Source organism: Dermacentor albipictus, chromosome 4 (genome assembly GCF_038994185.2).
Source record: "Dermacentor albipictus isolate Rhodes 1998 colony chromosome 4, USDA_Dalb.pri_finalv2, whole genome shotgun sequence".
Lineage (NCBI taxonomy): Eukaryota > Metazoa > Arthropoda > Arachnida > Ixodida > Ixodidae > Dermacentor > Dermacentor albipictus.
In genome coordinates this window covers 15,137,171-15,209,259 of record NC_091824.1, presented here as the reverse complement: position 1 = coordinate 15,209,259, position 72,089 = coordinate 15,137,171, and the positions used below count along the sequence as shown (strand labels likewise).

The window sequence follows — 72,089 nt, the reverse complement described above, 5'->3', positions numbered from 1 at the left end:
CCCGACAGTCCTTTTCCGCCACATCTCGCCGCAACCCGTCTGATTGGCGTACCCCTGATGACAGACCAATCTGCTTTCACTGCTGTCGCATCGGCCACGTCACTCGTCACTGCCGCGACCGATGGCCTCCGCCTCCTCGGACATACGCCGCCACTTACTCCCGCACCTTTGGACCTTCTCTTCCCTATGCCACCCGCCGTGAACCCACTGCCGCTGATGCTTCTTCTCTGAACCTTCGCTACAGCCGCTCGCCCTCACCTCGACGCCGTCAGTCCCGTTCGCCCCAACCCCGCCGCTTCTCTTCGCCGCCTATCACCTCCCGGGCCCAGCCGGAAAACTAGGCACTGCAGCTTCTGGAGGTGAAGCTGCGTTGTCGACACTGCCCTCAAATCCTCTGCTCACGTTAAACACGAACCAAAACCTTCTTGACGCTAACGTTGATGGATATCCTGTCACGGCACTCATCGATACAGGGGCACATATTTATATTATGAGTGCTGCCTTCCGATGACGACTGAACAAGCTCCTCACCCCAGCGTCGGCACGCGTCGTCCACGTTGCGGATGGCGGTACTGTGTCTATCATCGGCATGCGTACGGCACGTGTTAGCATCGCCGGCCGCCACACTCCTGTCCTCTTCACCGTGAATGCTCATTGCCCTCACGACCTCATTCTCGGCATCGATTTTCTCTCAGCGCATTCTGCTCTTATTGACTGCTCTGCCAGTACCCTTCGCCTTGAGTTACCGATTCTCGCAGAACCTTCTGACGCACCCCAGTGCCGCCTACGCCCCACTGGCTTTATTTTGCCTGCCGCCGAAATCATTAGCCTATATTGAACTCATGTCTTCCCCACCAGTCCCTGACCGCGAGTACCTCGTCACTCGTCTGCGCGGCAGTCCACTGCAGTATGACGTTACCGTGCCTCATAGTATACTTGCTATTAGTGCGAACCGCACTTTCATGCCTATCTTTAACTTTGGATTGGCGAAGCGAATTCTGCCACAAGGTATTTGCCTTGCCAACGTTGACTGTCTCGGTGACCATCACGTGTCAACTTTATCAACCGATCCTTCTTGCGAGCTTAGCAGGCCTCTCGTGCCAGCCTCGGCCGCCGATCCCAAGATACACGAAATGGTTACGACGGACTTGTCTTCTGTGCAGGCTGAAGACCTTTATCAAGTGTTATCGGCCTACAGAGATATTTTCGACTTCGACGATCGCCCTTTAGGCCAGACGCTCGCGGTCATGCATCGGATTCTTACTGGCGATGCTACTCCTTTTCACCGACGACCGTACCGAGTTTCTGTGTCGGAAAGCCAAGTCATTCAAAGCGAAGTGAACAAAATGCTAGACAAAAACATCATTGAACCTTCTTTTAGTCCCTGGGCGTCACCTGTAGTGCTGGTTAAGAAGAAGGATGGCACATGGCGCTTCTGTGTAGACTACCGTCATCTCAACAACATTGCTAAGAAGGACGTCTACCCGCTCCCACGTATAGACGACGCCCTACACTGCCTCCACGGTTACAGCTATTTCTCTTCTATTGATCTTCGCTCTGGATACTGGCAGACTGCTGTTGACGATATGGACATAGAAAAAACCGCGTTCACCAGACCTGATGGCCTATACCAATTTAAAGTAATGCCGTTTGGATTATGCAACGCCCCTGCTACCTCTGAGAGTATGATGGACTCCTTGCTCCGAGGTTTCAAATGGTCCACATGTCTCTGCAACCCCGACGACGTCATCGTCTTCTCACCCACGTTCGACACTTACCTTGAGCGTCTCACAGCAATACTTGATGTATTTCGAAAGGCGAAGCTGCAACTTAACTAGTCCAAATGTCGCTTCAGCCGCCGCCAAATTACTGTTCTGGGCTACCTCGTTGACGTTTCCGGAGTACAGCCTGATCCCGACAAAACTCGCGCTGTCCGAGACTTTCCGGTTCCGCAGACACCCGCCGACGTTCGAAGTTTTGTATGGTTATGCTCGTACTTTCGTCGTTTTATTCAAGATTTTGCGGCAATTGCTAGACCCCTCACTAATCTTTTGAAGAAAGGCGTACAATTCTCGTGGGGTACTGCAGAAGCCGCCGCCCTCTCTCGTCTCGCTACTCTTCTCTCCTCACCACCCATTCTGGCCCACTTAGACCCTGATGCCCCTACAGAATTGCGTACAGATGCCAGTGGTCATGGCGTAGGTGCCGTCTTAGCCCAGCGTCAGCGTGGCCAGGATCGCGTTATTGCTTATGCGAGCCGTCTCCTCACACCACCGGAGCGCAACTATTCCATTACGGAACGAGAATGCCTTGCTGTAGTCTGGGCTGTAGCGAAGTTCCATCCTTACCTTTAGGGTCGCCCTTTCTCCGTAGTCACTGACCATGACCTATTAAGTTTGTACTCGATCTCCTGGTACCGGTTTTCACCCATCTGTTAATTACTTGTTTGTCTACAGGTGTTTTTCCAGACAAAATGAAGCTCGCAAAGGTTTCGGTGTTGTATAAGTCTGGAGACAGAAACGATTTATCCAACTACAGACCAGTGGCAATATTACCTGTTATTTCGAAAGGTCTGGAAAAAGTTATTTGTAATAGAGTGACAACATTTTGCAATAGGTTTTCGATTATAACGTCTCAGCAATACGGTTTTCGAAAGCAGGTGTCAACCGAACTGGCTCTATTGTCGCAAAAAGAGTACATACTTAATGGATTTGAGGAAAGGAAGTTAACCCTTGGCATATTCATCGATTTTTCGAAGGCGTTCGACAGGATTAATCATACCACTTTATTATGCAAATTAGCACATTATGGCTTTCGTGGAATACCTTTAGAATTACTAAAATCATATCTCGAACGAAGAAAACAGTGCATCGCTATTTCAGGCGAATATTCATCTTTGCTTCCTGTGAAGGCTGGGGTTCCGCAGGGCAGTATACTGGGACCGATCTTATTCAATCTTTATGGTAATGATTTAATAAGCATTAGTGATCAAGCATATTTTGTTATCTATGCAGATGATACCAGCATTTTCTTTCAGTCCAAGGATATTAAGGAACTCACAAGTTTAGCAAATATTACCCTTGATAGATTGTTTCAATGGAGCACAGTAAATTCCTTACAAATAAACGCAGCAAAAACCAAATGTATTTTATTTGCGCCGGTGCAAAAGCAAATAAATCGTTGCTTGGATATCTATTTTGACAATTTTAAAATCGAGCTTGCAAAACAGGTTAAAACACTAGGAGTCATTTTTCACGAAAATTTAACTTGGGACGCTCATGTTGACCTTGTAGCTAAAAATTTGGCGAGGGCATGTGGAATGATTTGCAGATTGCGACAGGTGATTCCACCGAAACTCAAGCTTCTTCTATATAATGCCTTATTCCTCCCGCATATAAACTACTGTAACCTTGTTTGGGGGACAACATCTCAAACAAACATTCACAGATTACTTGTAATACAGAAAAAAGTTATTCGCCATATCGCAAATGCCCCATACGATTCCCATACGCGGGATTTGTTTCAGTCACTTAATGTCCTTTCTGTCAAGCATGCATACATATTTAACCTGTTCTTAAAATACCAGAGCAGCTTAAGACGCACAAATGAGCATTTTCTTCGAATGAGCTGCCTCAAAAAATCATTGCAGCTGCCGTACAGCGTAAGGCAAAGAGAAATATGGGATTTGCCATTTTCCCGAACCAATAATGGTTTTAACAGGTTACAATATCGTGTACCATTCCTGCTAAATAGCCTTGAAAGGAGGCATGTAGACCCGAGGACCATCACTAGAAAACAATGGAAAGAATTTTTAATGGCGAACGACGGTCTTCAACTTTAAAAAACAAGAAAGAAAGGGGAAAAAGGCTAAGGGAAAAATGTAATGTAAACGTTTTCTGTTATATTGCAGTCACTTGTTTTCGTATTACCTTTGTATGATCCTTTATTGTCTGTACAACCTGAGTGAAAATGGTCTAAATTGGACCAGAAATGCGTTTTTTTTCCTTCCATTTCCTTTATATGTTTTCAGACATGTTGGCCTGTACGTGGGATACTATTGTACGTGAATACATTTGTCATACATTCCTTTTCCTGCATATGTTTTCAGACATGTTGGCCTGTACGTGGGACTCTATTGTACGCGAATACATTTGTCTTGTTTTTTTTTCTGTGAGATGCAACGCATATATGTAAACAATATATATTTACAATGAGTGTAAAACCTTCTCGCTGCCAGTCAAACAGGGGCAAGGGCCTCGTCAAGCTGCTTGTAGCAGCTTTTTTGCTCTTGTCCTAGCATTCTTTTTTTCATACGTGGAAGAATGCTGAATAAAGATTTGATTTGATTTGATCATGCTCTGTGCTGGCTCTCATCGCTAAGAGATCCTACAGGCCGGCTTGGTCGATGGGCTTTGAGGCTACAAGAATTTTCATATTCCGTAGTGTACAAGTCTGGCCGCCTGCACCAAGACGCTCACAGCTTGTCGCGTTACCCTGTTGACGACCCTGACTCCTCCAATATTACCAGTGCTGCTTGCGTATTCTCTGTGTCGCAGCTGCTTCATTTCGCGGACGAGTAACGTCGTGACGCCTACATCAGAGCACTCATCGACCGTTTTGAACACTCTCCGGCCGACGCCACACTACACCTCTTCGGCCTCCGCGACGGTACTCTGTTCCTTCATCCTTCATCCGGACGGCTCTGAGTTCCTACTTGTCATACCTAAACACCTCCGCTCAACCGTTTTAGAAGAGCTCCACGACGCACTAACGGCAGGACACCTCGGCGTATCTCGAACCTATGACCGTGTACGTCACCGTTTTTTTTGGCCGGGCCTTGCCCGTTCCGTAAGACGTTACGTCGCCGCCTGTGAACTTTGCCAACGACGCAAGAAGCCTTCCCAGCTCCCCGCCGGTTACCTGCAGCCGCTCGACATCTTTGCCGAGCCCTTCCATCGTGTGGGCTTAGACCTTCTCGGCCCATTTCCGGAATCTACATCAGGAAACAAGTGGGTTGCAGTCGCGGCGGACTACGCGACCCGCTGTGCCGTAACCCGCGCTCTTCCGACCAGTTGCGCAACTGATGTTGCGGACTTCCTCCTGCATGATATCATTTTGATTCATGGGGCTCCGCGTGAATTGCTGACAGACCGTGGCCGTACGTTCTTAGCCAAAGTCATTGACGACATCATGCGTGCCTGCTCAATACAGCATAAGTTTACCACCTCCTACCACCCTCAAACAAACGGCCTCAGTGAGCGTTTGAACCGCACCCTTACAGACATGCTATCCAAACACGTTTAAGACGACCACCATGACTGGGACCAGGCTCTACCTTACATCACCTTTGCGTATAACTCTGCCCGTCTCGACACTGCTGGCTTTTCTCCTTTTTACCTCTTGTATGGCCGGGAACCGGCGCTACCACTTGACACTGTGCTTCCGTCCACCACAGCATCAACTAGCGCATATGCCCATGATGCTATCGCCCATGCTGACCATGCTCGCCAACTTGCGCGCGCTCGTCTACCAGTCTCTCAAGACAAACAAAAGCAGCGCTACGACCTCCATCACCGTGATGTCAATTTTGTCCCCGGCACTCTCGCGTTGCTTTGGTCACCATCGCGTAAAGTTGGCCTTTGTGAAAAACTGCTTTCCTGCTACACGGGCCCATATCGCGTGCTTCGCCAAGTGACAGATGTCACCTACGAAATCGTTCTCGCCACGCCCACTACGTCCTCTGCTGTGACCAGCAGTGACATTGTCCACGTCGCCCGACTCAAGCCCTACATCCCTCCACGTGCCTTGGACATTTAACAGCACCGTGACGGCGCTTTTGCCGCCGGGGGTAATATTGCGATATTATCGGTAGATACCCGAGAGACGGGCCGCCGTGAGAACGACGACGAAGTGGGTCTGTGCCCTTGGCGCGAGTGAATGTCGGCCTGGCGCTCTGGCTCCAGTCTAGTGTAAATAGTCTGTAAATAGCCTCTTTTGTCTGCGTCCTTCTACACGTACCAATATTACTTCATTGTTCTCTGGTTAGAAATAACACAAAAATAAAAGCTGCTCTTGAGGGCAGCTTTCCCTCAAGAGCTGCTTTTATTTTTGAGGGCGGCTTTCCCTCAATGCGACTGTAACTTATTGACAATCAGAGCAACATAACATCGAGCAGAAAGACTGCGACTCGTCCCTGGCGATTGTGGTACTACCTCTAGTCACTAGTACAGCTCGGGATTAAGGGTTAAAGGTTGCGACTTCATTGCTGCTAAATTTTAATTCTGCAGCTGTTACGCTTCGGTGTAGCGTGTGTATGTACGTGTGCATGCATTAAAATGACTTCATGCTAGAGCAAAGCAACTGTAGTGCAGAGAGGCATCAGTCATCTTTATATATTTGTTTGTAAATATGCGATAAGTTTATCTTTTGCAGTATAGACTTGGCGCTCTTTGGCCAAAGATGCCCTTGTGCTATTAAAACCTATCAATTATTAGCTTTTTGCAGTAGCAGGTGCTTATTCTTGTTTCAGGATCGGTGCGCCAGTTTTTAATTGTTTTTCTTGAACTGGATAATTCCCACTCACAGGAATTTATGTCATCTGAGGTGTTCCTTTTTCAATCAAGAATGTTGATGTTGTCTTTGTCAAACTCGCTTTCTTGCCTCAAACGAACTTGTACAAACTTACCAAGGTGATCAATTCTACTCTCTTACGTATGAAATATGTTGCGGTTACAAACTCCCAGAAGGAATGACGCATAGCAAAAAAAAAAAAACATTTGTGCATTAGAACAATTTCTTGAAATATTTCGTGTTTTTCACGTTCGTCTTGTCCACTTCTCTACCCTAGTGTCCTGTCTGAACGCCTCACCTCTTCTTTTGCATATTAAATATCGTCTAAATTTAACCATGCTTTCTTTACCACAATGCAGGGAGAAAACGTTCCGGTAACACCATGCATTCAGTACGGTGGCCCAGACGTGTATGCAAGCAACCTCCTTCATGTGGACCAATAACTCTTCAGTGTCTCACAGACTTCCATGCGAAGCCCTCAACATTCTCGTCTCAGTTGAATGGCTGCTCATCTATCAGAGTGTCCATCACCAAGACTGCCAGTTGTAAAGCTTCTGAACCCCTTTAAGAAAGCTTAATGATGTGTCTATTTACTTTTCACGGTTGGCCATAGAATCTGATCATTTTTGATGTTTGTAACATTTTTACCTGGCACAAAGCGGCGCAATAACTTTAAGCCAGTGTAATGTATTTAAGTGATGCTCACTCTAATGCCTATCTGGTTTTGTTAGTGTTTAAGAAATTTGAATGTCTGATGAGGTAACAGCATTTCAATTTGTCATAGTGGCTCGTTTCAATGAGCTGCTAGGAAATAAGACGCAAAACTTACCACACGCCAGGTGTAGCATTTTTGTTTTCCTGACTACAGTATACACGTTTCAAAAGATGTAAATTGGGGGAAAAAGCCTCAAGAACAGTCATCCTAGGATTATCATGTCCTTACAGCTCTACAATGACCAATGCGTCATACATCTTGCGAGCACATTGGTCGCAATGCCTACAGGTATATTTGATAAGAGAATGGCTTGCACCCAGATTTGCCACACAGTTGATGGCTTATGGCTTTTTTGTCGTCTTCATGTCATTACTATGTATTCAATATTCATTTAGATGTAAAGGACACTACAGGCACTGAAGTACCAAATGGCACTTGCATTTCAGGGGACAAGGTGTCCAGCATGCCTGTCACAAAACGTGTTCTAGGGGCTACCTTGACTGTATAGGTAAATGGGCACCAGATGCTCCGTGTACAATGTAATCGGTGTACTTGTCTGGAGTGCTTGAAAGATGTGCTATGGGCTGTACTGGTACTGTCTGAAGATAATGCATGTTTCTTGAAAGCCTGCAGCTGAGCATCTGCCACCGTACTGAAGGAAGTGTCCTAATTTATTTTGTTGATGTGGTTGAAATTTAGGAGCTGCACTGAATAGTTGTGACTGTGGCAATGCTGCCGAACTAAAGCACAAATTACACACCTCGACTCATACAATGTACTCTGAAAGTTCTCCTACGTGGTATCTGTTCGCTGCCTGACCTCATGGCACCTTTAGGAGCAGTCGCAGGCGATTGCAGCTGCTGAGGCTTCATCAACTGGCAAGGTGAAAAAATTGGAGGACGCTTAAGCTTCGCCTTCAAGAGTGGGACGCGACAGCGTTCCCGTCGACCCGCCAAGGGGTATAAGACAATGCGCTACGGCACAGCAATCACTTACGATGCGCCCCGCATCGGACTTAGCGCCCACCTATCACGCGGTGAACGTCGAGCAACGCAGCGTTCGGCGCGACAACGAAACGTGCGCCTGAGCGAACGAAACGAACCAAAGAACTCGGTGTCTCGGAGGGGAAACGATCTACGCCAGCCAAACGTCGTGATCGGCACGGGCAGAGAGATAGATAGTAATCTAAACCGGAAGCACGGCGAAGCGTCGTCAGGGGAGAGGGAGTCCCGCGACGCGCCTGGCAGCGGTCCCAATGCGCGCGCGGCGCGCCTCCTGTCGGGGCAGCGCCGTACATTGAGAGGAGGGGGTCTTCTGTGTTTGCCGCAAGATGGCTCTGCGTGTGTGGAAAGCGCAAAAGAAATGCAGCGGAAACGCACTTCGCAACTCGTGTAATTGTGACTTCTGTACGTTACATGTTCATAATTACCGATATACACCGCAGTATAACTTTCCACGGCTGGTTTCGAAGGCAACACCGCATTCACTAGAGGCGCGTTTGCACCGCTTGGAAGCATCGAACTCGTGGCTGAGTTGTAGCGTCTCTGTCTCACACTCCGGAGACCCGGGTTCGATTCCCACCGGGCCAATCTTGGAAGTTGCTTTTTATTTATGAAGCGCCTGCCGTGATTTATCGCTCACGGTCAACGCCGCCGACGCCGACACCCGACGCCGACGACACCGGCTTTTCTGCGACACGAGCTCCTTAACGCTATCGCGTTAAAAAGAATGCTGTGCCACCAGTGTGGCTGCACACTCCGAGATGCAAGATATCTTGAACCAGGTGTTCGGTAGATGGTACCTATGCAGCCAAAACATATTGTGTGAACCCTATAGGCAACTGCGTTAACAACTGCACACAAGTGTGCTGTCAAAGCAGAAAGTTTAGAACAAGCACAATTTTTACCGGTGTTTCTTCAAAACATTAGTGCAGGTCATTCTTTCACCTAGGCTAGTAATCATGCACAGGTAATGAGAACAGGGCATTTGTGACACACAAGGGGTCCTGTGCCGAAAGTTTAATTAGATCAGTAATCTATGAGATGGAATTATAAAATGTATACCTTTTGTTCCTCAGTGGTCTCTTGGAGAGACATGACCATTTCCGGCGGTTTAGTATGATATGAACAAAGTAGTACCGCAGCAAAGGCTAGGCAGCATTCACAACAGCTAGTTTGTTCATTAACTACATGACTGTAGTGAACGCTAAAATACTTGCAGGGATAACACCTTTTGGAAGGGTGTTGTCCGTGCTACACCCATATTGAAAGGGTGGTGTATGTGTTACAACCATATAGGAAGGCTGTTGTTTGTTTTACACCCATAGGCAAGGTGACGTTATATTAACACCTTTTCCTTTGTGGGGTGTTAATTTACACCCCCCTGCTCGGGGTGTAGAAATACACCCAAAAAGAGTGTCACCCATGGTACAAGTCATTTACACCCTTAAGGGTGTTAAAATTTTTAGAGTGTAGCCTTTTCTGAATCCGTGTTGATGCTTTGTTAATATTGTTTTCCAAGAATTCTGAGATATCATTATGTGTTCCAAAAGTTTACATACCGTAGATGTTAAAAAATTGGACGGTAGTTTTGAATGCAGTGCTTTTTTCCTGTTTTATGTAGTGGCTTCACTCTGGCTGTCCTCCAGTCACTCGGTACTTGTTCCTCGCACAATGACCTTGTGACCAGAACGTGCAAGTACTTTGATGTCCATTCTGCATACCGTTTTAAAAATGTCTTTGGAATGTTGTTCAGGCCAGAAGATTTTTTAGTGCTCAGTTGTAAAAGCATGTTTAGTATACCTGGTTCGCTTATTTCAACATCGGATATAGGCGGCACAGACATTACGAAAGCTGGCATTACGTCATTATGAGCTGTATGGACGGACTTAAAGTGTTTGTTAAACGCGTTTGCTATTTCTTTGCTTTCGTGAACTGCCTCACCATCAACATGAAATAAGTCGCATTCCTTGGAGGTCGGAGAAATAGAACGCCAAAATTTATCTAGAGCCGTGGTTATGAAACTTGGTAGCGATTCACCATAGTAGCGTTGTTTATCAGTATGCACGTGACTTTTGAGCTGAGAAGAAATGTCGTCGATCTTTTGTTTTGCCGAATGCCCGTTTTCTATCTTTAATATTTTCTTTGCACGTTTCAGTTTCCTTTGGAGCCGCAATGTCTCGCGGGAGATCCAGGGATAATTGCGATTTTTCTTTTTAATCAACAACAGGACGAAGCGATCAATGCACTCTTGAACTATTTTTGTAAGCCTGCGCCACAGCGACACTACGTCTTCCGTGCTACTTGAAAAGTCGCCCAAATTAAGCGAAAGTAAATCAATAATTGATACATCATCGGCGCAAGAGAACTTTTGGTAAGATTAACATTCAGATTTCTTGTCTAACACGGTGTCTTTAATGGTGAGTAGTACAGCCTCGGGATCTGATATGCCAGGTAATGTCTCGCAATTCTTTTTGGCACTAATTGATCCGCTGACAAAAAGAAGGTGAAGCATTGACTGAGAACCGCCTTGAATTCGTGTGTTTTGTTCCACTATTTGCAATGAGTCAAAGGGAAAAGCAATGTCCAGCATAGCTTCCCCTGGAGGGTCATGTTTTTTAAGTGAGAATGTTGGCCAGTCGACATTAGCCAAATCAAAGTCTCCTGATAATATAATACGATTTCCGGATTTTACATTCGCATACAAAAATTGCCTAAGCTCGTCAAATACCGCAGTGGTAGAATTAGGGGGTCGGTATATTGCTGCAACAACGTATTTAAAATTTGCATAGGAAGCTGTACAGAAAATACACTCTACATCGGGTATTTCAGGCAGTGACAAAATTCACAAGGATGATTTAAAAAGTATGCTAACACCTCCACCTCTACCATGACGGTATTTTCGATACGAACTGTAGCCAGTGGGAGCGAACTCGCTGTCAAAGACGGTGTCCTTAAGCCAAGTCTCAGTCAAGACTGCTACATCTGGGTTGCACAAGAGCAGAAGAGCCTCCAACTGAGTGGTGTTGTTTAGTACACTCCTTAAATTGACATTTAATATTTTCACGGTTCAAGATGTCTTAGTCGAAAGTCAGTTTGAATTTTTTTAAGCCTGTAGCGAGAACCTTTTGATTCGTCCCAACCAAATAAGACGCTATCACTGCTTAGTTTGTCGAAAATTAGTTTTACCTTAGCTCCGTCTGCTCTCTGTTTCTGGCAACGTTTCTACAGTTTTTTACGTATCTCCCAAACTCGCTTTGAATAGTCCTTGGCTATGGATATTCCAGAGCCTTTAACCTTATGACATGATCGTAATATTGACATTTTTTCACGAAAGTCGAGAAGTTTCAGAATTACTGGTCGTACGCTGCCTCCTTCTTTTTTCCCCAGTCCACGGCGTCATTCGATGCTACTCAACGTTAAACCAATTTTTTTCTGAAATACATCATGGGTTAATTTCATTTCTAGTTCCTGACAAGACTCCATGCCATCTTCCTCTATACCATAAATGATCAGGTGATTTCTTCTGCCTCTGTTTTCCAAGTCGTCCATCTGGTTCCTAACTGAAGTAAGCTGCCCCTGAAGTTCTGATATTTCGTCTTCCAAATCTTGTACCTTCATGACTAAGACTTTCAGGCTGAATCACTGCCTCTCAATATCGTCAATCCGCTCAGTTAAAGAGGAATGTTTGTCCTGTATCTTGTTCTGGGATATCCGCAGGCATTCCATCGTTGAATTCATCTTGGTCTGGCCAGGCAGTATTTCCCCTAGGATCTCTTTTTCTGCCGGGCCAAGATTTGATTCTATATCACCGCAAGACAGCAGATCGTTCGATAATCAAAAAACAGTAGACAGAATGCTCTGAACACCCAGTGGGTAGGGCAGCGGCGCTAAATAACGGTCGTCACTTCGGTAACAATGTTCTCATTTAAAGTCACTAACCTGCAGCGCAAAGCAAAACGGATTGCGCAGCATGTTGCCGTGTCTGCTGCTGCCATGCCCACTGGCCAAGAACGGCTCTGGCGGTAGCCTTACAGTCGTTGGAAGTGCCACGGGACATGACGTCGCCGATGTCGTCAAAGCTATAGTCGCTGATAGCCCGGGATGATCCGGTTCTGAAATGACACCGTCGTAGAGCAGTGTCACTGATACACCATCAAATTCTTGAAAATGGTCGCCACGTGTCGTTTGATGAAAATCATGCGGCACCAGCAGAGCTCCGAGAAAGACCTGCAGCGCAAAGCAAAAAGGATTGCTCAGCATGTTGCCGTGTCTGCTGCTGCCATGCCCACTGTATCTACTGTATCATATGTCTCCACAGGACGTCCTCCTCCATATACAACGCGACATAATAAGACCCACGGTACAAAAGGTAATGGGCGATGCCCTAACTGTGGAGATGACTTCGATGACTTTCACATGGTGTGGGCATGTCAGATGAATCCTTCCCTTCCCCTAACCGTTCCCCACCTCTAGAGGCATAGGAGGCAGCACTACTCAATTGTTCGGTACCGGAGTCTGAACGGGCTCCAGTCCAACGGGCGCGAGTAGGGGTTTCATCCACGGAGGTCCCAGACTAAGGACTCCACCTATGTAAAGAGCTATTTTGGCCTGCAAACTCTTCCTCTATTCAATAAAAATTTTTCATCATCTTCATCACCTGCTCGGCCAAGGAAGAGCAACTCAGGGCTGTCGAGAGAGCCCGCGAAATCGCCGACAATCTCAAAATCCCGGCTGTATCTTGGATGCGGCCCGCAGACGCTGCCCTCTCCGTCTGTGCTTCGAGGCTGCGCATGTTCGCGGCGTTTCTTTGCACGTCTAGCACTTGCGCTTTCCCTGTGGCACAGCAGCTGTCGCACCGTCCAACGATGCGTATGTACAAAAACATAATAATAATAATAATAATAATAATAATAATAATAATAATAATAATAATAATAATAATAATAATAATAATAATAATAATAATAATAATAATAATAATAATAATAATAATAATAATAATAATAATAAACTCTTTTATTATTACTATAAAACCGAACACATTCATCAGGCCTGCCAAAGCCACATTGGTCTTTACTGGCAGAGCGTGACAGGCAGCGTACAAACTGTTACACTATCAAGAAAGAAAGAGAAGGAAAAAAAAGAAATACAGAGAAGCGATAAATGTATATAAATACGCTGATACTCACGTTGTATGCATTTATAATAGGTGTACGTACACGCACATATACAGGTTTGAGAAGACATCTGGCGCGTACAAGTATCACCATGCCTCATGATTACTTTGCGCGGCATAAAATGAGTAGATGATTATAAATAACAAAATGAGTCAAAACCACAAATGCTTCAATGAAAGGTGTGCAGGAACAAACTTTGTGATCACATTTTCAGTCAAAGCCACTCTATAAGCGTAATACAAAAGGAGGTAAGACAGGTCTATTTCTTTACGTGTTATAGCCGCTTCAATCCGCATGTTTTAGTGCTTTCTTGAGCCTTTGTTTTGATGTTGACTGCAGCACGCTACGGGGTAAATAACTAAACAACGCAGGAACAACCCGCCGTGGTTGCTCAGTGGCTATGGTGTTGGGCTGCTGAGCACGAGGTCGCGGGATCGAATCCCGGCCACGGCGGCCGCATTTCGATGGGGGCGAAATGCTAAAACACCCGTGTGCTTAGATTTAGGTGCACGTTAAAGAACCCCAGGTGGTCAAAATTTCCGGAGTCCTCCACTACGGCGTGCCTCATAATCAGAAAGTGGTTTTGGCACGTAAAACCCCAAATATTATTATATTAACGCAGGAACATAGTATTCGCGCATGCTCCCCACTTTAAAAACACAGCAGGAAATTTTAACAGTCTGTCGTATTTTGGGACGTTGTTTCTGTAGTTCTGTTGCCTGTAGTTCTGTAGTCTGTAGTGTGGCGTCCTGTAGTAGAAAGTTTTGTAGTTCTCGATCAATGTTTAATTAAAAATTGACAGAGACGTCCGTAAGGTTATGTAAATTTGTTAGTAAAAAAAAATAAAAAAACCTCGTCGCCTAGGATTCGAACACGCGACCTCACGATTCCGAGTCCGGCTTCTTACCACTGCACCACCTCTGACATTTTTTTTTCTTTATTACATGGAAAAGAAAACTGAAGGTGTATTACAAAGTGTACACAACTACACACTTAAAACTCAGGCAAACACACACATGCATCCAACAAGTGCATCCAGTCTGGCGGTGGTTCCTGCACAGCGTACACACTTCTTACATACGCAGCACTTTCGCGAAAAAAGGATTTTGTAGTTCGCGGGCTTTCGGCATGGCGATCGCAGAGTCTACTTCTCCACAGGCTATATAAACCAAGTACAATGAACATGTCATAGGGAGGACCACTTGTAACGTTAAACGGTAGAAACCTAATTGAGTATGGAGTTATGTCAATGTCCTTTTTAAGTGTCCGTTGGAGAATGTCCCAAAAAAATACAGCATCCCTACAGTCTATGAAACAGTGATCTATGGTTTCGGCACGTGGACAGAGCCGACAGTTTGTTGACCATGGCACAAAGCAACCCCTCGAATTCAACCAAGTTTTAACAGGGAGTGTTTCCGAATGTAATTTAAAGAAAAATGTTTTAACTCCAGGAGGCACACACATTTTTCGGACGCGTTTAAGTACATCCTGATAAGGTCGATTTAAATAAGGTGCACGATACAAAGGATCTGGGAAAATAGAGTCAACCAGTGCCGCAGAAATTGCTTTTCGACTCGCTGTGAACACGTACTCCAGGCTGAATCTAACTTTCAAGAAAAGAAATGTATCAACAACCTCCTTGAGAAAGCCCCAAGGAGCCTGTGGGACATCTTTGACATTTGATGACACTACTATGTTAGGAACATAATGAACTAAACGCAGTTGCAACATTTCACGCAAGAACGGATGGTCACTGTCTCGAAAGAAAAACAGGCGAGAAACAATTTGCCTGACGAAGAGGTGTACTAATCCTAGACCACCACGTTCAAGGGGGAGAAACAGATTGTCGAGCCGCATCCATTCACAGCTCGAACTCCAAATGAATGTTGCAAATACGCGATGCAGTGCCTGAAGGCGAAGTCTTGAGCAATGCAGTACTTGGAGCACATACATAAGACGGGAAGCTAAGAAAACGTTACACACTTCAGCACGAAAGAACACGGACAAATTCCGCCCTCGCCATGAATTCACTTTACGTTGAATTTTGCCAACTTCTCCCGACCAATGAGCGTTGCTATTTCTATACTGTGAGAGAGGCACACCTAAATAACGCAGATCTTCTTTCCATTGAATTCCTGCGTAATGTGATGGCATTGTGGCCCACACTGTAAACAAAAGCTAGCCGACATTGGGGTTTTTGCGGCTCATGAGCTTTGAAGACTACCTTGCACCAGAAAATTACTCTGGCATGAGGCAGTAAAACGCGTTACATTACATCGTTTTAGTACCAGCTCTGAGAAACGTAGTAAAAGGATGTCATGAGCCGGCTTCACGACGTACGGAGTTTTAGATCACGTGACCAAAAACCATCTATTGAGAGTTCTAAACCACGTGATCTGGAACCAACCTGAAGGTCACGTGATTAAATACTACCACTATACTCCGCAATCATGCAAGCTCTGCCTGATCCAGTTAAGCCTATATATATATGCTCGGCGACGGGCACGGCCGCGGCAGAAATGGCAAATATAGATGCCGTGGCGGTGCATCCGCCAACGGAACCGCAGAACGTTGGAGACTTGGAACGTATGTACTGTGCGTGTCTCAAGTGGACGCGGCTTTATGCCGGCGCGCCGCCCGTTGCACGACCGACGAGCCAACCGACTGCTTTGCGTCAGTGCGAACTAATCGAAAAATAATGTTCCGATTCCGCTCTGCACGGCGAACCGGCGTGGCCATGCTCGCTATCAGCGACAAAAATCGCCTCAAGAATCGTTCCTGGACCGATCCTCTTAACGGCAGGGAAATATCTCGCCGTTCGCGAGGGATACCGCCATCGGCCGGCAGCCTACAAACGGCGAGTTGTCGCGTCTGCTGCTCCGGCCGGAAGCAAACGTGTAGGTCAGTGTTCATTATCAAGCACAAGCCCACCTTTTCATGCTTCTACGAGCGAGAAAACGGCTGTCTATTGTCCACTTTGAAGCTATAAACGGAATCGTCACGGCCCACTGCAGCGCAAAAGAAACAAAACGTTGGTTAGTTGTAGCGACAGTCAATGGAAAGCCTCACGCACTAGAAATAGATGCGATCATGTCGAGCGTTAGTTCGTATTCCGAGTAGTGCAATGCGGGTGTCACGCCGCGCACTCTTCATGGCGATCAAACCCGATCAGGATCGAATTTCTAGGTCGTGTGTGCCCTCCTTGAGCAAGCCGTGAGAAGAAGCCAATCGTAATCGAGAATTTCGAACGGGATCAGGCTCGATCGCGATCGAAAGTGGCCGTGTGACAATGGTATAATAAAGAAAAAAAAAACACCTTGGAACGCTCATTCTTCTACTCCAACAGGGGGTTCAAATTGTGGATGAGCAGATTTGTCCATATTTTTTTTTTAATTGCTGCCACAGCAGATTTCACAAGGCTGTACCCATTATGTAAACAGCCATGCACACCAATGTTTTCAACATACTGCTTCACGGTCGCTATGCACATTGTATAATTGCTCCTCACCAAACAAATGTAACTCTATACATGCAGCTGAGGAGCTATAGAACTTGATTAGCATCAATGTTGGTTTACAGAACCTTTCCCTCAGTAGAAACACCTTCTCAGACCCAAACGCATTCTACCAAGCAAAACAGTGGCCAATCGTCATATTACATAAAAGCAACCATCACTTATTTTAGTGGGAGCCACAATGGCACGGGCTCACGACTCAAACCATAGTGCTCTTAAATTACGTAGCACTTTGACTTCCCAGTGTAAACATAGAGTACACCTTAACACCCACATCTACTGATCAAGGAAGCACCGTTGATTGCTGTTGGCTGCCATCTATCGTCTGCAGTGGCAAAGGCTGTGTATTTGTGCGTTTTACGTGTTACAGGCAAGATCGAGCTTGCTCCGGCGTTGGCAACAGCAGGGGAAAGATAACCAAGCCCTAAAAGAAAGAATCACTCGACTCGACGCAGAGATCTCCGATCACGCGACCGAGGTCACCCGGCAGCAATGGTACCAAATATGTGATCGCATGAGGGGACGCCTCAGCTCAGCCCGGACGTGGCACCTCCTACGCCACCTCCTGGATCCGGACACCACCAGGGTCGAAGGCAGAAGAAACATGGCCAAGTTAATCCACAGGCATGCTCAGGACCCGGGGACGTTCCTGGCAGAGATGCGAGACAAGTACATCGGCCCGCAACTCAAGACACCGTTACCTGCGGCCTACCAGGGCCGGCCGAACGCGCACATAGACGAAGACATTACGTTCGCTGAGGTGTCGGCAGCCGCCTACAAGCTGCGGATGAACTCGGCGCCGGGTTCGGACCGCGTTACCAACAAGATGCTACGCAACCTGGACGAGGCCGCAATGGAGCAGCTCACAGAGTTCATGAACGAATGCTGGAAGACGGGCGCCATCCCGGAAGAGTGGAAGACGTCAACGATCGTCTTTATACCAAAACCAGGCAAACCACTCAATGCGGACAACCTCAGGCCGATTTCACTGACATCATGCGTCGGCAAACTGATGGAGCACATGGTCCTGGACCGTCTCAATGAACACGTAGAAGATGGGGACGAGTTACCCCACTCTATGTTTGGTTTCAGGCCACACCTGTCCTCCCAAGATGTGCTCCTTCAGGTAAAAAGGCAGGTGATGCAACCCGAAAGTCCGGCGCACGCTCGCCGATTCCGGTGCCTCCTGGGCCTCGACCTGAAGAAGGCCTTCGACAATGTCGCCCACGCAGCGGTGCTCGAGGGCCTGACCCAACTGAGTGTCGGAAACCGAGCGTACCAATACGTCCGAGACTTTCTCACCGACCGGAAGTGCCGGATCAAAGTCGGCGAACATGAAACTGAATTTATAGAGCTGGGGAGCCGAGGCACGCCGCAGGGATCAGTCATCTCCCCTTTTCTCTTTAACGCGGCGATGCGCGGGCTCCCGGAACTGCTGTGCTCTATCCCTGGGCTTCATCACAGCCTTTACGCTGACGACGTGACGTTATGGGCAGCGGCGGATGATCCACAAGCTCTTCAAGAGATCATGCAACGCGGCATCGACGTCGTACAAGCTTATGCGGAGTCAAGGGGCCTGACGTGCTCACCGGAAAAATCCGAATACCTCCTGATCAAGCCCAGCAGGGGTAGCTGTCCCAGGGGATTACCACGGAGAAGGCGCTTCCTTGAGCTTAAAGTCGGAGAACTTACCATCCCGGAGCGCCCCAGTATCAATATATTGGGGCTAGACTTTCAGAACACGCTGCGCTGCGGGCTCATGTTAAAGAAACTCCAGAGGGCGACCAACTACACACTACAGCTCATTCGCCGGGTGGCTAATCGGCACCACGGCATGGGCGAGGGCGATCTGCTTCGACTTGTGCAGGCATACATAACCAGCAGAACCATGTACTCGACACCATATGTCAAACTCGCAGTCACAGATTTAGCCAAATTAAACACCATGATCCGACGAAGCACAAAGGCAGCCTTGGGCCTTCCGGACCACGCGGCCACCGCAAGGCTAGAGGCCTTAGGCATGCATAACACGATCGAGGAGCTCTTGGACGCTCACCACACAGCCCAAGTCCGTCGTCTCTCGCTAACCCCGGCTGGCCGCACAGTCCTCCGGAAGCTCAGTCTCGAGGCTATCCCCGAAATTACAGAGTACGTTACGATTCCGCGAAAGGTCAGGGGGCATATTTATGCCCCACCTCTACCCCGCAACATGGACCCCGAGTTCCATCAGGGCCGTCGGCAGGCCCGTAGTGAAGCCATTTGGCGACGCTATGGCTCGCAAGATGGAGTGGTCTACACAGATGCAGCCAGACACCCTCGCGGCGACCTCATGACTGCGGTGGTAGCTGATCACAACGGAGGACTGCTAGAACATACAACAATCACGGCTGGCCGAGTGGCGGAAGCGGAGGAAACCGCGATTGCCATGGCCATGCATGCGGACGCAAATACCGTCATCAGCGACAGCAAGCAGGCCATCGGCAATTTCGTCCGTGGTAGAATTTGCAAACAGGCGTACCATGTCCTCACACGACGCCCCCTAAGCGGCTTGAAAACCCTCGTGTGGACCCCCGCTCACGCGGCTGTGCCCGGCAACGCGTCGGCTCACAGTTTGGCTCGAGATCTCGCGCGCCGAGCCTCGTCCGCGGATGCGGACGGCGTGAATGAGGAGGAGACACACGAGGAACCCTGCGAGACTTATTATGAAATAGCCCATCGGTATCGCTTGAGGCGTCGCGCGCTCCCACCACCGGCCAAGCAACTCGACAAAACGCAAGCGGTCGCGTTTCGGCGACTTCAGACAAATACATACCCACACCCAAAATACATTAACAAAATCACAGGGGGCAGGGAAAGCGACAAATGTAGGCTCTGTTCAGAAACAGGAACACTCACACACATAATGTGGGAATGCACCTCGCTCCCGTTCTCTCAACCCCCCGTCAGCAGCGAGACTGACTGGACAGCCTGGCTCAGTTCCGGGGACGTCGACCGACAATTGGAACTGGTGGACTGGGCGGAAAAGGCCAAGCAGGCCCAGGGCCTTACTTGAGCCCTAACGCTCAGCCACGTCCCTCTTTACCCTTCCCCCTTTCAATAAAGTTTATCACCACCACCACGTGTTACTTTGACCATGATGTCGGGCATACAAAAGTTGATTTGATGTCACTAGTGGCTACAGCTGAATCTCCAAAAATGCATGCATGTAATTCAAACAGCTCAATCTCAACTCGGAACTCCTCCTGTTAAACTGCAAGTGTAACCGCGGCTCACCAACAGCAGAATTTCCTTGAATCCTGCCAGTTGTGCCAAATACCTTGAAATTCATGCCCTTGACAATAGGGAGCTTTAAGTTTTGAGTGTGCAAAGAGAGGGCACAAACCGCAGGGCTTACAAAAGAGTGCCAGAAACTTATACAAGACAATCCCAAAGCTGCACAAAATAACACAAGTGGGGTATGACGCTTTCCATATGCAAAGGTCTCTTTGAGAACCCAAACCACTTAGGTTACGCAAATTATAAAACTTCATATTAAGTTGTACACTAGGTGCTCTGTATGCTTCAAAGCATGTCCAGGAATTCTTTACTACAGGGCGATGGCACGTCTGCAGTAGAGTGATTCTTAAATTTAAGATGTGGCTGCCCAGTTATAAATAAATACCTGGCCACCAATAGGCAGTTTCGATAGACAAAATTCATGTTCATGACCTCGAATAGCTTGCCCAAACCAAAAATTATGTTCTGCCAAGCTCATTACTTGCAATGGAATCTGTGCGGCGCTCACTGCAGGGGATAACTGGCCCCCTCTAATGTACAAAATATGAAGCCTTAACTGGGCTCAGAATAAGAAAGAGATAAGTTTGTGTAGGCATAAGGAGTATGGCTCTTGCCCCCACATTTCAAATACACTTCCAGAGCCCCTAGCTCTAGCTAATATGACTCATGCTATTCTCAGCAAGGTCAGTTAAGTCAACTGGTGTCCCCTGATCAAGTACGTTGAACTAGTGAAGTATAAAATAGCACTGAACACTTTCACCTCAGAAGGCAACAGCAACACCAGTAGCAAGAATCTACAAGAAAGTAACATGTGCCATCACAGGCCTTCTTCACATCTGCCTTATCCCTCTATTGCAAGAAACTACACAAGTGAATAGACACACACAAATATGTGACAGTATTCAATGGCAGCATAGTTTATTTTGAGCTTTATGGACTATACATATTTCACAATAAATGCCTTTTTTTTAACCTAGGAAGCAGTGCATCCCATCATCATATAGAAACCAAACTGTGCAAGCAGTTAGCTAGTAAGTGAGAAAAGTATGAAAGCACCCACTTAGCCTGGGAGTGAGGAAAGAAGCAGCTGTCAATCACAAGATGACGGTTACCTGAGTGCATGCACATTATCTTCCAAGAAATATATTTGTCTTCTCGTCACACAGTACATGCAACAACAGAACAGTACATGAAGCTCATCAAGACAACCCCGGTGTTAATCTTGCTTCTAACATACATACCGTGGGTCGCATGATAACCACAAGGAAGAGAAATCAAAGCATGGATTATGCCTGTGTCATCGACGCTTTCATTTCTCGTTCGTGTGTTTATCATGACAGCCCACAGTGTGAATCAGTTCCAAGTCGCTCAGCTTTCAGTTTTTGCTTCCAACAAATAACGACTTCTTGCTAAAAAGCATGAGGCTCATTTCCTCTTTGCCTTGTTGCACAGCTTCACTATGTGAGAGGAAGTAATACTGCATTGGCTCTGGTCGTGGATAGCACTGACACTTGAAATCATACAAAGGTGGCAGGCAACGCATGAAGCAAGACACATGAGGTATCTCCAAGAGCTAGAAAAACTTGCTGGTACGTCCTACTACAATGACTTCATTTACATTGTGCTCACATCACCGTCCTGAACATGCAGCTTTCTGCATGTTCAGGACTGTGATGCCAGCACAATATGAGCCAAAATACCACCACAAGTCAGTCTGCTGACTGGGATACAAATAACAACTCTCAAATGCACAAAGAAGGCACCCAAAGCTGTCCTACAAGAGTGAATTGCTGAAAGACAAGTTATGAAAAACACCTTCTAAACTGATACCTTAACACAAAGGCCTCTAGGTGAGCTTGCCAAATAGACATGAAGCACTGACATACGCTACCTGTTATAACCATAGTCTAAGCTAAGCCACTAAGCTTATGGCTTTAAAACACTGCAATCATGTATGATTCAATGCAGGGGAAAATCAATGCTGGTTGAGCGATGTGTTGCTTGGTCAGTCACTCAAGCCACCTCGTTGAGCGTGTTCTGAATGTTACTCTGCATACCCTTGAGTAGCTGTGCAGCAGCACTGCACCAAGGAGTGAGTTATGTCTGGCATGCACATTCCTGTGCTTGAAAATGACTGTCAATCAGTGCGCAATCATCCTTGAGTTCAATCTGCATCAACCTTAGCAAAATTGAACGTGTTGTGCTGAAACAGGTCTACAGGCATGATGACACACACAGTCCTACTTGTTTAAAACAGTCAACAGTAGCCTAATGTCACTTCGTTCTAAATGCTCTTCTGTTGTAACTGTAGAGAAAAAATGCATTAAAGCCCATATGAATGTGTTTACTATGGCTGCATTGCTTTGCTCTTAATGGTTTTGCTGTGCCTTTACATTTACTGTTTAAGCACAGCCAATTCAACTTATCGTAACCTCACCTGCTTCATCTAGGAAAACCCAAGAATAAGTTCATTTGATTATATCAACTGGAGATTGCATTACTATGTGTTAGCTTAGATAAAATAAAACGGTATTAACAAAGCTGAGTTGGTCCAATCTTGCAAAGCTCAGGCTACATTGGCTAACAACAAAATCCAGAGATACAAGATTCCAAACTTAAACTCATGCCACTTAGTATATAACCAAAGGCCAGATTCGGGGCTGTTACTGAGGGACATACGTATCATTATCCTATCATCAACGTTGGTGTGATGCATGGTGATGACAGCCATCTTAATTTCACCATATTGTGCTCTATTAAAATTTGAAAATGTACTTGGAACTTGTGGCATTCCCTCTCGGTATACAGATTTGACAAAGGCTAAGCTAACATTATCAAATCCATTCAGAAATGTGCAGGGGGTTCTAATCAAAGTTGGCAGGAGCTATTGCAATGCTGGCCAAAGAGCCCTAACCCAGTGGTGTACAACAGGGGTGCTGCAAGACTGCTGTGAAATGCCAAAAAATAACATGCATCCCACAGGACCTGTGAGCGAGCATTGCAGCGAAGCAGTGATGGGCTCCCAAATCTCTGTTCGGATGTCTGTCGACCCTCCCTCAAAAGTTTCAATGCTCCTTCAGTGCTGCTTAGCAGGTGCATGTTTTTATCATAATTATATCGTGATCATTGCATATTTTATTTGTCATTGATTCAGCTAGGTCGTTAAAACAAGATTGAGAGTCATATTAGGAATTCATGTATCAACCCGTCCACAGAATTGAAGCACGAATGGGACTGCCCTAATATTTGCCTCTCAAATGTGGTATACTTAAAGACAATTCAGATAATGCCTCATGACAGTGGCCTAGTTAGGTTCATGTACATGCATCTACATTGGTGCTGAGTCTCTCTCTATATTCAGTTTTGACACCTTGTATGTGTATCTAGGCATGTACAGCATAGGTTTACCGTGTGTGTATACAAGATAGATTAACTCGAGAAATAGATGAAGCGTTCTACATCCACAAAAATGGCTCGAGTGTTAGCCACCCTTTGATAACAGTTAACTGTAATTCCCCAAAAGTTGTGTCTAGTATCAATTTGATACTACCTGTCTGCTTTTTGTGCAGGCATACGAGCTCTGGCATGGTTTTCACTTTCATGTTCAGTTTTTTTTTTCCTGAGGGTGCAACAGTGTGATAAGCCATGATTTGATGTTTTGGTTTTTTGAGGGCACAAGAGCCATGATTTATTTGTGTTTATTGCTCTTATGTTATTGTGATGGTGGTCAAATAGGTGCTTTTCATCACGAATTAGCTTTAGTTTGAAGTTAGTGCTTCATTGTCATGTAGTTTTCTCTTGTGTGGCTGTCTGAATTCCTTGCACTATTAAGGCAAACATGCATTCATACTATTCTCGCATATTTGTGATCTCTGTCAAACTTTTCATATGCATAGAAAAGCAGCAACTAACGAAGCTCTATTCTTCACAGCTGTTTTTAGAAGGTGTGCTCATAAGTGGGGTTTCAGCTTTTCAGTATCTTCTGCCAAAAGTACCTTCTGATATAACTTTTATTTCGCTTGGCTAAAACCAAAACATTGAAAATTTTCATTTTTAGTTTTTACTTAGTCTTACCGAACAATCAGAAAGCACATACTCAAAAGCCTTGCCAGCGCATCAGTCTTATTAGGTATCTAGAAACAATCACAAATGTTATAATTGGAAATATGAGATCTTTGTTTACTAAAGCTAATCATATACTGCTAGTGTCAACTACAAACTCATCTGAGGTAAGGTGGGCTTTCTGAAGTTGCTTTTTAAAGCAGCCTCCATTGTTAGAGTTGAGCCTACTCTTTTCATGCTGTTTTGGTGTGATCTAACTGAAAGCAAAGACACAATTGCTGCCCTTCCTTATGAAAGCCCTACACATCACCGAATTCATTCAACAAGCATTTTGTCAGCCATGACTAGTAAGAGTAGTTCTCTTCGTTTTGCAACACCAAAAAACTCTTAAACAAGACCACTTTAGACAAAGTTTTTTTAATTGTACAAGAGATCTACTAGTTTTCACATTTCCTTTCTTCTCTAACACACATAAAAGAAAGCTTGTTACGTGGTGACTGCTATATAGAATCTGTTACCTAGAGCTCTATATATATTTTTTTTTTCATTTTTTTTTCAGATGTAGCATATAGCAGCATACTGGTATTTAACATCAGCTTGGAGAGCAGTTATTACGTTACTGGCCACTCTCTAATGCTGGCTCCCATTGGGAGATGACAGCAGAATGTATGCAGTTGAATTGTTAGAAGTTAGTACATATTACAGTATATGGGGGAGTTTGCTCATGTTGTATTGCAGCTAGAAATTATTATTCTGAATCCCTTCGTTTAAGCAAGACACAAGGGCTGACGGCAACAAATTCTTATTGGAAAATGGAATGGGCCATAAAATAGGTAAAAATTTGTCCCATTAGGAATAATTGCCAATAAATGTGGAATTCAAGGAGAAATGACTAATATGGGCTACACAGATGACCAAAAGTAAATAGATTATTCTGACTCCTATTTGTAGTTCCCATAGCCATAACGCCATGCAAGCATCTCTATGCATAAAGGACACTGTGATCAGGTGCCCATTATACAGCCTTATATTAATCAAACGGTATTGTAAACAAAACAGCTTTATGAAAACTGCCTATATAGGCCCTAGTTCGCATGCTAATTTTTTTTAAATCAATCATTCCAGTTTTCTTCAGTACCCGAGAAGACTAACAATGAATAACATACAGTTGTAAATTTAGATAAAATGTTGCATTTTTGCTGTATGTTTGTCCTCGAGGGAGTTTCGTGTGCGGGACTAATATGACATGGCACTACGCGCACGTGTCCATAGGCATGGGTGGAGGGTGAAGGGACGCTGGGGGAACTACAAGATTGGTTCCAGAAACAAAGGAGTTAGGGGACAATCTGTTCACATTGACACAGTGCATCGAAATAGCAGAAAAGGAATACATGCCCCTATGGCTGGAATTTCTGGATATAAAGGGAGCCTACAACAGTGTAATTCAAGAGGACTTGTGGCACAGACTGGGCACACTAGATGTGGAACATGGAGTAACTAATCTCTTAAAAGATATCTACAACAGTCTCAAGGGGATTATAAAATGGGAAAAAAGGTATCTGAGCCTATAGAGATACAACGGGGCTTAGATAGGGGCTGTCACCTTTGTTGTTCACACTGTACCTACAAGGATTAGAGGCTAAATTAGAGAGGAGCGGACTTGGCTTCAACCTTTCTTTGGTCAACCAGGGAGAATAGATTGAACAGTCATTACCAGGACTGATGTACGCGGATTATGTAGTACTAATGGCTGACAACAAGGAAGATTTGCAGGGATCGATGGACACCTGCAGTAAAGAAGGAGCTAGGTTAGGTTTAAACTTGAGTAATGAGAAATCAGCAATCATGATTTTTAATCAAAATAAAGGTGGCAAGCATAGGATACAGGAGCTACGTTACACTGGAGGTAGTGGATAAGCACAAATATTGTGGCATGTGGATAAACAATGGAGCTGAGTACATAACGGAACACGAAAGATAGGACCTAAAGTAGCAGGAATGCAGCTGTGGTGAAAAATAGGGCACTACAATAGGTGATAATTAATAGGTACAAGTAAATAATTACAATAGGTGCGAAGTGGTCGAGAGGGATTTGGAAAGGAGTGATGATTCCTAGTCTGACTTTTGGCAATGCAGTCCTGTGCGTGAGATCAGAGGTTTGAGAAAGGTTGGAAATTAAGCCATGTGGGGTAGGTAGGCTTGCTTTGGGAGCACATGGAAATACACCAAATAGAGGGTACAGGGAGACAGTGTGCTCACCATTTGAGAGCAGAGAAGCTAGCAGCAAGACATAGGAGCAATTGAGAGAAATGGGGGAGAAGCAGTGGGCTAGGAAAGTTTTCTGCTACTTGTACATGAGGAATGTTGACACAAAATGGAGGAAGTGAACCAGAAAATTGTCGAGCAAATATCTGGACAGCAACAGGAGGCCAAGCCAAGAATCATCGGTTAAGGACAAGGTCTAACAAACAGAGAGGGGTCTGTGGGAAATAGGCATGCAGACGAAATCAGCACTGGGAACATACATATTTTGCAAGCAGTAAATTGCCAAAGAAAATATCTACAATAATTCTAGGGGAAGATCTTTATTGTTTGAAGTCAGGACGGGACGGGAGTATTGCGGACTAAGACATACCGAACCAACTATCAAGGGATAGACACGTTATACGGTGTGTGTGAAGAGGAAGAAACGGCTGAACACCTGATATTTTTTTATAAAGGGTTTCACCCTACAGTTTAAAGCAACAGGGTGGATTTTTTCAAAGCATTGTGGTTTAGGGGCAGCGCAGACAAGGTAGAAATAACCAAACAGAGATTATCTGTTTGGTGGTTAAAATTAAGACGAGTGAAATGTAACCCTCCACTAAGTACAACTACATGCATACTACTTATCTGCAGTCACACGTATTACTATAGTCACGGCTAGGTGGTGTGGGCCGCCGCCCGATCTAAATGGTTCAGCCATCCATCAATCCATGGTGAAATCATATGGTGAAATGCGGAATGACGCGATGACGCCTCTAGCAGACCGCGGCCGGCGCCAGCCGAGACGGCATGTAGCCATGCGAGTGTGGCTTATTAAACATTTGTTAATTAACAATTGCGTCTCGTCAATCTCGTCACATGCTCGGCAGACGACCACGACATGGTGGCAGCGGCAGGATGCTCGACAACGCCGTGAGAAACGCACCGTTGAAATAGAAGTCTGAAAACTCCCACAGCGCAGGGGCGCAGTGCCCCGGACACAAAACTTCACTACACATGGCTTCGCTTTCAATGCCTACAGCTCCGCTCCGGGTAAATTCCTTGTTGGCGTAACCTTCTCCTCGCACGGACGCGGTACGTCGGATGGACTTTTTCGCGGCTGCGGCGCTCTACCTTCAATATAACATAACTGATTTTTCCAGAGGAGCAGTAGGGGCCGTAGTAGAGACCGGGCCTGCTCTCTTGTAGTAGTATCTTCGCTTGTGCCAGGCTTTTCGTATGCTGCTCTCCGTGACTTTCCAAAACATTTCAACTCAAAGTGAAGTTATATTGAAATTAGAGCGCCGCAAGGCGCAAGAAAAGTATAATCCGGCATGCAGCAGGAGCACCGCAGGCGCGAGAAAGTCTATCCGACGTACCGCGCCCGTGCGAGGAGAACGTTACCAACGAAGAATTTACCGCTCCGCTCAACCCGTTCGTAGTTGAACAGCCCAAAAAACCAGTTTCGGCGATCCGAAGAGTGGAAACGGTGGTTCACGAGATGGGAGCGCTATCTGAGGACTTGGGAAGCAAGCTGACGAGAAGCAGGTAAACGCCCTCGTCTATGCCATGGGTCGTGAAGCCGAAGATTACCTAGCTCCGCGACGCCGAGAAACTCGGCTACGACACAGAAACCCGAGCCATAGATGCCCGAACGTTCGCGAAATATTTTGTGCCGCGGACGAACGTCATACACGACCGTGCGAAGTTCAACAGCCGGAAGCACGAAGCGCACGAGACAGTCGATACGTTCGCCGCCGAACTACGAGCCGAAACCTGCGAGTATGGCGATCAGATGAACTGACTGATCCGAGATAGGCTCGTGGTTAAGCGAGAAGCTGCAACTTAACGCCGAGAAGCTGCCGCCACCCGTGCTCGCAACTCCAAAAGCAAAGGAAAGTCAAATCAGTAGGCTCAGAAAAACCAGCGCGAGCAGACTGCGCCGACGTGCAAGGGGTGTGGCTCAACGACGCTCCCACCATCACACATTGTGTGCCCAGCGAACGGCAAAACGTGCAGTGCTTGTGACAAAAAGGGACGTGTACACTTCGCCGCCGTGTGCTTATCCGCTTACAAAAGGCGTAACAGAGGTGCGACAGTCAACGGCTTGCCCATGAAGTTCGAGGTAAACACTGGCGCGGATATAACCGCTATACCAACGAAGAAGTTATAGGCAACTTAAAGCAAGCAAAAAAAAAAACAGCTACTTGGACTTAGCAGGACCAAAATAGTAACGATTGAACTGTTCAGTGCAAGCCTGTGCTGGAGTGGCCGGTTGTGTCAAGAATAAATTTGTGTGATCGGCAGAGTCACGCACTTCTTGGACGTCTCGCGATCAATTACTTTAGATGTCCTACCAAGCGTTCTGGAGGTAAGAGTCAACCTGCTAGGTCAGCGACCCATCCAACATTCTATGCTACTTTCTATTCTATACCTGACTTCATGCCTGGGCCTAGTCAGGACAAAATGCAAGATGATGATATTCCTATGTGCCATTACGTACCTGAGGTGAGTACCTCTGCCCATGTTGCCCTATGCCAAACGTGAGTTAAGAGATTAGAGTGCTTGGGTCGCATCAGAAAGGTTGAAGAGGCCACAAAGTGGTGTGCAACTATGGCAGTTGCAAAAAAAAAAGGAGGCAAGCTTCAAATCTGCATTGACTTTGAGGGGTTGAAGAACATTCTGCGTGAACAAGTCTTAATGCCCACCATCGATAAATGCTTTGCCAAATTCTCTGGAGCTGCATGTTTAGCAAGCTCGACACAAGTTCCGGTTATTGGCAATTGGCTCCACTGGCAGCCGAGTCCCAGAGGTACACCACTTTCCTGATGCCATTTGGCCGTTTTCAGTTCCTTCGATTTCCACAGCACCTGAATTTTTCCATAGGGAAATGCTAAAAGTGCTAGAAGGCCTGCACAGCCAAGCATGTCTGCAAGACGACATGATAGTGTTTGGCTGCATGAAGGAAGAACATGATGCATGACTCCACAGAGTACTTCTTAGCATCACCTTAAATTCAGCAAAGTGTGTACTACACCAGCAGTCGGTGAGATTCCTTAGGTACGTTGTATCAACAAACAGTATCAGTGCTGATGCTGAAAAGGTCAACGCGGTCTGTCATCTAGCAGAGCCAGCAGATGCAACAGAAGCGAGATCCTTCTTGCGATTGGCTAATCCCCTGACCAAATTTCTCCCAGGGCTCTCGCAGCTCACAAAACTGTTACGTGACCTACTTCACAGTGATGCTTAATGGTGCTGGGATACACCACTAGTAGAGAGCTTCAATGCTATTAAAAAAAAAAACACTGACGACGACACTGGTGCTCACCAACTACTACCCTTGCAGTCATCTCACTGTGTCTGCAGATGCATCACCGTACAGTCTTGGGGCAGTCCTCTTACAAGAGACAGCAGGTCATAGGCTTCCAGTTGCCTCTTCCTCAAGATCCCTCTCTGACATGGAAACACAATATGCACTAATAGCCTTAGACCTGAAAATGGAAAAATGACAGCAAGCAATGGACGGATAATGGACCAATATGAATAATCAGTTAGGATTATCCAGAATGTGGATTTTGCTCAGGCACCTTTTGAATTCTGAGGAAAGTAAAGCCACGTACAGACAAAACATAAATACAATCTTGCATGCATATGACAAAACTGAAAAAGCTTTTATCGATGAGATAACCACAAGGTACTTATCTTGGGCTAAGCCAACTCCTCACCTAGATTACACAGGCACCAAAAACAGACAATTAGACGAAGAGATTAGCAAAGCGGAATTGAGAGCAGTTCTACAAAAACTTAATACTACATCCGCGCTGGGACTAGACGGAATAACAAACAAGACGATTCGAAATCTCGATGATGCCTCTGTAGACCAACTTACCAAGTATATAAACAAATGCTGGCAATTCGGTGCAATACCACAACAATGGAAAATGGCCCAGATTATTCTAATACCTAAACCAGGCAAGCGGTTACAGTTGGAGAACCTGAGACCGATTTCACTCACGTCCTGTGTGGGCAAACTCATGGAGCATGTTGTCCTTATGAGACTGACCAACTATCTCGAGGACAACGACATTCTCCCCCCTACAATGTTGGGCTTCCAGAGAAATTTGTCTACACGGGATGCAATGCTCCAACTTAAGCATCGAATTATAGATAACACAAGCCGGAAGACCAAAGCTATCCTAGGATTGGACCTAAAGAAAGCTTTTGACAGTGTTACCCACGGAACAATATTAAACAGAATAAATGAGCTAAGCCTAGACCAACGAGTATATACTTACATACAAAACTTCCTTACTAACAGAAAAGCAAACATTAAGATGGAAGCCTTAACTCTGAAGAACTACAAATCGTAAGAGCAGGTACGCCCGAAAGTTCCGTAATATCACCGATGCTGTTTAATCTGGCTCTGATCGGATTACCGCCAAAGCTACAGGAAATCGATGGCAGCAATCATACCATCTACGCTCATGATATCACCCTCTGGGTGAGCGATGGCAACGATAGACACGTTGAAAACACATTACAACATGCAATAGAAGCAGTTGAACAATACCCAGCAGGAACCGGACTCGCGTGTTCAGCAGAGAAATCTGAGCTCCTCATTTATATACCATCGCGACATGGCCGAAAACCACGCAACTACGAGGAACGAAACAATCCGGAAATTTACCTAACTACGGCGGATGGTACGCCCACACCCAAGGTTGACAAGATCAGAGTATTGTGGCTCATCATTGAAAGTAGCAGCTACAATGGAGACCATACGTAAATTAGACAATATAACATCTCAAATCATGCGGCTACTCAAACGAATAGCCAAAAAACATAGTGGAATTTATTTATTTATTTATAAATAAATAAATAATGAAAAGACAATCTGCTTAGACTAGTCCAAGCATTCGTACTGAGCAGAATAGTATATGTGGCATCGTACCTACGATGGTACTCGTCAGAATGATACAAATTAGGCTGCTTAATCAGAAAACTTTACAAGCAAGCTATCGGACTCTCCATTACCACCATCAACAATAGACTACTGCAGCTAGGTCTACACAATACACTGGGTGAGCTAATCAAGGCACAGCACACAGCACAGTATGAACGCCTGTCCAAACTAAAACAGATAGGCAAATATTGAGTCGCCTGGGTATAGGGTATCATATCCAACATGGCATCAAAGCAGATATACCCAGACACATCAGAGGCACGATAACCGTCCTTCCAACATCCAAGAATATGCATCCCACTCACTATCAGGGTAGGTGGGAAAGCAGAGCCTGCGATATACAGAAATTGGTAACAGCAAGGACACCACATTTGTAGACGCAGCTAGATACAGACACAAGCGCGCCTATACAGCAGTGGTGATAAATTGCGAGGGAAAATGCACGACAAGCGCTACAGTGAACACGCCACACGGATAAACCGCACAGGAAATAGCCATTGCGTTAGCCACAGCACAAACGCAAGGGGATGTAATCATCAGTGATTCCCAGACGGCAATACAAAACATCACCAACGGTCAAATCTCCCCAGAGGCACTACAACTTATAAAATCAGGTAATAACCACGACAAAAGTGTGCATCTCGAGCCCTGCTCACACACTACCAGATGGTAGTAATGAGGCAGCGCCCCGCATAGCTCGAGAGCTTACGGACCAAGCCTTGGTTAGCCGCGCCTCACCAACTACCGACGAGTGGGAGTGGGAAGATCGAATGACCAGATTTCACGAAATTGCACAACACCATAGATTGCAGAGGCGCACATTCCCGCTGCTTCACCCCAAATTAAGCAAAGAACAGTCTGTCAAATGGTGGCAGTTACAAACCAGATCCTATCCGAGTCGAGCTATCGTGTACCTAATACACCCGGATTTATACATGGCTGACAAGTGCAGACATTAATTGCGACTCTAGAGCCACCCTAGAGCATATCCGATAGGAATGTAAGGGTATAATACACAGTAACATTGGTGCAGCCTCAAACAGCAACAACCTCCACGCACGCTGGAAGTCTGCGTTGCTCAGCTCGGACCTGCAGCACCAACTCTCGGCCGTCCAGCGAGCCGAGGAAGCCGCCAAGGGCCAACAACACTTGGCCGACACCTAGGCGGGGTCGAGACCCACCCCAACGAATCGCAGGGCACTTAATAAAGTTATTTGAATGAATGAACATGCTTACAGAAAAACCAAGGATGAGCACAAAATGTAGAAGTTTAGAGCTTTTCTGCTGCATGTTACTCATCTAAATCTGTGAGGAAAGCATAACGAGGGCTAACATAGTTATTGCCTCCCTGTTTGTACATGTACAGCTGGTCATAAAATTCCCTATGGTGCTGAACATTTTCAATTATGACATTATGAGCTGTGCTCTCTACAACAAAGGCATGAAAATGCTCATCAAAATATCTTGTGTCAAGAATGGTGGCAAAAACAAACAACTTTAGGTTACAAACTGCAATCAGTGTCACTTTAGCAAACTCAGGAAGGTCATCATCTGGTACAAGCAAAGGTACGACAGCACCCACACTTATCGTCCTTCCAGAGACAGTAACAGAATCCGCACAGTGCACGTCTGCTGTATTCGGCCAGAGTTCTCGAAGTCTGTCTTTCAAGAGGTCAGGTAATAAGTCTGGCTCTAGTCTCTTGCTCCCTATGATGGTCAGCGATTCTTGAGGTTGTGTCAAAGCATACATAAGCTGCATTTGATGTCGACGACTCAGTGTTGTTGAAATGTTCTTGAAGTTGCGTACTTTCCTAGTGAGAGACTTAAAAAATTGGTGCTTTGCTTCAAAACGCATGCAGGACAGTTTAGAAAGAGGGCCATACAAAAGTAGAAAGCTGGGGTAATGAGTCAGATAGTGCATCTTTGGGATAATGCTGACATCTGCAAAAGTTTCCTCAAATGCACTGTAGAAGTCCTCAATAAGCACCTTCAAATAGGCAACAGAACCACGAGACACCTGTGGTGCAAGAACAATGTCCACTATAGCACGGAGTTCGAGGTATACTTGATACGCAGGATTTCCTTCTGGGACACTGTCTCCGACAAGCAGAGAGAAAAAACGAAAAAAGCAGAGCTTTTCAGCAGCTGACCCCTTGATGGTTGTTCTTCCAAACACTGCTGCACGTGACAGGGGTGGCAATCGAGACTTTTTGTCCCCTCCTCGAAGAGGAAATTCGGCAAGCCGCTCATTCAGCTGGTCTAGAGTTAGAAGCTGACTTGATACAATGTGCTGGATGACATGCTTCATGACAAATGGGATGACACCTTCATAAAGGTCATGCATAACGTCTGGAGGCAACCCTTGAGTCACATCAAAAGAATTAAGAGCACTTAGACAGCTTTCACCTGTAACACCATAGGTATTAGAGAGAGTTGGATCTTGCTTTATGAGTTGAATATGACGGGCATGCATTTCCTTTGTTCTAATAACAAAGTCATCCTCATGCCATTTGTCATTAATTTCATTTCTGGTTGCCATGCAATACCGGCAGATAGGGCCAGATGAAAAACATTCGCGGAAACCACCAATTTGGTGGCTTGATAAGTTGTCACCACTCACAAACAAAAGTGAGCCTTTCACAACTTCGCCGTTAAGCTCAATGCCATTTGCTTCTAGTTGCTGCAGATCTTTAAGAAGTGGTTCAAGAATTTTATGAAGAGTGAATTTGGTCACAAGGGATGTCCTTGCAAGCATTACAAGGTATTTATCATTCAGCTTTGACTGCGATTGTGGTGGAAGATTTAAGATTGTAAAGTACCCAGCCAGAAGTTTATGCTTTCCGCGTTTGCTTCCCAGGGGGTTACATATTTCAAAGTCATCAAAATAGAGCTGAATGGCCAATAATCTTTTTGTGCTGGCATTTCTAAATATGCTGTGCTCTTTAAAATAGCTGCCATCAGATATGTCTTGCAAGAGGGTTGAACATGATTCTTTGAATTCTCCAAAAAGCTTGCGCACCCCAGCAACCGCTTTTATAGTTTCTAGGATCGGAACATATTCAAAGCACTCATCTTGGCAATCTGAAAGATACATGGCTTTAGGAGACACAAAAGGAAATACACTTTTCCAATAGTTCTCCCGTCCAGATTTCGTCGCAAGATGCTCAAGCCTTGTGATTTCCACTGAATTACATGTTGCTTTGAACTCTGTAATGAAGTGGAGCAAATCATTGGCAATTTCATTAGTCGTGCTTTCTGGTAATTGTCTCCCCTCTTGCCACTTCAACAGCAGAGAGGACAAATGCATTGCACATTGATCACTGGTGTCAAGCACTACAGTATTGCGGCTACATCCCTGTTCAGGCTCTTCATCACTGGACACACTGAAGGAGTCCTCGATCGCACCATGTGCACTGTTGAAGTGTACTGGCTCCACAGGGGTCTCACTGGTACTTGTCAGGAACAAATGGTTGTGGTGTTGCCTGACATGCTTCCGGAAGGTGCTATACAGTCTGTAAGTCTTGACACACCCTTCCAGATTGCAATGCCAGTTACTCTCTGTGCCATGCCATGTGCAGAAGTGCCTGAAAAGGGTAGCTAAGGAACACATTCTTTGGTGGCACCGGGGACAAGCATATGCATTCGTCGAGTCCATCTGGAATAGCAAAGTACATTATTGAGAAAGAATGTAGTAATACATAGCTATAACAACTAGACAGAATGCGAAAGCTCCAGTGGTACCTGAATATCACCATTTACACTGTTAAACATCTTGCAATCACAGGAAGTTATCATTTGTATTTAATAAATTCATAATTTAATAATTCAATAAATAGACAAACAGCCCATGCATTGTGCGTTATGAAATACAGTTATCTTAACACTTGTATGCTGGTTTCATCCATCAGTTGGGAAAGAACATAGCATGTGATAGAATGCCTGATGCAAACAGGACAATATGGTTTCAGCAAAAAAGTTTTTGAAGTACTTGTGTGCTTGATAGCAACCCACCCAGTCAAAACAAAACCATTGAGTTCAATGGAATCTTTCAATAGGAGGTAATAGATTCCAATTGGACCCAATGAAGTCACTGTATGAGTAATACCATGACCCCAAAAAATATTTGATAATAGTAATAAGCATAATCGTAATGTATAACTTAAGTAAAAGATCTTTATATTCTTGTGTGATCAATGGGTGAGAACCGTTTAGCTTTTTGTGAAGCTAAAAATTTCCTTTGGAACTACCGACTTCTTTTGAACTACTGGCACGACTTCGTCAACCGATTTTTGCTTGTATTGTATGTGTCTTACCACTTATACCAGTCTATTCTGAGGACCCTTCTTCGTCTACCACCCTGACAGCAGTCATCAGCTCTGACTTGACTCCTGCGCAGACGCAACAGCTGCTTGATTTGTTGAAAAAAAAACACGCTACTTCTTTTGACGTCTATTCGTTGATCTTGGGCCAAGCAACCGTTGCAGAGCATTGCATTCTGACAGATGACACATCCATCGTGTGGCGCCGCCCATACCGTGTGTCTCTAGCTGAGCGGAAAATCATTGACAATGTCGCCGGCATGCTGGCGTGGCATATATAGACCTGACGGAGGTCTCCCACAATGAAGGGATGCACTATGGGCATACTTCTCATTGAACAGAGCTGCCACTGTGTGTTCATGATTGAGTGGGCTTCCAAATCTGTTTGATATATCAAGGTTAAGATACATCTGTGGTTTTACTTTTTTTTCTTTCTTTTCTTTTCGTATTCTGGGTCATTCCATGCCAAGTGTCCCAGGCTTGGCAGCTCGACCATTGTAGACGTTTCTGGTTAAGTGGAGCATTTTTGACAAAAGAAGTCTTTCTCCCTCATGATCTGAAATTTTGTTCACTTATGTAAAAGTGTGAACAAAAATTGTATGAAATGTCTCTGTAGAGAGCCTGAAAAGCTCTGCCTGTGTATCTAGAGAGGCTTTGCTTAGATGCGTGTTTATTATGATGACTTAAACATTTATTTCTTCCACTGCTTGTTACATATCCTCAAAAGCAAAAGAAATCTTTTGTGTTAATTTTTTTTTAGAAGACTTGGTCTCTCCCTGAACATCACAAAACCTTTTTATGATTGGCTGTAAGTCATACTTCGTTTTATTCAAATGCTCACAGGCACAATGGGTATAAAGTTTTCACAAAAGAAAGGGCGTGTCCTTCATTACCATAACTACAGTGAACTAGAATGCCGTACACTTTGCCATAAATATAACCATCGCTACAGTGTTAGTCCAAGAGTGCCAATTATGCCAATAAGATAGCACTGTTGGCACTGACCGAGCGTTGCCTAATGCAGGTTTATCAGTAGGCCTGCATTAGGCAACATGCAGTGAAGGCCAATGCTGCCAGCTTAATTATTGGTATAGCCTATGATAAACTCGTATGCAAGACCGAAATGCAGAAAGAAAATCTTTTTCAAGAGTACATTTCTCTCATATGATTATGCGCCTAAAGGACATCTATGATCAAAATGAATGTTAGCTGAATTGACATACACTTTTGATTAGGTGGCGAACTTCTTTCAAATTCTCGTGGAGATGGAAGGTTTTCCCCTGTATGGTGTTTTCTTTGTGTGTACTGCTTGTTATCCTGTCATTGTTTATAACCATCTCTTGATCATAATTTTGTAAATGTAGTTCCTGTACATACACCATTACACTGATTGTTATAAATACCGTACGTAAAAAAAAATAGCGCTGTTTAATGGTTGCGCAATTACGTATTCCGTACTGTATTGTGATAATTGTATAACTTTGATTCCACGTCCGTATTTCTTCTTTCCTTTTAATTTAACGATTGTTCTGTGTGTGGAGCTTTTGTTATCCGCAAGTTGGTTTGCAATTCACTAAAAAAGTTGTTTGCAAATGCAAGGTTCAACGATATTTCGAGATATTTCCCAAATTGTGGGATGAAATACATGAGCGTTCCAGTTGCTTTTGTGCTCCAATGTATAAAACAGCTTTATGGTAAAAAAGTAAGTGGAACAATGCATCTTCACAGCGAGTTTGATGGCACATATCTCTAAACTTGTGGCATTCTGGAAATTCATTCCAAGTGGATACGCCTGACAAGCTCACCGGCTACAATTCGTAAATTAAAATATGTGTCGTAAAGTCATTAACTAAGAAGTTAATTAGCGATTTTTTTAATTTGTTAAATATGTGCTTCGACTTTTCGTGTTACTAATGTCTGCCGCATCGAATAACCCAGCTAAGTGATAAGAATTATGCTACCTGCCACAGACAATTTCTAAAAATTCCGTAAAACTTAAAAATTAACACCCTGCATACCGGGTGATTCTACAAGGACTCTTATTTCAGGGGACGCTCAGTAAAATCCTCGCAAAAGTTAAGCTAAACAACAACCGTTCAATTGAGTTTACTGGTTATTCACATCATATATAAGATAAAGAACACGGGAATACCCGCTGCATGCAACTTACCGTAGGAGCGTAACGCAGTACGCAGCGCCGTGGCTGCGTAACCTCCGGCTCACAAAAAGATAAATGTACTTATAAACGTCATCGCACTCTGGAAGGGAGCCCTGCGTGAAGTTGAACAGAATCTGAGCGCAGCACGCTGAAGGTGGTTCGCTCGTCGATGTTTCGCAGTTTCGCGCGCGAAAAGAATAGCGCCAATAGCACCTCTTCCTCCACGCGATCACTTTCTCTCTCTCTTTCCATATAGTGCAAATGGGTGCTCACAGCGACAGCTCGCTTGCTTGTCGATCTTTCGCGCGTTGCAGATAGCGCCTGTTCCTCTCCACAATCACTGCATTTCTATCTCGATAGAAAGAAACTCTATTTAGATAGAAAAAGCGAGTACTTGTGACTTCCGAGATCCGTGGTAGGAAGGAAGAAGGGATAGGTGCAAGAGTTTCCACTGCTGTTTTCGGAGGCTGTGCTGCTTCTCCGAGTTTTACGTTAACAAATACCGTATTTGCAACAATATAATGGGAGCTGTTTTACGGAATTTCCTCCCCTAATAACGCGCCTCGCGTTATAATTTGGTTTCGGGACACGAATATAATGTGTTCATTTTATTTAATTTTATCCTATGCTTCAAATTGTAGCGAGTTAAACCACATCGATTGACACGCTTGTTTTCCAGCACCTTTTCTTTTTCTTCTTGTTCTGCCTCATGGTTGTTGTGAATAATATGCGGCAACTTCGCGTTTTGCTTTATATATATAGTCAGAGACCCCGGTCTCCGCCACGAAGATCCGGAACATCATGCTAGCGCTGTACATGTATTCCACATGTTTTGAAGAGACGCACTGATTACCACTTGCACGGTGTAAAAGGTGCAGATCCCTGATGCCTCCGAGAAAAATGAGAGCTGAAACATCGTGTTGGTGTCGAGCAAGACTTGGCAATCTGTGTTTTTTTTGCTGCATTTTGACTCGTGTAAATACCTTCTTAAATAGTCAATTAGTTTTGTTCCGGAAGCGAAAAGACGCACGTATTTTGTCGTTGCTTCGCCATGAAAAGTGCCTTTTATTCGACAGTTACGCCATTCAACAGTCGGCATTACAGCCGAACCCGCACAGTAGAGGGCTTAATTTGTGTGCAAGGATCGAGATTATAAGTGAACAGCAAGATTTTGTTGTGCTAGTCCGTGGACGAAAGTATATATTTTGACCGCAAAGTGCCTTCCTGGCGCGTCGGCAGAATATTTCCATACACTGCGAGTTGAAGATGACGCTATATTTCAGGCCCCTGCAGGGCCGCCTCTCGCGATGGTAGAACTGTCGATCTCCTCACCCTATTTGATATTGAGTCCACGCGTTGCAAATGGGGCTTGCGACAGCATCTCATATACAGGTTTTATTTACAAATGTATATGTCAACCATAGCTTGTGGAGAGACAGAGCTCCAAAAGACCGCTCTCTCTCCTTTACAAGAAACAAACAACTTTTATATGATACGATTCCCAAAGAATCACACTTGCCCGCTGCTCACTACTGCAGGGCCGTACACGTCACAAGCGGATTTGCAAGCGCGCAGCTGTTACATATGAACCAGTGGTTACAACAAAGTCCGCGAACGAGTTTCCTGTCGGCTGCCCGGCCTCTCGAGCCTCGCCACTCGGCTTCTGTCAGTGCCGGTGTGCGCGGTCGGGTGGTTTAAACTCCCCAGCACTCGATCCACAAGCGAGCTACGAATAAATTTTACTTAGTTCCTCGGCTGTATGAATGTAAATAGTTCTCTTCCTTACGTAACGTATATCATCTCTTCCTGTACCTTTGCGCTTATATTGGGGGCGAGCTCCACCACTGGAAAAGCTGGCGCCTCCGTCAGCGTGACGGGGTATGAGGGATCACGTGGACACAGCGGCCGCGTCGGCTGCTTCGGAAGCGCCGAAGCGAGCTGAAAACGAAAGACCCACATGCGCTGCGGTTCTGATTAAGTGGGAGGTTTTCTCTCTTCGGGTGTGCACTTGACAACACTCGCAAACCTTTATAATAGGTACTGGCTGCCTTCGAAGGCATCCGACATGGTAGGCTACTGCTCGATGCCGCAGTGCCGGACGTACACAACGGAGCCGGATGTCAGCCTTCATATGTCAGCCCGCAGGACAACAAGCTGCGTGAAGTTTACGATACTTAGAACTGACAAGCAGCCGTCGGCTACAACTCGGGCGTGCAGCAAGCACTTGCGCGAGTCATATTTCTGGTCCAGCATCGCGGTTGCGATGTTCGGTGAGCAGCAGAAAGCGCGCACTGAGAAGCTCGCCCGCGCGCTCAGCCCTGTTGATGTCATGAAGCTTTGGGCAATGAACTTGTTGATTCTAGATAATGGCAAGTTCATTGCAATGAAAAGGCAACGGTAAAAAGCACGTTGAAATAAAAGGCACGGCATATTCTCATGCTTGTGTAGCACCAACCAATGAAGTGTACTGGATTAAGAAAAAGAAGCAGCGGGTAATTGCTTGTTGAGAGGACCGATAAATATACAGTGCGACACAACTTGAGAAGTAACTATACCGAAACGTCCGATGCTTTAGAAAAAAAAAAAGACGATTGAATCGTCGAGACGGGACATCACAAGTCGCCGTCATAAGCGTCGAAGTCCCTGTTATAACGAAATTATTTTTGAACAGCTCTGACAGTATCCACGCAACAATGGTTGCTTGTGTACTGTCAAATGCTCATATGCTGCGGCCTAAAGCTCACGGCACGGTGCGAAAGTGAAACATTGTGCGCGGACATGCATGCATGCACCGCGAACCCGTGCGATGGCTGCATGGAGGCTTCATTTTGTTAAGCTCCATTTGGTTATTCAGACAGCCCACTTTAAGAAGATATTTCACATAGTTCGCTCTTTGCGATTGCCGACCTTTCACGGAAGAAACCGGTTCGGGTGACTCCATCACGGCGGCCACCCGCACTGGGCGATCACTGTACCCATTCGGTAAAGAGATAGTGTCTGTAAGCCATTGTGTATTTCTGTTTGTCCAAGATTATTATTTTTACAGTAAGTAAAAGACTTCATTCGTTTCGAGAGTAACAGTAATGTCCGGGATCGCTCCCGCGCGCTGTTTTTATTGAGCGCCGCGTTATCCCTCATACTACGCAAGCCAAGCGCTTCCGACAGATAGCGACTCCGTAAGTCCTCGCCCCCAATAGCCATTGTATGATAGTGACTTATAAAGTGGCTTACATAGTCCTTGTATCCTGACCAAATAAATAAATGAATATATTTATATGTTTGAAAAAAAAAAACACAGAGAGAGAGAAAGCTTGCTACATAAGACCTGAAAATATAATGTCGCCTCACAGGCGCCTACAAAGCACGCCGATGTGTGAATGGAATGTTGGTGAATTTTATTTAACGAATTTCTTGATTTACTGTAGTTTTATACAACACTGAGCATGTGCCACTGGGTGTGCGTCCGTTCTTGGCCGACCCGAAATAGGCATATCCCACTACGATTCTACCATATAACATATAATGTTGGTTCAGAGACTTCCCAGGGAGCTCCAGAGGGCATTGCGCACATGCCACTCGATGAAAAGGTCCAAACGAGTTTCTCGCGTCGGCTCAATTCCTTATATAAATATATATATACACACGCACACACACACACATGCTCTGAGCCACTCCCCGACGAGCGCGCAAGGAAACAGAAGCAGCAGCGCAAAAGTCGAAACCTTGCTAGATAAATTATCGGATAAAGATAGCTTTTTAGTCCGTACGTCTGACTGACCCGCGGGCACAGCAGTCAGTGACGGTGCGTCGAAGCAGCGGTAAATGTCGTAGAGCTAAACCTGGCAGAAACAGAAAAGGCTGCCGAAACGAAAACCAGAGTTCGCTTGTGAAAACAGCGTATCCTTAAAAAAAAAGAAAAAGAAAAACTGCGTATTCTTGCTTTTCTTGGCTCGTCATCGTCGCGCTCAGAGCGAATTGATACCCAGAAATCAGCGGCATGAATGGCACGACACTGCTGATCGACAAAGCGGACGGAAAGCTTCGCACGATCAACAGTTGAAACCGCGCAGAAAAATACGCGCGCCGGGCATGCCGCTGATGCCGCCGCGTCGTCCAATCAGAAGCTACTATAGCTAACGGCGCGCCACACAATTCCCTGCGATTGCTCGTTTTGGCGCTCAGTAGTTCCTATATGCTCCTTACGCTAAGGTCATACGTGCGCGGCCGTCCGTTGCGCTTCTACGAGTACGCGCACTTCCCGAGCTCCGCGGTTCCCGCCAGCTTACGAACTTTGACGTCCGGCAGTAGTACCTTTCGAGATGGCGGGGGTAGTGTGTTTAGCCATCTTGGAAACAGGCGAGCGTAAAAAGCTCGTGCTGCCGACAGGAGCCCATTCAGAACTTCTGGCGGCTTTGGCGCCATTTGTGCCCGTCAACGAGAACACACTGGTGAGTACCTTGAATACCTTGACAGCTTTGCATTTGGGTTGGATGGTTAATAGTGTCACTTCCGTGAGTAGTCATGCATAGTTGGAAAATTACAAGCAGTGCGGACAGCTACAGAGGGACTCATGACAAGACAAGCGCTCTTTGTATCCCTTTCTCTATGCATGTGCGCGCGCTTTTTCTCGCTGCTTGTAACTTCCCAAGCATGAATGCATGCCAACTAGCAACTTTGGGTACTTTTGTTACAACTATTATGGACTGAAAAAACGAAGGCTCCCGTACTTTCGATTTGTGTTTCTTTGTCTTAGTCTCTTTTTCGCGCTACAAGATACTTGTGACAATCGCTGCATTGACCCACTAGTTGAAACAAGGAACATGCATATCCTTCGCGTTGTGAGATTTGTCCGCACGTGGTATATTTACATGCGTGAGAGTAATTTTCGGAACGTGACAAAAATTTAATACTACCAAGAATCGGCACGTGCTTCAGCGCCATGCAGGGTGTTTCACCCAATTTGAACCATGCACATGCTTGGTAGCTGGACAGAACCAAGGTAAAGTTGTTTGCCGTCGCTTGGAGATATTTTATGCATTCCGACTAATTAGATAATTGATCTTAATAAACTTCCCAGTTATGATCATATGAATGGTGTAAGTGAGAAAATTGTAGAGCAACACGAATAACTCCCGACACAGCTTTCTGTTGCTCAATACGCGGTACATAAAAGTGCTTTTCCTAGTGTAAAAGATGCCCGCGAATACACGCAAAGTGCCTCAAGCGGCCTGTCGCGCGGAAATTTTGCGTGCATTCGTGGGATTCTTTTACGTTCAGAAAAACATCTAAAGCTACATCGGGAGTTTTTGATGTTGCACTACAATTTTTTATTTAGACCTTTCATCTAATTATAATAATTGATAAGTTTATTAAGACATCATCTAATTATGCAGACGCAAAAAATAATCTCAGTATCTCTCAGCTATGTGGCATTTGCATACTCTAATTTTGCTCAAGCTACGTGAAACCGCACACACACATATATATATATATATATATATATATATATATGCGCGCGAGAAGAAAGGAAACCGAAGGGCCCAAATTTTAGTAGTCATATCATAAGAAGCCAAGTCATAAGACAGCATAGGAGAAATTACTTGCACTTATTGAGTCAAATAAATGATAAATTAATGAAAATAAGAATGGATGAGAACACAACTATGCATAGTTGTTCCTATATATATCTTTGTTGGCTTCTTATGAAATGGCTAATAAAAATTGGGCCCCTAGGTTTGCTTTCTTCCTGTTCACATATAATTCCCACTTCAACGCTCTGTATTTTCTGTGCCGCCTACTTTGCCAAGGTGCTCTCCTGAGGCCTCTGGTGCATGACACATCACTGCACTAAAGTAAATATTAATAGCATGCAACATGATGTGACACCATTTGCATGCCCTTATTCATTCCCGATCAATAAAGCACGTGCCACTCAGATGCATGTTGTAATTAGCCACCCTGTTTGTAGTTCTTGGATAATTTGGGTGTAGCTATTACATGGATAAAAATATCTATAGGAAATTGCATCATCAGCTCGGGGAAAAAGTCTTAAGAGGTTGGAATGTAACAACGGCCGCCATTGGAATGTGAACCTGTCAACGTTTAACGCTAGAACGTTATCTAGTGAGGCGAGTCTAGCAGTGCTATTGGAGGAATTAGAGGGCAGTAAATGGGATATAATAGGGCTCAGTGAAGTTAGGAGGCCCAAAGAAGCATATACAGTGCTAAAAAGCGGGCACGTCCTGTGCTACCGGGGCTTAGCGGAGAGAAGAGAACTAGGAGTCGGATTCCTGATTAATAAGAATATAGCTGGTAACATACAGGAATTCTATAGCATTAACGAGAGGGTGGCAGGTCTTGTTGTAAAACTTAATAAGAGGTACAAAATGAAGATTGTACAGGTTTACGCCCCTACATCCAGTCATGATGACCAGGAAGTCGAAAGCTTCTATGAAGATGTGGAATCGGCGATGGGTAGAGTGAAAACTAAATACACTATACTAATGGGCGACTTTAATGCCAAGGTAGGCAAGACGCAGGCTGGAGACAAGGCAGTGGGGGAATATGGCATAGGCACTAGGAATATCAGGGGGGAGTTATTAGTAGAGTTTGCGGAACAGAATAATATGAGGATAATGAATACCTTCTTCCGCAAGCGGGATAGCCGAAAGTGGACGTGGAGGAGCCCGAACGGCGAGACTAGAAATTAAATAGACTTCATACTCTGCGCTAACCCTGGCATCATACAAGATGTGGACGTGCTCGGCAAGGTGTGCTGCAGTGACCACAGGATGGTAAGAACTCGAATTAGCCTAGACCTGAGGAGGGAACGGAAGAAACTGGTACATAAGAAGCCGAATAATGAGTTAGCGGTAAGAGGGAAAATAGAGGAATTCCAGATCAAGCTACAGAACAGGTATTCGGCTTTAACTTAGGAAGAGGACCTTAGTGTTGAAGCAATGAACGACAATCTTGTGGGCATCATTAAGGAGTGTGCAATGGAAGTCGGTGGTAACTCAGTTAGGCAGGATACCAGCAAACTATCGCAGGAGACGAAAGATCTGATCAAGAAACGCCAATGTATGACAGCATCTAACCCTACAGCTAGAATAGAACTGGCAGAACTTTCGAAGTTAATCAACAAGCGTAAGACAGCTGACATAAGGAAGTATAATATGGATAGAATTGAACATGCTCTCAGGAACAGAGGAAGCCTAAAAACAGTGAAGAAGAAACTAGGAATTGGCAAGAATCAGATGTATGCGTTAAGAGACAAAGCCGGCAATATCATTACTAATATGGATGAGATAGTTCAAGTGGCTGAGGAGTTCTATAGAGATTTATACAGTACCAGTGGCAACCACGACAATAATGGAAGAGAAAATAGTCTAGACGAATTCGAAATCCCAAAGGTAACGCCGGAAGAAGTAAAGAAAGCCTTGGGAGATATGCAAGGGGGGAAGGCAGCTGGGGAGGATCAGGTAACAGCAGATTTGTTGAAGGATGGTGGACAGATTGTTCTAGAGAAATTGGCCACCCTGTATATACGCAATGCCTCATGACCTCGAGCGTACCGGAATCTTGGAAGAATGCTAACATAATCCTAATCCATAAGAAAGGGGACGCCAAAGACTTGAAAAATTATAGACCGATCAGCTTACTGTCCGTTGCGTACAAACTATTTACTAAGGTAATCGCAAGTAGAATCGGGAGCACCTTAGGCTTCTGTTAAGCAAAGGACCAGGCAGGATTCCGTAAAGGCTACTGAACAATAGAACATATTCACACTATCAATCAGGTGATAGAGAAATGTGCGGAATATAACCAACCCTTATATATAGCTTTCATTGATTACGTGAAAGCGTTTGATTCTGTTGAAACCTCAGCAGTCATGGAGGCATTACGGAATCAGGGTGTAGACGAGCCGTAAGTAAAGATACTGAAAGATATCTATAGCGGCTCCACAGCCACCATAGTCCTCCATAAAGCAAGCAACAAAATCCCAATAAAGAAAGGCGTCAGGCAGGGAGATACGATATCTCCAATGCTATTCACAGCGTGTATACAGGAGGTATTCAGATACCTGGATTGGGAAGAATTAGGGATAAAAGTTAATGAAGAATACCTTAGTAACTTGCGATTCGCTGATGATATTGCCTTACCTAGCAACTCAGGGGATCAACTGCAATGCATGCTCACTGACCTGGATAGGCAAAGCAGAAGAGTGGGTCTAAAAATTAATCTGTAGAAAACTAAAGTAATGCTTAACAGTCTCGGAAGAGAACAGCAATTTACAATAGGCAGCGAGGCACTGGAAGTCGTAAGGGAATACATCTACTTAGGGCAGGTAGTGACGGCGGATCCGGATCATGAGACGGAAATAATCAGAAGAATAAGAATGGGCTGGGGTGCGTTTGGCAGCCATTCTCAGATCATGAACAGCAGGTTGCCATTATCCCTCAAGAGAAAAGTATATAATAGCTGTGTCTTACCAGTACTCACCTACAGGGCAGAAACCTGGAGGCTTACGCAAAGGGTTCTACTCAAATTGAGGATGACGCAACGAGCTATGGAAAGAAAAATGATAGGTGTAACGTTAAGGGATAAGAAAAGAGCAGATTGGGTGAGGGAACAAACGCGAGTTAATGACATCTTAGTTGAAATCAAGAAAAAGAAATGGGCACGGGCAGGACATGTAATGAGGAGGGAAGATAACCGATGGTCATTAAGGGTTACGGACTGGATCCCAAGGGAAGGGAAGCGTAGCAGGGGGCGGCAGAAAGTTAGGTGGGCGGATGAGATTAAGAAGTTTGCAGGCACGGCATGGCCACAATTAGTACATGACCGGGGTTGTTGGAGAAGTATGGGAGATGCCTCAGCCCTGCAGTGGGTGTAACCAAGCTGCTGCTGATGATGATGTAACAACATGAGTCTACACCATGTGTAATATGTTTCTATTCCTGCTCTTTTGGGCTGTGAGCAGGCTGCACTGATAGGCATTGGAAGAGCTGTAATAGTATGTGTGCACCCAAGAAACACTGATATTTATAATTAAAATGCCTTGTTCAGCTCCAAATCCACGACGACGATCTGGATGACTTCATTGACCTGGAGGCAGATGCCATAATTCCCACCAAGGCGAAGATAAAGGTGGCAAGAAAAACAGTGCCTCATACAGATGTGAGTGTATTCTTCTGAAATAGAAGTCAAGCAGCCACCAGGGGATTGTCTTTAGAGCATGCTTGTGTTTGTCTCCTCAGTGTGGTAAAAATGGAAAAATTTGACACAGTTAAAAGTGCAGCCTTAATTTCATACGGTGTATGGCGTTGCTTGTGGAAGAGTTCAGGCAGCACATGTCGAAAAGCTGTCGATCCAATTCACCCATTTCCTATGACCCGGTAAGGAAACAAGTTAAAGGGCCCTTCATCAGGTTAGGGCAATGCAAACACACAAGCCTGGTGTGTAGATCACACACTTATTGTGTTTGTGAAGTATCAAACCACTGCATGCTGCAAAATACAGCTGAAATTTGAATTTGAAGCTTGTGCGCCCTTCCTTTCAAGGGAGTCCCACATTTAGCCGGAGTATGAAAATCAGAGGCACTGCCTGCAATGTTGCAGACTATGACACGTGAGTTTGGTAAATCATTTTATGCAGAACCTGCGAAAAATATAATTGTAAGTGCGGCGCACTGCGAAAATGGAAGAGAAAAAATAATAAAGGACGCAATACTTGTAATGGAAACATGACATCTCCTTGATTTAGTTGTCAGAGGAGATGGAGAAGGAAGGTACATTTGGTAGAGGCATTCAAATTCAAGGGAGTCAGGATGTGGAGCTGTTAATTTTCAATCCGCACATGATGAATCTGCACCTGATGCAGGGCCAGATTCAGGCTTAGGTATCAGGTTCAAGTAATCCATAGTTCATTCCTCTTACCTATGCTACATAGAATTTGGCTGACTCTGCAGACTTGCTAGCTTGTCATGCTGCTTGGTATTAGTAGTGTTTGCTATTATGCTGGAATTAGCTGGTGCATCTTACATTTAAAAGGGAAAATATTCTTTTAAGCCAAGTCAGGTTTTCAAGCAATTTCAAGTACCTTGCTGCGACAGGTCACGTTTAACTATAATTTCGAAGGGCTGTAATTATTGCCAGCACCACAAATGGCCTTGTTGCAATATGCTTGAATTTATTAATTGAAAGCACAGCTTAGTGAAGTGACATTGATTCTTTCATTGAGGACCTCTGTTAATGTACAAATCGGAAACTGTTGCTGCAGGAAAGCATGGTTGCTGTGCAGTGCACGAGCCCGGACACCAGCTTCTCAAGTGCGTCCGACAATGCTGGCCCCACTAATGAGGTTCTTGGTCTCAGGTAAGAGCTGGTACTTCATAGAAAAGGCACAGAAAGGCCCTTTGTCATTCACTGCAGCTAAAAGCAGTTACTATTTTGTGAACTTAACAATAACAATCCTTTTCAGCGATGGCTCCTCCATCGTGGAGGTGCATGTGCCACTTCAAAAGCAGTTTGACTATTTGGACTTTAAATTGCCATCATTCGGCCCATACGAAGAGGTGCTACAGCGGAAAGAGCCCGTGGGGGGACCGGTGAGGCGAGCAATCATCAACCGCCTTTTTCAAGCTTGTTTCGAGATAGTATGGTAAGCAGTGCTTTTGCATTAACCTAATGTATGGTCCCATGTTATGTCGACATGCATAGAATTTGGCCTCCAGTCCCACCTGTTAAGGACCGCAGTGATAGCAATCACGCTGGTCCCTAATGTTGATGACTGGTGGACTTTCTTTATTGTAGAATTCTTAGTTCGAAGCACCTGGTGCCAAATAATTTTTTTATAGGTCTTACTGGTATCCGTCTGGAGTGACTGAATTTGGCAATAAACCAGTTATACCACTAAATAAAAAAATAATTTCACTAGGTTAATGCTGATATAAAGCACAGCTATTTCTGGTGGTAAACCATCTGTGGTAAGCCTCTCACAGTGCTGCTAAGACTGCTGTCATGGTACTGCTGCCTTCTTTTTTTCATGAAACAAGAGAAAGCAGGCTCCCATCGTAACACTGTCGTTAGGGCATTCACCTTTGGTGTCAAGGCAGGCAGTTTGAATCACAGTACTAATGACGCGCGTCTATTTTTCTTTCTTTCCCGTTTCAACTTTTTTTTTGCTTTTGCACAAGCGGTGTATTACAGCAAAAAACTTAATTTCTCGTGCAGTGTTTTAGTGTTGAATTGAGATATGAGAACTTATGTTTATAAACTGGAACAGCTGTTGATTTTAGTATTGTGTGATATTGCAGACACGTATACTCTCTATAAGGGAAAGTTCTGACAGCCATAGCTTCCACATTATTTAACCTCGGGATAGTTTTCACACATTTCTCCGCAAGCTTCTAGTGGTTTTGGTTGTACTAACACTTCCCACAGCTTCCTCCAGGTTCTTCTTGCCTTTCTTTAGTTTTAAGATATGTGGTAAACGAAGAATATGATTTTTTTTCATGGTCAAAAAGTAATAAATTTTGTATATGCTGTGCAATAGTAAAAAATATTCAGCTGGTTGTTACTAGATGCGGTGATTTATTAACGGGTTCCCAGCTGCAACAACTAGTGAACCAGGTGGAACTGCTTACTTAGTGCAGGGAATTGGCTAAAAAACCAGTTGAACTGGTAAGCGATCTAAATCTGAGTGCCCAACTCATATTGCAATACGAACCGTCTCAAGGCCCATTGCAAGGTGCAGTAATCGCGTAGCCGAACAAGCTCTAGGCAACTACAGTGAAAATATTCTTTGACATTGCAGTGAACACATGGCAGTCCACAGCACTAGTGACTGAGAGGCTGTTGGAACTCAGTGCTATGCTCACAATTTTGTTGTGTACCAGACTATCAGGAAATCGATTGCAAATTTATCTAACCTGAAGGGTGAACTGAAGCACACAGAATGCACCAGGCCAACTATTCAGGAGGGTACAACTGTTTTTAATACTGGGTGCTCCAGCGAACACTTTAAAAAAAATTTTAGAGGTTGCCTGGGGCACATAGCACAATTCTAGTTCATGAGCTGGCCTACTCAGAGGCGGATATTATTTGCACAAAAAATTGAAATGCATAATCGAATAATTAATATTCACTAATTAACTACTTTCCTAAAAAACATCGTTTTATGTATTCAAGCACAAAAGTACTTAGAACGCCAATGCATTTCTCCACAAATTTCGGGAATCAATATCTCGAAACTGGTGTCATCCTGAGAATTCGTTCCAAGTGAATCCGCCTTGCAAACTCCATGGCTACAATTTGTAAATTGCAATATGGCCCATAAGGTAACTAGTTAAGAAAACTAAATTAGTGCACTTCTATTACTTAGTCGATAAGGCATTAAAATTTTTTTTGCATGCCCGCCTCGTTGAGTAGACCAGCTCATAAACTAGAATTGTGCTATCTGCCACAGGCAACCTTTAAATATGTTTGCAAGTGTTCACTGAAACACTTTCTATACTGCCTGAAGTAGCATTCCAATAGCAAGAAAAAAGTGCTGAGCCCAGATAAACAGAAGCACTTATTCTCAGGCTAGTTGGTTCATAACTGAAAAGCAAAATAACTTCTCAAAAAACCCACACGAGAAGGAACATCTAAAGTGCCACTGATGTGATTACGGATGCCTTTCACTGTGTTAAGAAAACGTGAAAGACATCCGGCGTAGTCATTACAAATGTGCCAGCGTAGCTTCTTTGGTGCTTGCTAAAGAAGAAATTTAGTTTCTAGATTTATACTTGGGTGGCTGTTGTGTGCATTGCCTAGTCCAAGTGCTGCAATGTGGGTGTAGTTTTTGTAGGTATGTGTTAATGCTACTGCAGGCAGATGCATATTAATGTGGCTATATTGTTGTGAATAAAATAAGCTGGAGGGTGGCACCTTCTTGGTTCCACGTATTCTTACACCACAATGCAATTTCACACATAAGTTCTGCTTCTGCAAGGTGACTTGCAGGCAGAATAGTCTCACTACCTTAATAGGTTATAATGTAAGTGCCAAAGAGTAGCAATTGACTAACAAGCGAGATAGCCCCTTCAGTCACGAATTAAACTAGCATGGATTACTTGTGCAAGTTCATTATTGGTTGCAAGCATTACTAGAAAGAAAAAAAAATTCCACAATTGCTACAGAAACGTCCCCTGTTACACCACCCGTCAAACACTGTAGTGCCTTTTCAAAGTGATCTTCGGTAGCGATAGATTTTCCTCAGTACAACGGAGGTACTTGAGGTAAAAAGAACATTCAATTTACCTTAAGCATAATTTTTATGATCTATTCCTTGCCACAACTGCACAGATATGGCAAAAATAAGTCGTGTCTACAAATGTGTACAGTGACTGAGGGGATGCGTTGCATGCCCTTAACAGAGGTGTAGTGCCACTTGCATCCTGCACTTTTATAAACAGCTTACTGCATTGCCTATGTATGTGTGCATGTGTGTATGTTTAAATGCTTCCATTCATGGATGTAGGAAACTGAAGTTGCGTAGTGTATTTCCTGAGTTCCTTTAAAATGAAACTTTTTGTCTGACATGAATCTTTTTTCTTTTTTTGCTTGGACATAGTGGTTTGCAGGTTGGCCTATGTTGAGTCAGGGGCTGATAACCAATTATAATTTATTTCGACCATTTATAATATACCTAAGAAATAATTATTGCGTTAATTGGCTTTTTGAAGATTCTTTACAACTTTAGTGCTTTCCTGAGATGTTTTCATACTGTACTGATAATACAAACGTATTGATACATCTCTTCTGAATAGGTACCCTTCTAAGGAGCTTTACTGCACTGCTGTGGAACAACTGATTCAAAAATATCCGCACTTGCGTGACAATGTAAAGAAAGGTAGTGGCATGGTGAGTAAAACTTTTGCCATCTTTTCCTTCCCATTTTAGTACATAGGTGCCACATTGAGGTCTTATGCAGTTGTTCTGACAGCTGGATTGATGTGGTGTGGCAGAGCTCATTGCAGGGTCTTATAATCAGGAAAGGACAACAAGAAGGAAGATGCGCAGTTTATTAAATGCAATGTTGAGATGAGGATGTGCATTAATGATTTAGCGTTTATGAAACTAGGAAGCCTAATTCAGAAACCTTGAATAGTGTGTAACTTCACTCAGGCACCTCAAATAGCCGAGTCTTTCTATGTAATATGCAACAAGCTCAGATTATATCCAGGAAATGGATAGAATATATCAAAATCTGGGAAACTCGTGCTACAAAGTTCAAATCTCTGGTGGTGTGCTGGTACCATACATCGCTAAAAGCTTCATGGAGTTCTCAGCGTTATGTATCCTGTGTGCACTTACACAAGTAAAAGAAGGAAGATCCAACAGAATGAAATGGTAGAAACAGAACTAGTATAGAACGACAGAAAGCTTAGCTAGTTGGTAAGGATTCATTATGCAAAAAAAAGTGAGGCATGTTGTTCAGTTCTCTTGTGTCCTGTCTGCACGCCTTACTTTTTTTGCATAACAGAACTAGTACTTGAAATGTTTTTTTTTTTCAAGCACAGTAACATTATTTGTTTTGAAACCATACCGGGTGTTTTAGCGAACACTCAAAATTTTAATGGTTGCCTGTGGCATATAGCACAATTGTAGTTCATGAGCCGGTCTGTTTAAAGAGGCGGATATTACCTGCACAGAAAATTGAAATGCATAATCTACTAATTAAATAATTAATAAGATTTAACTAATTACCTCATGGCCCATATTGCAGTTTACAAATTCTAGCCGTGGAATTCGCAAGGCGTATTCGCTTGGAAAGAATTCTCAGGATGACACCACTTTTGAGATATTGATTTCCGAACTTTGAGGAGAAATGCATTGGCATTCAAGTTACTTTCGTGCTTTAATGCATATAACGATGTTTCATGAGGAGAGTAACTGGAATGCCAATGCATTTCTCCGCAACTTTCGGGAATTAATATCTTGAAACTGGTGTCATACTGTGAATTCGTTCCAGATGGATCCGCCTTGCGAGCTCCACTGCTAAATTTGTAAATTGCAATACAGGCCACAAGGTAATCAGTTCAAAAATGTCATTAGGGAATGTATGTTAATTAGTCGATTATGCATCTTGTGCACTAGGCGCAAACACACACAAGACACGAGGGAGGAGAGGGGACAGAGCGCCACTTACAACCGTTTTATTTGGAGGCACACCACACACTTAGATATCCGTCTCAGACGCAAGGAACACAATCAGATCAAGATAGATATGAAAGCGAACTGGTTAAATATTTCTTATCGGCCATATATAAAGATTTTGATGGGTCGCTGACACACATGCTTCCTTTCTTTCTGATAAAGAAAGCTTCAATTACTTCCTGAGCTTTTTTATCTTTACTCTTTGCTAGAATACGCGTCCCTGCAAAGCATGGCTCACAAGAGCGTGATGGGCAGGACTTAATGTGCTTGGATATGTTTGGCCCTTCTTTATCTTGCTCTACATTTCTTTCATGTTCCCTAATTCGGTCGTTAACGCAGGGCTCAATTAGCCCTTTTTAGGAGCGGCCGCATAAGAGGGAGATTTCGTACACGACACCTTCGGTGCACTTCATGAACGGTCTCCCATGCTTGGTGCCACATCGATTTTTATCTTCACATATTCTTTCAATACGAGAGCGAAGGCTTCCTAGCTTCTTGGGGGCTGAAAACACAAGTGGTACCCCATGTCTGCTAGCAACCTTCTTTAAATTGTGGGCCATCTTGTGTACATAGGGCACCACCACAGGCCTCACCACCTCATCTCGAGGGGGATCTTCCTCAGCTCTCACAGCCGCACTCATTTTTTGTACTAGGCTATAAGCGACTGCCATCACAATCGAATCAGGGAATCCAGCTGGAGACAGCCTAGCCAATTGGTTCTGCCAGCTAAAACTGCATTCTGTGAGGGCACGATTTTCCGAGGGCGGATTTCAGGCAAAGTGAAGCAATCCCCCGTTTTATTAACTTCATATGGGTGGAGTCGCATGGCAGGAGCTCTTTGTTTGCACGAGGTGCATATGCCCAACAAATCTGATCCGCACAAAACTCAACGTTTATATCTTGAAACTGTAGGCAGTTACCCTCAGGCACTTCAACGGTGCATTGCAAGCCATTTCTTTTTCGAAAAGAAAGGAAGTATGTGCATCAGCGATCCGTGAACATCTTTATGTATGGCTGAGAAATATTTAACCAGTTCGCTTCCATATCAATCTTGATCTGATTGCGTTCCTTGCGCCTAAGACGGCTATATAAGTGTGTGGTATGCCTCCGAATAAAGCAGTTGTAAGTGGCGCTCTGTCCCGTCTCCTACCTTGCGTCTTGTGTGTGTTCGCACCTAGTACTCAAGATGGATTGTGACCAACTCGCCCAACAAGATGTCCTTTTAAGTTGATTATGCATTTCGATTTTTTGCGCAAGTAATGTCTGTCTCATTGAATAGACCAGCTCATGAACCAGAATTGTGCTATCTGCTGCAGGAAACCTTTGAAATTTCTTTAAAGTGCTTGCGGAAACAACCTGTATATATACTAGACAGGTAAGGGATGCGAAGAGCAGGCTGGCACCGGAAGGGGCACAACGCCTGCTTACTCTTCAGAAAACAGGAGACAGCAACAGCAATAGAAGACAGGAAGAAGGGGATGGAAGATAAAAGAAAGACTACATATGTCAAAAAATTAGGTAGAACGCACACAATACAGGTCACACATAGTAGGGCCGGTCACTGCAGGTCACGCCACTAAATATTGTCGAAATAGAAAAAATAGTGTCAGAGTTCCTGTCACCCGGAAACAGAAATAGGCTACAAATATGACCCTAAGGTAGATTCTTTTAAAAAAGTAAGAGTGGTGCACCTGACTGCGTCGAAACGCACAACCACTGGGGTACAAATATTCGTTGAGTGTCGTACACTGCAGGCCAAGAAGGTGACATTCTCTCACAAGCGACGTGCGCTGTGCAGTGGAAGCAGGACACTACAGTATGAATGGACACGATGGACCAGCCACATGTCCTTGTCATTATAAACGTTCGCACATGTTCACACAGCCAACCCTTAGCTTGAGTAGTAGTGCTCTAGTGCGACAAGGCAAGCCTTGATTGCGAACATGGGGTGGGAACAGTCCATTTGCGACGCGCTAGTCTGGATGCTGCTTGAGCAGGTGTTGACAAATCACCAGACGAGCTTCATCAAGCTTGCACAATATTTCAGGGCAGGCACAGCTGTTATGAGCGCAAGTGAAGCCAGCCGAACAGCCTCATTATTTGTGGCGATCTTTATGTGTGAAGGTATGCGTTGGGCAACGAGAGATATGTCATATGAGACAATTTTGTTGGCAGAGTCATTAATGCTGCGCACAACTGGACAGTCAATCTGACTGTGTTGTAATCTGCTAAGGGCAGCGCGAGTCTGTAAAGGTGGCAATCTTACACTTACACAAGTAAAACAACCAAGATCCAACAGAATGAAATGGTATAAATAGAACAAGTACCTTTAAAAAAATTTGTTTGCGATGCACCGTAACAGGTAACAGGCTTTTGTTCCAGGTATGCATACACATTTCTTTAGCCAACTGGAATTCATGTGTGTTTTTATGCACTAAAGTAACGAAAGTTATGTCTTTTATGCATCTTTGTTCAAATATACTACAGGAATCGTGGAATGTTGCCCTCAAGAACAAGTTTAAGAACAACAGAAAGAAGGCAGTGAATGTGTCGTCGGAAATGCAAGCGGTTCGGGCCCAGAGCTACCGCAAAACTCCCAGGGAGCCAGTGGTGGAGGTGGCGAACAAGAAGCTATGCCGCCTCTCTGTTAGTGTTTGTTAATTATTTCTGTTTTGTTTTGCATGCCCCTCTGAAAAATGCAGGTAAAGTGTTGTCAGTGGTGCACATCTTTTGGCTGTTTTTTGTTTCACTGATATTTTTCCTTTAACTATCAAAGTTTCGTCACTGAGGTGCTGGTTTTACATATTGCAGAACAACAATGACCTCATCGTTTATGGAGAGACCTTGGAGTCACGACAAAAACACAATGAGTGGCTGCAGGAACATTTTGCAACTGCTGATCCAGAAGATTTGCGGCCACGTCTTCTTGCAACAGCCAAGGAGCGGCACGAGTGCCTTCGGCGAGTCACGTTGTCGGAGGCGCTCCTGCAGTATCCTTTCCTGGCAACAGAACACTCGGTACGCTTATGTTTAACATTTTCATGCCATTCATGCTAATCATAATGGTTCCGTTTTCAGCTGCTGATGGAGTTCAACATATTGTTCAAGAGAACAATACTCGACAGTATTGAGCAAGGCTGCAGCCGTCTGTGCAGCATCATTCTAGACCACGCGGAGCAGGACGAGGTTGTGCGGTTCTCTGCCATGGCTGCTGGTAATTTTATGTGTTTCTATTTTTTATAGATTTTCAGTGTTGACAAAACTGCTACTCCTTTCAGGGATCAACCATTTCTGTATATACATGAGTTACTTTATAATAAAATTTTTTGCATAATTACTTTTCTTCACTTGAGCTAAATGTACCCAGAGCAAGTAACTTCTTTACTATTTCACATGCAAGCTACAACAGGTTTTTTCAAGCTGTAGAGGATTAACCAGTATGAGAGAGCATGCCGAGTTTGTAGGAGCCTGCTTAATGTGACTTCATGTGGTGATTCTGATTGGTAACTGTCTTCTAAAGATGTAGTTCTGGCACCACACTGAATTTTCTGATTCAAAACTAGAAATCTGCATGAGGTTACTAACATCTGGATTGGATTCTTGAACACTAAGAATGAGCTGTTTTCTTTGTGATATGCTGTCTAAGGTGTGCTTGAGATGGCCAGGAATGTTGACTACACGGCATGGGTACACTTTCCAATGAATATGAAACAGCTTTGCAATATAACAGCATTGCAAACAACTGTTGCATTAAAAGTTTATAGCAAAAACTACAACTTGGATAACATTCTTGCATAAGCAGACCGAGATGAAATGAAGACTTGGATGTGGTGCATGCATCTACCTTTTGTCCCTGTGTGCTTGCGCAAGAATATAGAAGTTTGCATGCCAACAAGCCCAGCATGCAGCAGCGCTACAGAAATGGCAAGATGTGTGCCCTGTCCCTTTATAGCCTTATGCATGAAGTAACTATGCCGATACATGCATAGCTCTAGCTAATTTCTTTCTTTACATAAAATGTATGTATAGTTCATAAGTCTTGAGAGTAAAATAGTACTGAAGTGTGTCCCTCACTGTTTGCAGAGGATGGTGTGCTTGGCGTCCTCGACTTCATTGCAGGCCGCTGCAATGAATCGCTTGATGCTATCTTAACAGAGGTAAGTGCTTCAAGACAGAGGAGCTATTAACACATGCAATAGCTGGACTGGAGCACAGTTGTGTTAATCTCCTTTTGGACTGCATGTGGGGCCTGTTTCTACCTATCAACTTTCTGGGGGCCCTGCGCGTCTGCTCTTCCCTCTCTAGATGGGAGCTGCTGACCCTTTTGCTCAAGGGAACCTAAACACTGATTTCATCTGACATCTGTTGCCGAAAACTAATGCTTAGCGAAAATTTAATGACCATGTTTTGTGCAGTCCCAGTGTATTAGCTTTTATTTAAGGTCTTGGTTAGTGTATTTCTGAATTGTGTGCTTTGCGCACATATGCTGTGACTTTCAGTAAGACAAATTTATTTCCACATCTAAACATGCCCCCTTTTAGGAAAACTTAAATATAACACACACTTTATGAATGAATAAAACAAGGCATTTGCTTTTTTGTAACCATCAAAATTAGGGACTTGTTATAGAGTGACCTTAGGTTTGTGTAATAAATTTTTTGTTAATTTCTGTTTTGTTCCACAGACAGCTGCGGTCCCACTAACTCCATGCCTCCAGAGGGCATCTGATGGCTCCCTCGCGCTACACATCGATGCGCAGCGACTGTTTGTCACGTCATCACTGCTGGCAGGCCTGGCCTGCCTTTTCGCTTCGTTCTGGGTATTCCATGTGGTATACCCAAAGAAGGCCCACAGGATTTTAACATTCATTGAACACTGCTTTCTAGATTTGAGTCACACAAAGCCACGGGTGAAGGCATTGGAGCTAGTAAACTTTTACAAGAACTTTTGCTAGGCAAAAAAATGTTTGGATGCATATCCTCAGAAAAGTCTAAAAATTATTTTGCCTAACAAAAGTACTTCTGGGTTCTGTGGCCGGCAGGTTGCCCAAGCCATGTAGCACAGTGCTTGCTTTAAAAGGGCAAAATTCTTTCAAAATTCATTTGAGCTCTATCAAATCATTCGACAACACCGAAAAAAAAAACTCTTACCGTTAGAATTGGCTTGATAAGCCAGATAACTTGCAAAAACGAAAATTGGTGTCGCCACCACCACCTTATAATTCCTGCACCAGCTCGCTGTGCTATGAAATATGACGGTGTCTGTTTGGGTCTAGTTAATGTTCTACTGGCCAATATTGATGAATTCTGTTCTAAAGGTGTCAAAGAATAAACTTAGTTGAAGTACGACTTCACACTGATGTGTGGCGCGTTACATAAAATTTGAAAAATGAAAGTTAAATCTTCATTTTCTCTTCTATTAATCCGCTGATTGCCACAATGTTCATGAATACAAAGTTCTGAAAGATTGTTTTATCAGTCTAAAATGGTTTACTGTTTCTCTTTAATGTCTCTGTAATGAACCTTTAGCAACAAAATGTGTGTTAGTATGCGACTGGTATTCTCAGCAGAGGCAAGAGCACCAGCAGCATGCTCAGTGGTTCTGTACCAACTGATAATTTGAAGGATGTCCTTGCCACTAGGGTTAGGCCAACGTGGTTCTGTGTTAATCAGCACAAGCGTATTATGCAAAACTTAATGGTCCAGGAATGGGTAATGAAGGGGGGAGTTGAATTAGCTATTCTTTTTTTTTCTTTATCATGTACTTCTAACATTACACTTTGTCACAACGCATTTACTTTAAAGTAACTGTGGAGAATAAGGTGGTTTGGTATTCAGACACGCCTTCTGTGTGTAAACAGTGCTAGATGAACAATACAAAGAGACATCATAGATGCTGACTGGCAACATGAAGGGGATTGAGGGCAGCTACAAATACACATACTTGTAGTCGCACCTAGGTAGCACTATGTTCAACTTGTGACACAAGCATAGGGCATCCATCGCAACCGCATGCCTAGAAACAGATAAGGGAAACAGACTCAATTACCTTTTAGACTATCTAAGAAGCACTACAATGTTCAGGCAACGAAATTGAAATCTGGCTTATACGCATGAGTACTGCAATACAGTTGTGCAACATGTTCCTCTTCTGTGGAAAAAGGGCTGCATACTTTTTCTTTCAGCACAAGGGGGACAAGTATCAGTTAATGGCTGTTTTCACATATATGTTTTGTCATGTGTATATTAGCAATGACCACTTTCCTCATCTGAGTGAGGTCATTTTTCTTGAAAGTTTGAAAGTTGATAGAACATGTTGCTCATAGTTGCATTTTTCTTCATAACTATCCATTCACTGCACTGTGCACCCATGTCTTGGGCAACTAGCTGTTTGAAGGTCAGTACGCTATCACTGGGTCTAATGATAATCTCTAGTGCTCTCTCATTTGTTTGTTGCAATACTTAAGAGTTAGATTTTGTATATTGTCACTTGTTTATTTTCACTGGACTTTACTTTCACTAAATCTTGAATGTGTTGTGATAGTTTTTCTTTTGCAATGAAATATATGGTGGGCAGTTGCCTACACTAATGTGATAGTATGAATGCTTGCTGTATTTATCACGATTGTTTCATTTCGCTGGGGCAGTAATGGTCATTAGCAGCAGATGCTATTTGCCCTTAAGTGCAATATTTTTATTTTGCATAGTATTGTTCATAATGATCCATTGAATGCACTGCACACCCCATGTTCTGGACAAATGCCTGTTTGAAGAAATCTGCATATTCAGTGGGTCTAACATGAACATCTCTACTACTGACTTAGCTTCACTACTTCTTAAATGTGTTGCACTGTGATAGCACGAACGCTTGCTGTATTTACCACATGGTTGTTTCATTTCGTCTGGGGCAGTAGTGGCCGTTAGCAGATGTCATTTGGCCTTAAGTGCAATATTTTTATGTTGAATAGTTATGGTTCACACTGATCCATTGAATGCACTGCACACCCATGTTCTGGACAACTGCCTGTTTGAAGGAATGATATGCATATTCAGTGGGTCTAATGTGAACATCTCTAGTACTGCCTGTATTTATGAGTTAGATTTTGTGTTGTGTGTCACTTTGTTTTCACTGTGCTTTAGTTTCACTACATCGTGAGTGCGTTGACAGTTTTCCTTTTGCAGTGAGAGATATGGTGGGCAGTTGCCGGCACTAATGTGATATATGAATACTTGCTGTATTTACCTCATGGTTGTTTCATTTCGTCTGGGCAGCAATGGCCGTTAGCAGCAGATGCCATTTGGCCTTAAGTGCAATATTTTTATGTTGCATAGTTATGGTTCACACTGATCCATTGAATGCACTGCACACCCATGTTCTGGACAACCGCCTGTTTGAAGGAATGATCTGCATATTCAGTGGGTCTAATGTGAACATCACTAGTACTGCCTGTGTATTTATGAGTTAGATTTTGTGTTGTGTGTCACTTTATTTTCACTGTAGTTTAGTGAAATTGCACATTGAATGTGTTGTCATATTTTACTTTGCTATGAGAGATCTAATGGGCAGTTACCTGCCCCAGTCTGTGTATTAGTACAAATATTTATTATGCTTATCACAGCATTTTTAAGGCCACAGTTTTGTGATGATTAACTCATGCCTGACTTTTTATGAGAAACATGTCAGAACTAATAAAAAATCACTCATGCTTGGTATCTTTGAAATCATCCTTGTGGTCTTTCAATTGACTTCGAAATACTTCCACATCAGCCCCAAGAAACACCAAGATGAGCTTGAAAAATTACTCTCGGAAAGAACCGAGAAAACCTGATGAACGAGGTAAAAAAATACTACGAGATCAGCTCCAACAAACTACAGAATGGGCTTAAAAAATTACTCTTAGGTAGAGCTGAGAAACCTTGATAACGAGGTAAAAAAATACCCCCACATCAGTACCAAAAAACTCGAGAAAAAGCCTGAAAATAACTCCCAGGAATAGCCTAGAAAACCAGATAAATGAATTAAAAAATAATCTCGCATCACCTCCAAAAAGCTCTCGAATGGGCTTGAAAAATTACTCGGAAAAAGCTGAGAAAAGTTAATGAAAGAGGTAAAAAAATACTCTCGCATCAGACGCAAGAAACTCTCGAATGGGCTTGAAAAATAACTCTCAGGAATAGCCGCTAGAACTTTGTGATGGAAGTAAAAATATAGTGCCACTATCATCTCTAAAAACCTTCACACAGATTAAAAAATTACTCTCGTTTCTACATGCAAAAAACTTGGTCAGCATGGTAGTAAATTTTTACCTCGACTGGTACGTAGTAAAAAAAAACCAGAAAAGGGAATGCGATACAGGACGAGCGATTTACTCCCATTTCGCGTTATTTTTGTTTAGTGTGCATAATCCAAACCAAAAACCTGAACTTTTTTCAAAGTTAACGCTTGCGCCAGAAGCAGCACAAAATTCTTCTGTAATTGCAAGAGCAGTGTTTACACTCTTTTTATCGGTACAGAAAAAGGCCACGTCATCTGCATACGCAAGAACCCGCACCTCATTAGTCAGTAATTTGAACCCTTGGAAATTTTGTTCTTTAAGAATGCGCATACAAAGTGGCTCTAAATACAAGCAGAACAGAAGCGGTGACAATGGGCATCCTTGTCGTACTGATGATGAAAGCCTAATCGGATCGGAGAGAGAGCCATTCACTATAAGCCGCGTTGAGCCATTAGCATAACATATCCTCACACCTCTAAGGAGCAGAGATCCGATATTTATATGCTCTAGTAAAGTAAACAGGAATGAGTGATTCACCCTATCGAACGCCTTAGCCAGATCTAGCTGTACCATTGCCACCTGTCCAATCCCCTCAGCTACACACTCTAGCACCGATCTCGCAACATGAATGTTCGTCTGAATGGACCGTCCCCTGATGCCACATGTTTGATGATCACCGACCACAGATGTTACTACAACTTGCAAACGGTTAGCTAATACCTTAGCAAAAATCTTGTAATCCACATTGCATAAGGAGATAGGACGATATCCGTCAACTTTTTGCAATTTCTGTTCATCATCGGTTTTGGCTATAAGGACGGTGTGTCCTTCGTACATTGTGGTGGTTAGGTACCCTACTTCCAAGGCCTCTCGGTACACCTGAAGTAATAATGGCGATAAGAGGGAACGAAAACACTGATAAAATTCGGCAGTAAGGCCATCCGGGCCGGGCGTTTTGCCCTTCGCTAACGAATCGATGCATGAAGTTACCTCATTGATATCAATGTTTTCGTTTGTATAATCGTACTCATCCTGATTTAACTGGGGCAGCAACGATACAATTTTTTTGGCACCATCTGTATCCAATGGCATATGGTCTCGGAATAGTTTTTGGTAATGTTCAAAAAATGCTTTAGTTATTAGAGTAGGCTCGTTAACAATGATTCCACCATACTCTATCTCTAGTATTTGTTTAGACAGCGCGTGTCGGCGCTCATCACTAAGGGCCCTACTGCAAGGCTGTTCTTCCAGGAAACGCTGCTCTCGCGCCCGCACTAGTGCACCTCTGTATTTTTCTGCGTTCAAAGTTTGTAACTGTGCCTTGACCTTATGAATATCCTCAATATATTGACCCGGATGTATGCATTCAAGCTCATGCAACTCACTCAAAAGTCTATACAATGCTTTGTAATTATTCTTTTTTTCAAAGGCTAATATTGATGATTCTTCGATAGCTATCATTTTAGCTTCCTGTTTGAATAATTCCCACAAAGCAAAGAGTGGCAAGTCTTTGCGGCAAGACACATGAGCTATAAGCTCAGTAATACGAATTAAGAAACGCTCGCGCGAAAGTAACTGGTTATTAAATTTCCACAGCTCCCAGCACATACGCCGACTTTGGTGCCGACGGCTGCCAAAAGATGCTGAGACTAGGCAATGGTCACTAAAGAATATAGGATGCACAGTGTAACCATGAATAAGAGGTAGCGCGCTAAGTGAAACGTAAATTCGGTCAAGCCTTGCATGCGAGGTACCCTGGAAGTGCGTATATCGACATCCCGCCTTTTCATTTTCCCCAATGTCCACAAGCTGATAATAACATATCAGGCGTTGCAACGCATCACTACGGGGATCATGTCTCAGCTTCAGTGACGTACGATCTTGCGCGTTACATACACAATTAAAGTCTCTAAAGAGGACCAATGCACGATCAGTACAGAAATGATTTTCTAGAGATAAGAAGAAACACTCGCGTTCATGTAACTTGTTCGGGGCATAAACACACACAAATCTAAAGCTCGTGCCACTGATATCAATATCGCAGCAGATTAGGCGCCCTTCCCTATCTGTAAACAAATGTAGGAAATCACACTGTAAATTTTTGCTAACAAATAACATACAGCCTGCGGAAACGCCTACTGCATGGCTGACACAAACATTATAGTCAGATATGAATGGAGATAGAGCTACTTCTGTGTTTTCGTCGGATTCAATCTTTGTTTCTTGGATAGCAGCAATATCTAATTTTCTATTGCGTAACAAATGAAGAAGCTGTACTTGCCGTCGCTTACTTCGTAAGCCACGGACATTTAAAGTGCCAAAATGGAAGGGAAGAGCGCCCGCCATGATTACCTATGTAGGTGCAGCGTCTAAACGCTGCTCCAAAGGTGCACCACTCCCTTCTCGATGAGGTGATGCACTATGGACTTTTTGGTGCACGTTAACACAAGGGACATCAGCAGGTGTAGGTGTTCCCCGGAGCGGTTTTGTCAACTTTGACACCTTGGGAACGCGAGCTTCCTTTGCCGAGGGCGATGGGTTGTCGGATGGCACTGGACGCTTCTTGGCGGCCTCGCACATCGATCCAGATTCCACAGGCAGTGGGCGATCTTGAACTGGTGGAGATTCTGCCCAAGACACAGTTGGTTCGTCGTCAGGTGCCTTAGTCTCCTCCTCGCTCGCAGGCTTCTGGCTGAGGCTAATGTCAGCCGATGACGGTTTAATCTGTTCTTGTCGATGAGTCTCAGGGAGTGTTTCTCCAGTTGCATCCACAACTTCGCTCACGTCCATGAGATGATCGGTGATGGTATCAGCCTCAGCCGGTCTATTTCCACGAAGCTTGTCAGCGTAAGTTCCGACGCATGCATCTGCAGGGTGACTGTAGCGGTGACAGTTACTGCAGCGTGGTGTGCGACACTGTCGCCGGATATGCCCAACTCTGTTGCACCGGAGGCAAAGTGGTGGTCGGCCAGGTACCAAGATAAGGCACTGGTGGCCATATATGCTCAACAGATGTGGCAGATTACCGGCAGAAACGCCATCTTTCAATGTGAACGCCACGTCTCGGTTAGTCATTTGCCAGCCCTCCATGCCGTCACACCGCCACATTTCTCTCGTGATGGACTGCACTGTGCCATATGGCTCTAGCGCTTCAACAATCCGTCTCTGTTCGAGGTGTGGGGGAAGCCAAAGAAGCTTCATCTTGACATTCTTGCATTCCGGGTCAATGACAAGGCACTTGAGGCCTTTCACCAACAACTCGCCTTTGTCGACAAGTTTCTGTTTCGCGATGCTATTAACACATGTTACCAACCACAAATGGCTCATCTGGTATTGTCCAGCGCCGAGGATATCAGTTGCACTTAGCACTGAAAGGAGAGCATCGCGAAAGTCCGGGGCTCGATACGGCCGCCCTGCCAGGTCAGCATGCAGGAAAACTGAATTGAGGACGGTGTTGCCAGTCGGTAGACGAGGAAGAACGACTTTATAATTACCGGAATCGGTAGACGACGGTGGGTGTGATCCTCGGCCAAGGGCCGATGCGCTGTTTCCAGCGGAGCTCATCGCAAACGTGGCCGTTCGAACAAGCCTCTTCTTCTTCTTCTGCACCACCTCTGACATGCTTCGAGGGTACGTTTTGGCCATGTGAACAGTACGACGTGCTGATGCGCTGATGTTTACATTTGCATTTTGAGAGCCAAGATCCGCTATCACTCCACCGCGTCAAGTGCTGCATCTCTAGAAGAGCAAGAGTGTTCGTACCATCGACAGGTACATCGTGCAGTGCTAGAACATCGATTTTGATGTACGATATCCATATCAAATAAGAAATTCAGAAATAGACAACGTTGACTTTTAGGGTTATTACTGCTAGTTCCGAAAGCTGTCTCTCGTTCTTTACACTTTTCAGCGCGCATATAATTCGTGTGTTCAATGCAAAATAGATACATAAACATTCGTGGATGAGAGTTCTTTCTGACAGCATACTGGCTTCTCACGGCAGCACTGTACCAGATTAATGAGACCCGAGCGAGACAGCTTTTCACGCAACTTTGTGGAACAACCCAACTCTTCTTTTCCGCTTCGCATAAGCTTGTGAAATATTCCTGGAAAATTAACTAACGTGTCAGTGTAACAGCACATGCAAGTCCGTAGACCTGTGTGCCACATCTTACCAAAAAAAAAGCGGATATGCAGCCATTCCCGCAGATGGTATGATTTTGATCAGCGGCCGATTTTGAGGAGGCCGGTAGGGCGTTGCTGGTGCCGCGTCGTCACGGCACAATTATAACTATTCACCACGTCGACTTTAATACCGGTGTCGGTGCCATCAGCATTGCCGGCTTCAGAGAAGCGCGATTGAATACCGCGCAAGAGAAAAGTACAGTGTAACCTACCGATGCGAAAACATACAATTTTAAAGGACCGCGACGGAAAGCGCTTCTGTTGCGACTTCGCAACTCTTGGCCGTTGCGACCGAATGTTTCTGCTGCGACGTCAGAATTGGTGTCGTAACGTCGGAGTCGCTGTCAGGATATAAAGCTGTTGTTCTGACTTCAGAACTCTTGTTGTCGCGACAGAATGCTTCTATTGCGAAATCAGAATTTCTGTCGTAACGTCAGAAATGTCTCCCAATAAAGAAATGTCAACAACTTCTGTCGTACAACAGAATTTCTGTAGTTGCGACAGGAATTCCTTTTGTCTTTTTCAACCGGGCACTACAGAAGCCTGTCGCATCACACAATTTCAGTGCACTTCTGTTGTCACCATTGGGTACATGTTGGGGCGATAGGTTTCCGTTGTGGAACAGTTCTCTGTAGTACAACAGAAGTTTGTCCATTACTTCAGGAACACTTCTGTTATGACAATTGGGGGCCTGTTGCAATGATAGGTTTCTGTCGTACAACAACATTTTTCTGTAGTACAAGAGAAGTTGGTCGCATTACTTCAGGAACACTTCTGTTGTGACAATTGGGGGCCTGTTGCCACAATAGGTTTCTGTAGTATTTCAACAGCTCTCTGTAGCACTACAGAAGTTTTTCGGGTTACTTCAGGAACATTTCTGTTGGGATAACAGGGTGCCTGTAGTGATGACAAATTTTTCTGTAGTACTACAAAAATCTGTTGTAGAGCTTCAGCTTTCTGTTGTAACAACAGACATACGACAGACTGTACTTCTGTAGTAGCAACAACAAATGTCTGTTGTACATCAGAAAAGTCTGTCGCTCCATCAGGAATCTGTAGTTACTACAGAAAAATCCTGTTGTACAACACAAATTTCTGTAGTACTGAACACAACCTCTGTTGTCATTTTCAACTGGGTCTTGCGGTATTTTGTTGCACAACGATGCATTTGATAACGCCATTTTGGTCTAAGGCTACGGGGAGTTACATAACAGTCATATCTAGCCGCAGTTTTAGGCACAGCCATTATATATGGCTTAACGATGATTGTGTACCAAGTGAAACCAAGAGTTAACCAGGCAAAAGCAAGCGTTCGCTTTGCATAACCTGGGTTAGCTGCGCTAGCCGAAGCCAATTTTTAGCTTCGTGTCTGCTTGTTGCTGTTCAGCCAAGTCCAAGTCCATTACTCCAAGGAAGGCGTCGTCATCCTCGTCATCTTGCGGCGGCGGGTCAGTGAGGGCGCGTCATAGGCAATCGGCAACAGGGTGTTTCCGTATGCACTTGTGGATTGCCGTGATATCATATTCTTGCGGTCTGAGGCTACACTGCACCAGCCGTGCTGAAGGGTTCTTTAATTTCGCTCGCCAACACAACGCGTGATGGCCGCTGACAACTTGGAATGGCCTGCGATATAGGTAAGGGCAGAATTTTACTGTAGCACAAATGATGGCGAAGCGTTCCTTTTCGGTCAAAGACTAATTGCCTTTTGCTTTTGATAGCGACCAGCTAGCGTACGTCCGTCTTTCCTCTGGACTAGGACCGCACCGAGGACTAGGCTAATGGCGTCAGTGCGGATTTCCGTATCGGCTTCTTCGTCCAATGGGTGGAAAGCATTTATTAAGAAAGACGGGTGTGGACTCGCGCAGGAGCCCTACATACTAGGTGGAGTCCCTAGTCCGGGACCCCATTGGTCGAAGCCTCCAGCCTGGCCCTCTTGACCAAGGCCTTTTGGGCCTGAGTCTGAGCAACCAAGCAGGGCCGCCTCCCAGTCCTCTCCGGGTAGGTTTGGGGTGGGGGGTGAGAGCCGAATTTCGCTGGTAGGCCCACACCATGTGATAAGTGCCTGCCACCTCGCCACTGTGTTGGCACCTGCCAGTGATCGCAGGATAGAAATGTTTCATTACTGCCGGGCACAGCCTTGTGTTGGTGTATTAGCGAAGTAGAACGCGTTCGTTCGCTTTCTCCAGTCCCTTAGCTGGGGCTGGGTACCGGCGATGGCTATCCTTATAATAGGTAGAAATGTCTTTGAAAGTAAAGAGAATTCCGCCTTCTTGTTCCAGGACCTCAGGGGCAAAAGGGGACACCCGGTAAGTGAGTGTTTGGGCTACCGCATCAGCAGCTTCATTCCCTTGAAGGCCTTGATAGCCAGGAGTCCAAACTATACAGCAGGGGGTAGGATCGACATCCTTGCTGCAGTTTCTCAGTATTCGCTCGGCCAGTAGGGTGACCCAACCAGCCTCGTAATTACAGCACGCGCCACGCGAATCCGTTATGATATATATAGAATTAGAGTCCGAGGCAGCTAGGGCGATCGCTACCTCCTCTGCTTGTGTTGTGCCTGGTGCACGAAAAGTGAGCCCATCCACCTGTGTTCCCTGATGTATGACTGCTGCTGTATGCCATCCCCCGTGCCTTGGCCCAGCGACATCTACATAGTAAACTACATGTTTGTATAGTAAACTCCAAAGCTTCCGCCCTAGCTTGGCGGCATCCAATTTGGTCTTCTCGATCCATCTTGGTTGGAAGGGGTCGAACTCGGATGGCGCGTCTCCATAGTTCTGGCACTCTGACTCTTTCTTGTATGTGAAAATCGTGTTGGATGTGTAGTCGAGCCAGAAGTAGTTGGATCCATCGTGTTTGGGCTAACCTTGTGTATTGATTTGTTAGATGAGCTTCTTTGATCTCCTGGAAGGAGTTGACCATTCCAAGATCGAGAAGTCGTCCTTTGGAAGTGAATACCGGGAGGTCAAGAGCCCTTTTCATAATTTTGCGGAGGATAACCTCTACCCTGTCTTCATCGTGCTTCCGCAAGTGGAGGTAGGGTACTGAATACAGGATGCGGCTAATTCGCAAGTACCGGGGGCGGCGAATGCTGTTCCGTTTAAGCTGTTGAAATGCATCGGCCTGCGGCGTTTCCCACTTGAACTCGACATCACATTTAGTTATGTGTATCAGCGGCTCAGCGATGCGTGAAAGGTCGTTGACAAAGCGCCTGTATTAGGCACACATGCCTAGGAATCTAGGCACTGTCTTCTTGTCGATGGGCTGCGGGATGTTTGCGATGGCAGCTGTCCTCTGCGGGTCGGGGCGGACTCCAGATTTGCTGAGGACGTGGCCCAGAAACAGAAGCTCATCGTAAGCGAAGCTGCACTTTTCCGGCTTCAGAGTGAGCGCTAGTGACTTGATGGCCTTTAGTACTGTCGCAAGCCGCCTAAGGTGATCGTCGAAACTTCTGGCGAAGACGGTGACGTCATTCAAGTAAAGACAGGTATGCCACTTCAACCCGGCTAACACCATGTCCATGACGCACTGGAGCGTTGCAGGCGCCCAGCACAGTCTGCATGGCAGGACCTTGAACTCGTAGAGGCCATCTGGCGTAATGAAAGCAGCCTTTTCGCGATCTCTCTCGTCGACTGCTATTTGCCAGTAGGCAGGCTTGGGTGTTTAGTATTGCAGAGCCGATTGAATGCGTCGTCTCACTGTGGGAGAGCGGTATACGCCCTTCTTCGTTATATTGTTCAGTCAAAGATATTCTACCCAGAAACGTAGGGTGCCGTCTTTTCTTAACCAAAATCACAGGAAATGCCCACAGGCTTTTCGACGGCTAGATGGTGCCGTCGCGCACCATTTCTTCGACTTGTTCCCTAACAGCTCCACGCTCTTGCGTCGAAACTCGCTAAGGGCTCTGGCGGGGCTGTAGAGCGCACTCTTCGGCTTTTAGATGATGCTCTGCAACTGGTGTTTGTCGAATCCTCAGCACCTCAAATTCAGTGTTTGTATCCTCGGAGAATTTTCAGCTGTTGCTGTTTACTTAGGGGGAGACTTAGATTTATGCCGCAGTCTGGTTCGAGAACTATAGTCATCGGGGTAGATGCGGCAGATTCTGAGAAAACAAACACATTGCTAGTTTCCACAATTTCCTCGATGTATGCGATCGTCGTGCCCTTGTTGATGCGCTTGAACTCCTGGCTGCAGTTTGTCAACATGACTTTCGTTTTCCCTCCGTCAAGTCGAGCGATCCCTCTTGCGACGCCAATTTCAGGATAGAGCAGTAGACGTTGGTGGCCTTCAATGTCGTCTTCTACGTCAGCGCGTGTTTCGCTGCCGACGGAAATAACACTGTTGGAGCGAGGCGCGATGCTTACTTGATCTTCGAGCACACTAAAGGCTTGGGGACTACAAAAGCTATCCGGCGGCATTGATTGATCGTCCGATAGCATTATTGGATTTGCCTTGAGGTCGATGAGTGCGCTGTGTTGGGTCGGGAACTCCATGCCGAGAATGATGTATCGTAAACACTGTTGAGGATAACGACCATGGCAGGGTAAACCCGGTCATGAACGGTAATTCTTGCCGTGCACATTCCACTTGGCGTTATTCTAGGACATCTAGGGTGTGAATTTGAGGCCCTTCATGCAATCTCGACTTTCTTCAGCTTGGCGGCGAACAATCTAGTGATGACGGAGTAGTCGGCTCCTTTCTCCTCTAAGGCGGTGACTGCATGGCCGTCGAGAATCACGCAAAGATCGGTGGTTCTCTGTCTTGTGTTGCAGTTAGGTCTTAGTGTAGGATCACGGTTGCATCGTGTTGACGTGTGGCTGGTACGTCATGTCGTCAGATGGCGTACCAGGTGACTTTGGTCGGAACATTCTTTCCTTCCAGGCTTCGTCGGGATCGCGGCGTGTCGTTCTTTTGTCAAGATAGTCTTTTTGGTGTCTTTGTCGGCGGCAAAGGATCTTCGTCAGCTTGACGAACAGTAACTGCATCTCCATCGGTTGCTGCTTTTAGTTTTCTAGCTATGGGCTGACGCATTGGCTCCGGGCTGGGCCAGTGTATGGATGACGCTGCGGCGATAGATAGCGGCCTGTAACGGTGAACGGGACGGTCGTCGAGGGTTCCACATAGTAGTGGCACGGTAGTCAGCGGTGTCACGAGGGCGCTCACCTTTCTGGGAGCGCGGTACGTAGACGGGGAACCCTCGCAGTCCCACCTCGCCGTAACGACAGCGGCGGTAAATGTGACCTGCTTCTCCGTAGTGATAGCAGAGCGGACCATGGTCCGGCGTGCGCCAAATATCTGTCTTCGTCGGGGCGTTCCCCTGGCCGGCAGGTGGTCCAGATATAGCCGTGTCTGCAATTGAAATATTGAGATGAAATGAAAGTGTGTCACGAACTCGGGTTTCACACACAGCCCAAGTCTCTGTGGGACTATCAGAGGTCCTGTAGAAGAGCAGATTATCCCTCCTTGACCGATTCTCAACATCATCACTGGGAGAATTAAAGGCACTATTCTCATTTTTGACTGCTTCCTCGACTGCGTCGTCGATTTCAGCCGTAGGTGGCAGCTCTTAAAATTATCAACGATGGATTCAACATTAGTCTGGCAGTTAAATCAGACACTTTTTGAGCGAGCACCTTTTGTTCTTGTTTAAGATCACCTTGAGCACTCATACCTGCAACGTGTGTCGAGTCGAATTTGGATAAAAGGTTGCTGATTGCTGCAAGCAGTTGGTTATATTGTGAACCATTGAGAGGCCCAGGCTTCACCTCTACATTGCCAGAGACCAGTTACGTCTTCGTCACAAGTACACAGTAAAAGACATTGAAAAAAACACTTGGCCACTGGATAACCAGCAAAAAAAAAAGATTGTTCAATCACTTACAAAAAAGTGACGGTTGTCTACCAGCTCCGTGTAGAGCAAAACGGGTTTCCGTTGAAGCAGTTGCTACGAACGGGTGGATGTCTGATTGTCCATTTCTCAAGTAATTACTTCTCTCCACCTTGCGGGTTTCCGCAGAATTATTACATCAAGCACTTGCCTTTGCTTCGATTTTTTTACACATTCGTTTTCGCCCTGCCATGTGCTAGCCGCCTGGTTAGCTCAGACGGTGGAGCGGCTGCCCCGGAAAAGCGGTAGTCTGGGGTTCAAGTCCCGGGCCAGGATGAATCTTTCTTTAATTGTGAGGCCTTTCTTTCGACGAACACGTTTGAGCTTCCTGTGTAGGAATTGCTACGAATGGTTGGATATCTGATTTTCCATTTCTGGATAGATGGATGAATGTTATGAGCGTCCCCTTTGGAACGGAGCGGTGGGTTGCGCCACCGTGCGCTTGCTACTATACTGCCTAATGTCCCACCTAGGTTAAACAATGAAAGAAAAAACACGATGAACTCCCACAACCAAATTTCCGGATACCCTATTGCAAAC

The 72,089-nt window shown here is 44.8% G+C and overlaps 1 protein-coding gene and 1 long non-coding RNA gene across 2 annotated transcripts in view; both read left to right on the top strand.

The window, feature by feature from the left end:
* LOC139059595 (uncharacterized) overlaps nucleotides 1–8,050 on the top strand; it is a 14,750-nt gene extending 6,700 nt beyond the window's left edge. Inside the window, exon 3 of the long non-coding RNA XR_011514222.1 lies at nucleotides 6,930–8,050. This is a non-coding gene — a long non-coding RNA (uncharacterized lncRNA). The remainder of the gene's footprint in view (nucleotides 1–6,929) is intronic.
* A 33,998-nt stretch (nucleotides 8,051–42,048) lies between these two features.
* Nucleotides 42,049–60,858, top strand: LOC139059594 (uncharacterized). Its single transcript, XM_070538017.1, has 9 exons — nucleotides 42,049–42,447; nucleotides 47,069–47,179; nucleotides 48,281–48,375; nucleotides 48,482–48,661; nucleotides 51,813–51,906; nucleotides 56,014–56,220; nucleotides 56,281–56,416; nucleotides 57,286–57,359; nucleotides 57,887–60,858. The coding sequence occupies exons 1-9, from the start codon at nucleotides 42,319–42,321 to the stop codon at nucleotides 58,154–58,156; spliced, it is 1,296 nt and encodes a 431-aa protein (XP_070394118.1). The 5' UTR covers nucleotides 42,049–42,318; the 3' UTR covers nucleotides 58,157–60,858.
* Nucleotides 60,859–72,089: the final 11,231 nt, after the last annotated feature.

Excerpts from the sequence above, each read along its gene's own strand:
- LOC139059594 (XM_070538017.1), top strand. The coding sequence starts at position 42,319 with ATGGCGGGGGTAGTGTGTTTAGCCATCTTGGAAACAGGCGAGCGTAAA. Across the intron at positions 56,221-56,280 it reads TCCTGGCAACAGAACACTCG|CTGCTGATGGAGTTCAACAT; the intron begins GTACGCTTATGT and ends TTCCGTTTTCAG. Across the intron at positions 56,417-57,285 it reads GTTCTCTGCCATGGCTGCTG|AGGATGGTGTGCTTGGCGTC; the intron begins GTAATTTTATGT and ends CACTGTTTGCAG.